This window comes from Vicia villosa, unplaced genomic scaffold, assembly GCF_029867415.1.
Source record: "Vicia villosa cultivar HV-30 ecotype Madison, WI unplaced genomic scaffold, Vvil1.0 ctg.001848F_1_1, whole genome shotgun sequence".
NCBI lineage: Eukaryota > Viridiplantae > Streptophyta > Magnoliopsida > Fabales > Fabaceae > Vicia > Vicia villosa.
The window spans coordinates 14,914-87,002 of NW_026705750.1; the positions used below are offsets into that span (position 1 = coordinate 14,914).

The 72,089-nt window shown below is 36.6% G+C and overlaps 3 protein-coding genes, 1 non-coding gene and 1 pseudogene across 6 annotated transcripts; 4 read left to right on the forward strand and 1 right to left on the reverse strand.

Annotated features, from left to right (window-relative positions):
- Positions 1-4,538: 4,538 nt before the first annotated feature.
- LOC131636881 (FRIGIDA-like protein 4a) lies at positions 4,539-7,343 on the forward strand. Of its 2 annotated transcripts, XM_058907471.1 has the most exons (4): positions 4,539-5,545; positions 5,708-5,883; positions 6,447-6,470; positions 6,564-7,343. In XM_058907471.1, the coding sequence occupies exons 1-4, from the start codon at positions 4,648-4,650 to the stop codon at positions 7,047-7,049; spliced, it is 1,584 nt and encodes a 527-aa protein (XP_058763454.1). In that variant the 5' UTR covers positions 4,539-4,647; the 3' UTR covers positions 7,050-7,343. The 2 variants fall into 2 exon arrangements, with proteins under 2 accessions (XP_058763454.1, XP_058763455.1); XM_058907472.1 differs by lacking the exon at positions 6,447-6,470 and having other exon boundaries at positions 4,542-5,545.
- Positions 7,344-26,490: 19,147 nt separating this feature from the next.
- On the forward strand, positions 26,491-29,437 carry LOC131636880 (cysteine synthase-like). Of its 2 annotated transcripts, none has more exons than XM_058907469.1 (11): positions 26,491-26,719; positions 26,972-27,033; positions 27,128-27,237; positions 27,371-27,428; positions 27,590-27,853; positions 27,938-28,075; positions 28,226-28,277; positions 28,372-28,451; positions 28,647-28,706; positions 28,867-28,947; positions 29,099-29,437. In XM_058907469.1, the coding sequence occupies exons 2-11, from the start codon at positions 26,992-26,994 to the stop codon at positions 29,189-29,191; spliced, it is 978 nt and encodes a 325-aa protein (XP_058763452.1). In that variant the 5' UTR covers positions 26,491-26,719; positions 26,972-26,991; the 3' UTR covers positions 29,192-29,437. The 2 variants fall into 2 exon arrangements, with proteins under 2 accessions (XP_058763452.1, XP_058763453.1); XM_058907470.1 differs by having other exon boundaries at positions 26,491-26,687.
- A 6,922-nt stretch (positions 29,438-36,359) lies between these two features.
- On the forward strand, positions 36,360-39,245 carry LOC131636894 (cysteine synthase-like). The gene is made up of 11 exons (XM_058907488.1): positions 36,360-36,617; positions 36,884-36,945; positions 37,040-37,149; positions 37,260-37,317; positions 37,492-37,755; positions 37,848-37,985; positions 38,136-38,187; positions 38,282-38,361; positions 38,526-38,585; positions 38,748-38,828; positions 38,985-39,245. Exons 2-11 carry the CDS (start codon positions 36,904-36,906, stop codon positions 39,075-39,077), a joined length of 978 nt encoding a protein of 325 aa, XP_058763471.1. The 5' UTR covers positions 36,360-36,617; positions 36,884-36,903; the 3' UTR covers positions 39,078-39,245.
- Positions 39,246-39,292: 47 nt separating this feature from the next.
- On the reverse strand, positions 39,293-41,063 carry LOC131636882 (geraniol 8-hydroxylase-like; annotated as a pseudogene).
- Positions 41,064-67,098: 26,035 nt separating this feature from the next.
- LOC131636895 (small nucleolar RNA R71) lies at positions 67,099-67,205 on the forward strand. The gene has a single exon (XR_009294203.1). It is a non-coding gene; the product is annotated as a small nucleolar RNA R71 (small nucleolar RNA).
- The last annotated feature ends 4,884 nt before the right edge of the window (positions 67,206-72,089 follow it).

The window sequence follows — 72,089 nt, forward strand, 5'->3', positions numbered from 1 at the left end:
GTTGAGCTTGGTCAGATTGAACATCAGAGATTCTACCCATCCCTTTATCTCCAGTCAGGGTACATCAAGATTAATCCTTCAAATTACTTCCATCCCCAAGCGGAAATCAAAGATCCCCATTTGAATATCCTCGAGCATGAAGCGGGAGTTCCTACTAAAATGGAAGACTTGTACTCTGTATTCTCCACAACAGTCAGGGATTTATTTTCCCCGCCAGACGCTGATACAATCTGCTGTCATCATTGATGACATTTTACATTCATACATCATATGTCTCACGGAGTACACATAACATAATCATTCATTTCAAAAAATCGTCAGGCAATTCATACATCATGACATCACATAAAACTAACCTTTTCTTTCAGGTCGACCAACCGGTCAGGAAAATATCATCAATAAGTCAATCTCTATCAAATATACAATTTGGAAGCTTGAACCCCAGACTTCTGAAAATTCTGCACCATATATACTCCGGAAGCTCGAACCCCGGATATTCTGAAATTTCTACGTCAGGTAGCATCCACAAGCCCATCCCCGACGACACTTTATCCAAACTCATTGAATGGCATCTTTAAGCCTATTCATACACGGACAATAGAGTCGCGACAATGGAGTCACGACAATTGAGTCACGACAATGGATTCACGAATATTGAGTCACGACAATGGAGTCACGACAATGGAGTCACGACAATGGAGTCACAACAATTGAGTCACGACAATGGAGTCACGACAATGGATTCACGACGATGGAGTCATGATAATTGAGTCACGACGATGGAGTCACGACAATTGAGTCACGACGATGGAGTCACGGCAATTGAGACACGAAAATGGGGTCACGATAATAGAATCATGACAATGGAGTCACGATGATGGATTCACAGATCTAATTCTGCCACCTTGGATGGTGCGGACACGATTAACATTCAGATCTAATTCTGCCACCTCGGACGGTGCAGACACGGTCAACCTTTAGATCTAATTCTGCTACCTCGGACGGTGCAGACACGACCAAGCTTCAAATCTAATTCTGCCACCTTAGACGGTGTAGACACGGTCAAAGAACGAGGTAGATACAATCAATACAAAGATTCATTATGACGCTCATCAATACACTGGATTCAGTCTAACGTACGACTCATCCTAAGTATACTCCTTCAGACACAGCCTAACGTACGACTATTTCTGGAAACCATATGACAATTCTTCGGATACAACTTAACATACGGTTCATTCTGATGCTCATATGACATTCTTCAATACATTTATTGGGAACATTCCAACACAGACTCGTCTTGGTCTATGTCCTCAGATACAGTCTAGTGTACGACTCATTCTGATCTCTATCTTATCTCCAAAAATGGATGACATCTTTAAGCCCATCTCCAACAAACACCTCTCAATACGTCGAGCTCAGATACAGTCTAACGTATGACTCATTCTGACTTTTCATACTATCAAAACAAGATGGCATATTTAAGCCCATCTCAGACAATACTTTGCCAACACCTGGATGGCATCTTTAAGCCATCTCTAGAAAAAGACTCTGCATCAGCAAGGGCAAATTTCTGGGTATTCTAGTGTTTAATCATCTTCTACCTTCAGATTCCGATAGACACACAGGCCAATCTACATCCTCAGGTTTAAGAAGATTGAACAGGGGCAACTGTCATACCCCAAAATTTGCACATCATATTTCAAGATATTTTGACTCACCCGATTTTCAACCGCTCTAGACTGTGCAAGAATTGGGCATACCTACCTGTCTTCTAAGCAACAAGCCTCCAACTAGGGTTTTGATTCTCTCAAAGTAAAATCAGGTTCTGATACCTCAAGTGGACTTCATGGTTTCTCATATGCTTCAGAGAATCCTCACACCAAGTTTCAAGCTCTGATTCACAAGTGTACTCAGTCAAGTGCTTAAAAGGTCAAATTATAGTCAAAACTCCTGATTTTTGGTCAACATCAACATCTTGAAGTCATATTCATCATTTGTCAAGAGTTAATCATGATTCATCAAGGAAAGTTCAAAAATCAACAAAACTCAAAGTTTCTAAATTAGGGTTTTTGAACTAAAAGTCAACTGAACTTTGACTAGCCATAACTTTCACATGGTTCATCATAAATTTTCCAACCAAAACTCATTCTCAAGGAAATTCAATTCTCTACAAACTTTGATTTTGGGCTCAAGACCAAGAAATGCACCATTTGAGAGATATGGGCCAAAACATTACAAGTCTTTCTAGAAGTTCACAAAAAGCTGTTTTTTGTCAGGAGCCATATCTCTAAGATAATATCACCAAATACAAAAAAGGTTCCAAAGTGGCTTGTAGAGGAAACCTTGTGCTTTCCAAAAAGTCCTAGAACACTTCCATACCATAAAAATTGAAAGGGTTATGCATTGATGAAGTTGGTCAATTTTCAAGAGATGCATGAAAGTCAATGTGAATAAATTTGCATTTTTTGACTTATGGGCTTATGTTTTGGACCTTGAACGTGATCATAAGCTTGCATAAGGCCCATGTTTCTATTCCTTTATTTTTATTATTTTTATTCCATTTAGTTTGGATTTTATTCATTAAAATTCAAATTAAATCTAATAAAATGATGGAAAATACTAAAGGAATGATTGGAATCACTTTGTAACTAAATATTGGGCATGAAAACTAATTCAAATCAAACAAGTGAGTTAAGAAATTAAGAGCACATGGATAACATGGATAAAAAAGGTGCTTACACATTCCCTTTGTATAACCTACCCTCGAACTCAAAATCTTTAAAAGGTCTTTACTGTTCTTTTTTCCTTTCCAATTGGATAAAATAAAAGTCGGTGGCGACTCTAGCTATCCGCACATTTAAAATATCAGTTCTCCCACCATATTATAGAACCAACGACTTTGCTTGGGATACTTATAAAAAGAGGGGTTACCTTAGAGTTTAGATCACTTTAAATGTCTTTAATTGTTTGTTTTGTTTGCTTTATTTTTTTAAGGTATTGCTTGGGTATGTTCTTGTGTGAAAGATTCTACACCCGAATCTAGTGTATCTTAGGTATATAGCAAGAGACCAAGGAGACTGTACGGCGTATACCGCTATGGTTGATATGGTAGCCATCGTTAGTGCGATACTTTGGTTTGTTCTAATGTTCCTTGGGATCCGACTCGAGGAAAACATTTGGCTACCGCGTGGTGTCATTAAGCACTAATTTTCCCTTCGAACCCTAGTTGAACTCAACTTTGGCCATTAGAAAGTAGTGAGATAGTTGACTTTGGTTCCGACCGAAGATTGGTTGATACTCGATACTACACTGATTGAGGTCGGACTCCTGGACGTTTTGGTTGGCGAAGCGATTGCCGAACTGAAATAGAGCCTTTGAGAAAGATCGGTGATATTGAGTTTCCCTAGAACCCAGTTACTATTTTTAGGACAGGTTGAACCAACTAAACTTCAGTGAGAAAAGTATTTACTTTTGAACCTCGTGGAAGCCTTTAAACATAAGCCTTTAAACCTCATGCAAGCGGTGGATATTCTTTGTCGAATTGGGGGGCAACATCATGGAAGCTTAAACTTGGCCCATCAGATACATGAATTGATTATTAAATTTGGGAGTTGTAAATCAGTGCGTACGTTTCGATAAGCTAATGATTGTGCTAACGAATTAGTTAGAGTTGGTATTAGTGTGCATGGAGGGTTGAAAGTCTTTGCTAGTATTCCTCATTTTTTGTTGAAAAAGATTTTAGAAGGATGTCTTTCTCTAAGATTATTGTGGTGTAGTTGTTTCCTTTAGACTTCGGCCCTCCTTCGTATAAAAAAAAAAATATTACTATGCTATATTATATAAATAATTAAAAAATTTAATAACTGCATCACTTTTCTCTTTTAAGTTACCAGTATTCTGTTTTGGCACTTTTTATTTTTTATTATCAGTTTGCAATTTGTATTTAGATTAATATGGATATGAAAATTTTAAATTAAAATAATTTAATCTGTGTCTCCTTAGTGTTGGTAAGAGTCGCATCAGTTTGGTCGTCATATATAGTAATATGTTTTAAAAGGAATAGTAGAATATATATAGTAGTATGATTCAAAACCTAAACAAGAGTTAGAAATTAGAATATACTATTACTAGTACTGGTTTAAGTTAATATCAGAGAGAATGACACAAGAGACACAGCCATTTTAGTGGAGTGATTGATTGATATAATAAAGTATGTTTTGTATTAAAAATCCAAATATCCAACGTTACTATTTGCAATGTCACACTAAAATCTAAACACTATAGTTTTTCCTTTATATTTTAAAAAAATAAATCATAACAATCATAGTTTAATCCCATGTCACTAGATATTCATAATAACGATTTTTAACTGTTACTAGTACTATCATCTTATTTTCCCTCCACTTCCAATCCTACGCACTCCCAGCGCATTCTAGTACCGCCCCTCAACTAACTTTATTAAGAAACAATTACACGTGTACCCCTAATCAAGAATCCACGTCATCACCTTCGTTGTCTCTCATTTCGCCATTACCTTTACTCTTTCACACTCTTTTTCTTTCTTCTTTCTTCGTTCCTCTCTTTCTCTTCTATCTCTCTCTGATTTGAACTGAATTAGGGTTTTCTTCTTCTTCTTCTTCTACCATGGGGTCTATCCCCGATCCCGGCGAGTTAACCGAGTTGGCTCAACCCAGCTTCGACGACTTCCAACGCCAAACCTCCCTCATGACTAGCTGCACCCTCCTCTGGAAGGAACTCTCCGACCACTTCTCCTCTCTCGAACAAGACCTTCTCACCAAATCCGAAGCGCTTAATCGCAAAATCTGTTCTCTCGATAATCAAACCAACGAGTCTCTTAATGTTCTCCGTCATCGTGAGTCCACTCTCGACGACGCGCTTCAGATCGCGCTTCGTGACATCGATAAGCGTACCGAAGCTGCTCTCGCTGCACTCTCCCGTGTTAAAGAGGACGTTGCTGAGGGTGATGGTGAGGTTGATAATGGTGAAGGATTGATGATGAAATTGAAGTCGTTTTGTTTGAACATGGACGCGTTAGGGTTTTGGGAGTTTTTGATAGGGAAGAAGAAAGAACTTGAAGGTTTGAGAGCTGAGATGCCGGATGCGTTGGAGGAGTGTATAGATCCGGCGAAGTTTGTGCTGGAAGCTATATCGGAGGTTTTTCCGGTGGATAAGAGAGGTGATAAAGGCGGAAATGATCTCGGTTGGGCTTGTGTTTTGGTGTTGGAGTCGCTGGTTCCGGTGATGGTGGACCCGGTGTTGAAATCGAGGATGTTGGTGACTCCGTCCGTGAAGGAGCTTGCGAAGGATGTTGCGGAGAAATGGAAGGTGAGCTTGGAAGAACGTGGTGGTGTGGAGAATGTGAAAACACCTGATGTTCACACGTTCTTGCAGCATCTTGTTACGTTTGGGATTGTTGACAGTGATGATTTGCAATTGTATCGCAAGCTTGTTATTGCTTCTGCTTGGAGGAAACACATGCCTAAGCTTGCACTTTCCCTTGGTCTCTCTAATCAAATGCCTGGTAATTCTAAATCCATCATCTTTACTCATTATTTGTTATGGTTATGATTTGTTAACAACTTCATGTTACTTACTATATTTGTCTATGTTAGTTTTTGTTTTGTTTCTTTGTTGTGGTTGTGTACTGAATTCCAATGTTGATATTTGTGTTTGTGTTTTTCAGATATGATTGAAGAGTTGATCAGCAAGGGACAACAGCTTGATGCTGTTCACTTCACATTTGAAGTGGGTCTTGTGGACAAGTTCCCACCTGTTCCACTTCTCAAATCTTTCTTGAAAGATGCTAAGAAAGTCGCTGCGTCTATTTTGGAAGATCCTAATAATGCAGGGCGTGCTTCGGTAATCTTCTCATCATTTTAATTTAGTAACTTATAAAAACTACTATAATCTATCACAACAACAACCAAGTCTTATCTCACTAAGTGGGGTCGGCTAAATAGATTAACTTTTGCCATAAATGTTCTATGTAGGACCATGCTTCTATCTATATCGTTAATCTCGAGATTTTTCTTAATAATATCTCTTATAGTATTTCTAAATATGTTGAATGTTATGGAGGCTAAACTGAGATGTCTTTTATGCTTGTCAATGAGTATCATATCTTTCATTTCGATGCCGATTTCATATTAGGTATGCATGGTATTGCCATAAATGGTACATCGCCATAAATAGTATCACAGATTCTGTTATCTTGTGAAAGTGTGTTTGATTGAGTCCAGAAATTGTCTCCTTGGTTTACTTGTATAGAATATGCAGCTTCGGAAGGTTTCACATATTGTGTATGAAATTAAGGAATTTAGTGTTGAAAGTAATTATTCTTTAGATTGCAATGTGTTTATAGTTTGTAAATACTGATTTTGTTTCTGGTTTATCTCATCTATTTGTGCTGCTTTTTTGATTAGTCGGGAGAAAAAAAGTCTGCAATGGTAACACAGTTTTCTATTACATTTTCTTGACTTATTACAAGCAGGTTTACACTAATTGAACTGATGTTTTTTATGCTGAATGTAATTTCCCAGTATCTAGCTGCAAGAAAGGAGCAGTCTGCACTCAAGGCCGTGATTAAATGCATAGAAGAATACAAACTTGAGGCTGAATTTCCTGCCGAGAGTCTGAAGAAGCGACTTGAACAGTTGGAGAAGATCAAGCCTGAGAAAAGGAAACAAGTTGTGGTCCCTGCAAATAAAAGAACAAGAGCAAGCAACAGCAATGGAGGCCATATGCCACCTGCCAAAGCTGGGCGTTTGACTAATGCATATGTATCATCTTTCCCTGCTGCTCCTACATTTGTTAGATCTCCTTCACACGGGCAATACCCAGCTGCTCTACCACCATATCCTTCACCACCCCACATGTATGGCAGCAGAAGTCCATCCTATGCTTATTCACCAGAACCAGCACCACCTATTGCAGCGTCTTATCCAACACCACCCATGAATTATCCTGCTTATGGTGGCTATGGAAATGTTTTGGCACCCACTTATCAGCAGGCTTACTACCGATAGAAATGACTACACTTGGAAGATGGTAACTACTGATATGATGACCTTGATCCCATTTACTTTCGCAATGTTGTTTGTAATCACTAACCGTTTAACGGTAGCAGTTCTGTGTGTTAATTATAACTACTGTTTCACTTCCTACTCTGCATGGGTGGGAGGAGAAGTTGTATTTCTAATGTTGATCCCATAGTAGCTGATTGTGGAAAGTAACTAGGACGGCCGAGAAACATCAGAAACTCTACTACCACTGTTCGGTTTAGTTGTAGAAAGACTTACTTTTTTACTATGTTTACATAATATATGCTTATCATGGGGTCGGTTGAAGGGGAAAAGAAAAGAAAAAAAAGGTAATATGTTTCTTTGCTGCTTTTTACTATGTTATAAACTCTATGAAGGAAATAATCTTTATCTGTGAAGAATGTATTTTACTTTGACAATTGGTCTTAAAATTATAATCTCATAGTAGGGTTAGTCATCTTTGTATACATGCTCCCTTATGTTATGTGGCATTCTTTGAAGTGAGAAATGACACCAGTGGGGAAGAATATTGCCAGCTAAATCCAGTTTGTGGCTTTTCATAATAATGATGATGGCATGTGATCACAAACGTGGCCCTAGAAAAAAGTATTATTTACGTACGCCACTTAGCACACTGAGCCCACTAAAGGTCGCAAGAAAGCATGAAGATTGTAAGGAGGTTTGTAAGTGAAACCACGATGGGGGCAGGAAATCTTTTTCTCACGTGAAAATCTAGCTTCATAAAACATGAAATAATTCCCTTCCTTGACAACTCTACGATTTTTATCTTAACATCACAATAAAGTTTGATGACCCACTACTGAGTTTTAGACATTTACAATAATGTAGATATCAAAAGTTTCTATTATGTGGAGGGAAAATTGCTAGCTTGTTGCAGTGACACATTCCATTTGGAAGAACATGACGTTTGACGTAGCTTCTACTTCAGCGTGCATTAGCCAATGATATTTCTATCGTAATTTACAATCCAGCGAATTGAGAAAGATGGGAGCGAAGCTTTAAAACTCAGATTGTTTTCCAAACTCATCATTGGTATACAAAAATAGCTGATCATGATTAGTCAAGTAGATCATTATATGAGATAATCCTTCCTCACACATTTGTTCAGTTTACTTTGATCAACAGAACCACTTACTTGAAACCCTTCAAAATTGAAGCCAAATCAGAATCCAATACCTTTGATGGCTTGATATTGCGGTCGGACTACTCCGCATACTCAACCAAACTCAACCAAGCAAAAATATAGAAGCAAACTCGAATGTTCAAGATTGTCTATCATCAAGGCATACTCAACCAAGCAAAAATGTAGAAGCAAACTCGAATGTTCAAGATTGTCTATCATCAAGGCTAGGGTTGTTTGTGATACAGTTCGTGAAAAAATTGAACTGAATCAAATCAAACTATTATAAAAATTTACTCGAATTGAACCGTACCGTTTCAATTTACTAAGAACCGACCCTAACCAATTTTTTTGGTTTCTGATACCAGCTGTAATATCCTATCAATATGCGTTTAGAATCATATAAGTAAAATATTAATAGCTAGTACGGAGTACATACAAAAGTCAGAAATAATGACATAAGTTCTATACATTTTAAAAATATCGTATACCGTTTTGAAATTCCGAACCATACTGAACCGTTAGAAGACAATTTTCTCAAATTGAACCATTTATTAAAGAACCAAACCGTTAAACTATTTTTCAATTTTTAAACTTGTTAAGTATTTTTCATTTTCAGATTTCAGTTCGATTTTAGAACTGTTTGTGCATTATGGTTTGGTTCACTAACCAAATTTAATAGTTCGGTTATTTTAACTTCAGTTAGGTTCAACAGTTCGGTTCAGTTCTTGGATTTTTTTTAACAACCCTAAGGCTAATGCTAATGGGTAGAGCTAGAAAAATGGATCAATTCGATATTACACTAAATGGTAGAGCTAGAAAAATAGATCAATTCGATATTACACTGGTTTATAAAGTGAAAATAATTTCCTGTCTTTTTAGTCTGGGAATTTCTTTTTCCACCTCTATAGATTCTCCATAACCCCTGACAAAAGAAATACTTACATAGGAACCCACCTATATCCATATTCTTAGAAACATTCTTGTTATTTTGAATCAAAATTTTAAATTTATTTTTTAATTAGAATTATGGGGTGGTGGTGATAATGAAGGAGAAAGATTTTTTTTTTAATTAATAAAAAAATTATGATTAGTTGTTTGTAAAATTATTTGTTATGTTTATTTCTATGCAAGTATTTTTGCCCCTATCAAAAAGTAAAAAATGTCTCTAGTTTTTAGAGATGTATCTGTGGACCCACCCTTTTCTGCAAAATAAGCACAATTGAGTGATCGTCCCTCATTTTGTCAAAATTTAATTTGAAGATGAATCACAATATGTGTTTTAGGGTGTGTCTGTAAATGTATTTCCGAATTAACCCTTATTTTTAAATTCAATGGGGTTTTCTGAGATGCATCTCCGAACGTGTTTAATTTATATAACACATGCAAACATACCTTATTCTCCTTCTTCATTTTCTCAAATTTTTACAAATCTCCATTGGAGCTCGTGAGCAAATTTCTTCCAGTCCTTTTTTCAAGGATCAGCACTACCTCTACTTCAAGCTTTTCAATTCCAACTCACTCCACTAACTACATTCAACACTTTTCATCCATAACTATTTTTTGAGTAAGTTTCTCTTTTTTTTTTTTTTAGTTTTGATTACTGTATTAGGTAAAATAAGTTATGTTAAATGTATTAGGTAGTAGTCACATTCAAAATAGGTAGCTATCAGAGACATGCATCCTCAATTGGTTTTTTGTTAGGTTAGGGCAAGACTGATATGCATTTCTACTATTATTGAGAAACACAAGCTTATTCGGATATGCATATTTGAATTGTGTCCTGAGTGATTTTTGAAGATGCATATTGGAAAAGTGTCTTAGATGTAGATTAATGTCATTTTTTTATTTTGTACAGGATGCAGACTGGTGTCATTTTCTTGTTTATTTCAGGAAAAATGGCTGCAAATAACCCTGATAGATTAAGACTCTACCGTGAAACCCAGCACGCGTCCGTTTGCCGCCAAAATGAACATGGCAGGACTAGACGCGGAACCGTCCCTAAGCTTCATGACGAGGAACAATTGACTTCTAGGAGCCGCCTTTTTCAAGGCTCCACATCCCAGGGGCACATCTCACATGCTCATGAAGACCGGGATGCACTTGAAGCTCTCGAGTCTTATGCACAAGAAGCTCGTGTTTCACATGATGGTGTTCCTTTTTCAATCGTTGTGATATGCTTTAAAGAAAAACATTTAACAACAAATGTTCTAAATAAGCGTTGTAATATACACTAAGATTATTATACATTATGTAGAATGCTTATTTCGCCAATGCTCACTAAACATTTAACCTTTTAGTCTGATCTAGAGTATTACAATATGATGAATTAAGTTATATTAGAAGAATAAATTACATGTTCAATGCTAAATAAGAATTCTTCAGCTTCTTATTCGTATTTTTCTCTTTAACTGTTAGAACTTGTTTTAATGATCCTAGTTCTTCAACCCCCGTTCCTTCGTCTCTAGTTTATTTTGCAACATATTATTTACTTTGCAAACTAAATTAGATGTGAAGGAAGGAGAGGTTGAAGAACTAGAAGCATTAAATCAAAATCTAATGATTAAAGAGAAAAATGCGGATAACGGGCTTTAGAATTCTTGTCTAGAACTAAACGTGTAACTTGTTTTCAAATATAACTTTATCTATCATATTATAATTTTCTAATGCAATATGAAAAGTCATATATTCAATAAGGTGTTGGAAAAACACTCAAATCACATAAGATATAATAAACTCATATTAAACAAACATTTACAACAACATTCATCAACAACAAACCTTAAACAACATACAACTTTTATATGTAACAAACACAACATCAACTAATAAAATGTTCCAGAAACGTACCTATCCCATAATGGCTTTCAAAATGAAAGGAAATGAGGATGAAGGTGAAGTGAGAGTAGCAAACATGTGATATTCCATAACCAGCAAACATGTGTTATTCCATAAGTTTGCAACGCTCACACATGTTTGCAGTGCTCACTTTAGCTTCATCTTTGTTAATTTTTTCATTCACCAGTCCATACCTACAAGAAAAAACAAGCAGAAAGTTCAAACCTTATGAAACAAGCTATTAAAAGCGAAAAAATAATAGATAAAAATATTTTGAAACATAAATTAGGGTGAAGACGAACCTGGTAACCATTTCCTATGATTTGAAGAAGACGAAATCGCTGCATAAGTTTGGGGTTTCAATATGACTGGAACGAGTTAAGGTTTTGTTTTTAGATAGATGAGTGAAATAGATGTTTAGATTTTCTTTTGAGAGAGAGGAGTGAAATATATGTTAGGGATTTCTTTTGAGAGAGACGATGATTATGTACTGAGCGAGGGATAATTTTGCTTATATATAAATATGTAACACCTTTCACCTCAGTTGGTAAGAAGAACCGTGTTGAAATGATTGAACTTTACACCACGATTGACTAAAAGAACCATGGTGATATACAAGGTCAAGCCCATTTTATCTCGATAAACAGAAAATTGTTGGAGCTAAGATTCAAACCCTTTCACTCCATGTACATTTTGTAACACCCCTCTAATACCCCGCGGCAATTAAACAAATATAAATCAGAGTAACATGCCAAGAGGTGCCACAATTCATAAATAAAAGAAACACATGTTCGGCGTATGTCATGCATTCACTAAAAATATCTGATTATAACTCACTAAACAAAATCATGTTTACACAGCGGAATTAAATCATCAAGTCAACATTACATCATTAATGTATCAGACTTCAAACCAAACAAATAAATAGAGTTATAATCGAAACTCAAAACGTCGCATTCCTAGTGTTACATCTATCAGAGCATGACACCGACACAATAACTAAAACCGACTTATGAGCTAATCCTCACCAAGTCGCGCCGCTATCCTCAATCTGAAAATGACAACAAGTAAGGGTGAGTCTTATCACAGTTAACCAATGTTATTGCATCATAAATAACAATTTATCATAGTGATATCATTCACCCAATCGTTTCATATTCAGACACATCATCGTCACACATTCACAAACATCAAGTTATCACATATCATATATTAATCATATTACAAAAATCATGCATATGTATGAAACTGACACTATGCATGTGGTACCAACATCATCAATGGGAAAACCCACCGACCGATCTATCATCATCCAGATACGGCCCTGCCAGCACAGATTCCACACATTGGGAATCTTTCCCTTCACTATATTCTCTCATCATTAGGATACAACCCTCGTCAATGACTATGAATGCATGCAAACATATATACAACATACTATCATCATCATCATCACACTATGAGTAACATCATCTTATAATCATTCATCATCATTCATCATCAATAACAAGTATGTTCACATATATATATATATATATATATATATTAGCATCATTCAATAAAATCACATAACAATAATTCATACAGATTCATCAGTTCAAAGGTCACTCGTCGTCAAACTCTCAAAATCACAAAACAGCAAAATCTGCAGGTCACGCTGGCCATACGCGTACCAACAGGCCCAAAAAATTCACAACACACGCACCATACGCGTATCATACGCGTATGAGCAGATCCAATATTCCACACACACACATCCATACGCGTACCAGCAAGGCATACGCGTACCAGCAGAAAGGCCCATTTTGGTGCACAATGGGGAGCATACCATACGCGTACCACCTCCCCCATACGCGTACCATACGCAAATGGGCAGCAATTCTCAAAATCTGCGACTTACCCATTCGTCTTCCTCGCGATTTCACCTGCACAACCTGCGATTTGGGTCTCAAAACCAGAAATTCACATTCTAAACAATATAGAAATCACCCAACAGCAACAGTTTATGATTCTACAATCAATTTTATCCATCATAACCTAAATCTACTCAGTTATTAGGGATTGAACAATCAAAATCTTCAATCCAATTGATGAACACAAACAGTAAAATCAGAATAGAGAACCCATTGATCTAAACAATACTCCTAATCAACATCATCACCCATAATACGATAATAGAGATTAAGTGGAGAGCCCCCCTTACCTTAGACAAGAGTTCTTGATCCTTGGTCTCTCCCTCTACAGTTCTCCTTCATGTTCTTCGTGTTCCCAAAACCTTAAGCCTTTCACGTTCTTTCTTTCTTTTCCAAATCCCAATTATTTTATGAAAATAATAATAAAAATTTAGTAAAGAGCCTTACTACACTACACCCCCTCTCTTACTATCTCTCACATGGCCCAAATGCCATAAACCATTATTTTTCCATTATTTCCACAAAATCCTTAATAATTCTAATTATTAATTCAATATTCCAATTAAATTAAAATTAAAATTATACGGGTGTTACAACTCTCCCCCACTAAAAGAGTTTTCGTCCTCGAAAACATACCTTAGGTAAAGAGTTCAGGATACTAATCCTTCATCTGACTCTCTAACTCCCAGGTAACATTCCCTTCAGCCGGTCCTCCCCAAGCTACTCTGACCAAAGCTATTTCCTTGCCACGCAATTGCTTTAGCCTTCGGTCTTCAATCCTTACAGGCAACGTCTCAACTGTTAAGTTATATTTCACCTGTACATCATCTACTTGGATCACATGGGATGGATCCGAAATGTATTTCCTCAACTGAGACACATGAAATACATCATGCAAGTTTGCAAGCATCGGCGGTAAAGCAATATGATATGCCACTTCCCCCACTCTTTCAGAAATTTGGAATGGTCCAATAAAACGTGGAGTCAACTTTTTTGACTTCAATGCTCGACCAATAACCGTCATAGGAGTAACTCTCATAAACACATGATCTCCCTCTTGGAACTCAAGTGTTTTCCTCCTCTTGTCATGGTAGCTCTTCTGACGACTCTGAGAAACCTTCATCTTCTCTTGAATCATCTTAATCTTCTCCGTAGTCTGTTGTACAATTTCTGGTCCAATCACAACACTTTCACCGGATTCATACCAACACAACGGCGTCCTACATCTTCTACCATACAAAGCCTCAAATGGAGCCATACCGATACTCGAATGATAACTGTTGTTGTAGGTAAACTTAATCAAAGGCAGATAACTATCCCAAGCACCCCCTTTTTCCAATACACAAGCACGCAATAAATCCTCTAACGATTGAATAATCCTCTCAGTCTGTCCATCTGTCTGCGGATGATAAGCAGAACTCAATCTTAGCTTAGTGCCCAAAGCTTTATGTAAACCTTCCCAGAACTTAGAAGTAAATCTCGGATCTCTGTCTGACACAATACTTGAAGGAATACCATGTAGACTAACTATCTTCTTAATATACAACTGAGCTAGTTTCTCCATCGGATAATCCATTCTTACCGGTATAAAATGTGCAGACTTCGTCAACCTGTCCACCACGACCCAGATAGCTTCACAATTCTTGACAGTTCTCGGCAAACCCGAAACAAAATCCATCGATATGCTATCCCATTTCCACTCAGGAATAAACATCGGTTGCATCAACCCAGATGGTTTCTGATGCTCAATTTTTAACTTCTGACACGTCAAACAAGAATACACAAACTCACTAATTTCTTTCTTCATTCCTGGCCACCAAAACAACTTTTTTCAAATTGTGATACATCTTGGTAGCACCAGGATGAATGCTTAACCCACTACGGTGTCCTTCTTCCAAAATATGTTTTCGGAGTTCAGCAATATCAGGAACACAAACTCGGTCACCAAACCTCAATATACCGTTCTCGTTAACTCTGAATTCACCATTCTTGCCTTGATTAATCAAAGTCAACTTATCAATTAATTCAACATCAACTTTCTGACCCTCTTTGATCTTTTCAAAAATACCGCTGGTCAGCTTTAGCATACCCAGTTTAACACTAGTAGGAGTACCTTCACACACCAAACTCAAGTCTCTGAATTGTTCAATCAAATGCAATTCCTTCACCATTAGCATAGACATATGCAAAGTCTTCCTACTCAATGCATCAACAACTACGTTTTCCTTACCCGGATGGTAATTCAAACCAAAATCATAATCTTTAAGGAATTCTAACCATCTTCTTTGCCTCATATTCATCTCTTTCTGATCGAAGAGATACTTGAGACTCTTACGATCACTGAACACCTCAAACCTCGAACCATACAGATAGTGTCGCCACAACTTCAAAACAAAAACCACAGCTGCTAACTCTAAATCATGAGTCGGATAATTCCTTTCATGTACTTTGAGTTGTCTCGACGCATAAGTGACCACTTGTTGATTCTGCATCAATACACCACCTAAACCCATCAGCGATGCATCACAATAAACCACAAACAATTCTGTCAGATTCGGCAAAATAAAGATAGGAGCACTAGTCAACCTCTTTTTCAGCTCTTGGAATCCTTCTTCACACTTTGCATCCCAAATAAAAGCCTGTCCCTTCCTGGTTAATTTAGTTAACGGCAATGCTAACTTTGAAAATCCTTCAATGAACTTTCTGTAGTAACCTGCAAGACCAAGAAAACTACGAATCTCTGACACTGACTTCGGAGCTTCCCACTGAGATACCGCTTCTATCTTTGTAGGATCGACAGCAATACCATTCTTAGAAATCACATGTCCAAGAAAACTGACTTCCTCTAACCAGAATTCACACTTCGACAGTTTGGAAAAAAGTTACTTCTCCTTCAACAGCTCTAACACAATTCTGAGATGTTCCGCATGTTCTTCCTCATTCTTAGAATATATCAGAATATCATCTATAAACACCACCACGAACTTACCGAGATAAGGATGAAAGATCCTATTCATATATTCCATAGAGACACCAGGTGTGTTAGTAACTCCAAACGGCATTACTGAATACTCATAATGTCCATACCTTGTTCTAAAAGCAGTTTTCTGAATATCGTCATCTTTCACACGAATTTGATGATACCCAGACCTCATATCCATCTTACTAAACACACGCGCTCCAACCAACTGATCCATCAAATCAACGATCCTCGGCAATGGGTACCGATTCTTGATAGTAACTTTGTTCAATTGTCGGTAATCCACGCACAACCTCATCGAACCTTCTTTCTTCTTTACTAACAATACAGGCGCACCCCACGGAGAAACACTAGGATGAATGAATTTCTTCTCAAGAAATTCTTCTAACTGCTTCTTCAGTTCAGCCAACTCGGACGCCGACATACGATATGGTGCCATCGATACTGGACTAGTTCCCGGAACCAAATCAATAGAAAACTCTACTTCTCTTTCCGGTGGCAATTCATTCACATCTTCCGGAAAAACTTCTGGAAAATCACATACCACTGGTAGTTCACTACTCGACACTTTTTCTTTCAAATCCATCAATGCAAACAACATAAACACTGTTGCACCATCTCTGATAGCTTCATTCACCTGCCTAGCTGTCATTTCCAGATCATCAGAACTAACCTCTTCAGGAAAAATTATCGTTTTCGCAAAATAGTTAATATGAACACGGTTGAATTCCAACCAGTTCATTCCCAGGATTACATCGAGTTGTTTCAACGGAAGGCACACTAAGTCTATCCCAAATTCTCTACCAAAAATGTCAATCGGACAATTCAAGCATGCAGACAAAGTAGTTACTGAACCCGACGCAAGAGTTTCAATAACCATACTTCCATTTATGTCAGATATCTCTAGATTCAACCTCTTAGCACAATCCAAAGAAATAAAAGAATGAGTTGCTCCAGTATCAATAATTGCAACTAAAGGTGTGCCATGAATGAAACACGTACCTTTAATCAATCTGTCTTCTGGAGTAGTCTCTGACCCGGTCAAAGCAAAAACCTTTCCTCCCGCTTGGTTCTCCTTTGGCTTGGTACAATTCGGACTAATGTGACCCTCTTCACCACAGTTGTAACAAGTCACAACCTTCTTCTTGCAATCAGCAACAATATGACCCACTTGGTCACACTTGTAACACTTCTTTTGATCAAGCTTACACTCGTTCCTACGATGTCCCATCTCACCATAATTATAACATCTGATACGAGCATTGGAATCTCCCCCACTGGGTTTCTTCCAATCAGCAGACTTGCCTCTACCATATGGCTTGCCTCTATCCATAGGCTTTTTTCCCTTTCTGTCAACCAACTCGCGAGAGTGAGATTACTTCAGCTTGATGTTATCTTCCTCAAAAATCCTGCTACAGTCCACTAAGTCAACAAACCTCTGAATCCTATGATATCTAATGCCCTGCTTGATCTCATCTCGAAGGCCATTCTCAAATTTGACACATTTTGAGAACTCACTAGCTTCATCATTGTTGTAGTGCGCATAGTACTTTGCCAGCTCCACAAACTTTGCAGCATACTCTGGTACCGTCATATTACCTTGAACCAGTTCCAGAAATTCAATCTCTTTTCTGCCCCTGACATCCTCAGGAAAATACCTTCTCAGAAATTCCCTTTTGAATATAGCCCAAGTAATTTCTATACCATCAGCATCCAGTTCATCTCTGGTTGCCAACCACTAGTCATCAACTTCTTCATACAGCATATGTGTGCTATACCTCACCTTGAGATTCTCAGCACAATCGATGACTTTGAAAATCCTCTCGATCTCTTTCAGCCATTTCTGAGAACCTTCAGGATCATGCGTGCCTTTGAACAATGGAGGATTGTTCCTCTGAAAATTCCCCAATTGCCTTTCAGCACCAATCCCTGCTCCTACAGCATTTCCTCCAAGCACACCAGCAATCATGCCCAGAGCCTCAGCGATAGCATCATCGTTTCTTCCTCCTCTTCCAGCCATTGTTCTGCTTACATCACAAACAATCCAGTCAGAACAAAAGTATCGACGAATAACTCGTATTAGTCGCATACACAGGAAAGACTAACACTAAGACTCTGGTCATAACGATCGACTATGCTCTGATACCACTATTGTAATACCCCTCTAATACCCCGCGGAAATTAAACAAATATAAATCAGAGTAACATGCCAAGAGGTGCCACAATTCATAAATAAAAGAAACACATGTTCGGCATATGTCATGCATTCACTGAAAATATCTGATTATAACTCACTAAACAAAATCATGTTTACACAGCGGAATTAAATCATCAAGTCAACATTACATCATTAATGTATCAGACTTCAAACCAAACAAATAAATAGATTTATAATCGAAACTCAAAACGTCGCATTCCCAGTGTTACATCTATCAGAGCATGACACCGACACAATAACTAAAACCGACTTATGAGTTAATCCTCACCAAGTCGTGCCGCTATCCTCAATCTAAAAATGACAACAAGTAAGGGTGAGTCTCATCACAGTTAACCAATGTTATTGCATCATAAATAACTATATATCATAGTGATATCATTCACCCAATCGTTTCATATTCAGACACATCATCGTCACACATTCACAAACATCAAGTCATCACATATCATATATTAATCATATTACAAAAATCATGCATATGTATGAAACTGACACTATGCATGTGGTACCAACATCATCAATGGGAAAACCCACCGAACGATCTATCATCATCCAGATACGGCCCTGCCAGCATAGATTCCACACAATGGGAATCTTGCCATTCATTGTATCCTCTCATCATTAAGATACAGCCCTCGTCAATGACTATGAATGCATGCAAACATATATACAACATACTATCATCATCATCATCATACTATGAGTAGCATGATCTTATACTCATTCATCATCATTCATCATCATCATCATCAATAACAAGTATGTTCATATATATATATATATATATATATATATATATATATTAGCATCATTCAATAAAATCACATAACAATAATTCATACAGATTCATCAGTTCAAAGGTCACTCGTCGTCAAACTCTCAAAATCACAAAACAGCAAAATCTGTAGGTCACGCTGGCCATACGCGTACCAACAGGCCCAAAAAATTCACAACACACGCACCATACGCGTATCATACGCGTATGAGCAGATCCAATATTCCACACACACACATCCATACGCGTACCAGCAAGGCATACGCGTACCAGCACCCTGCCATACGCGTACCATACGCGTACCAGCAGAAAGGCCCATTTTGGTGCACAATGGAGAGCGTACCATACGCGTACCACCTCCCCCATACGCGTACCATACGCAAATGGGCAGCAATTCTCAAAATCTGCGACTTACCCATTCGTCTTCCTCGCGATTTCACCTGCACAGCCTGCGATTTGGGTCTCAAAACCAGAAATTCACATTCTAAACAATATAGAAATCACCCAACAGCAACTGTTTATGATTCTACAATCAATTTTATCCATCATAACCTAAATCTACTCAGTTATTAGGGATTGAACAATCAAAATCTTCAATCCAATTGATGAACACAAACAGTAAAATCAGAATAGAGAACCCATTGATCTAAACAATACTCCTAATCAACATCATCACCCATAATACGATAATAGAGATTAAGTGGAGAGTCCCCCCTTACCTTAGACAAGAGTTCTTGATCCTTGGTCTCTCCCTCTACAGTTCTCCTTCACGTTCTTCGTGTTCCCAAAACCTTCATCCTTTCACGTTCTTTCTTTCTTTTCCAAATCCCAATTATTTTATGAAAATAATAATAAAAATTTAGTAAAAAGTCTTACTACACTACACCCCCTCTCTCTTACTATCTCTCACATGGCCCAAATGCCATAAACCATTATTTTTCCATTATTTCCACAAAATCCTTAATAATTCTAATTATTAATTCAATATTCCAATTAAATTAAAATTAAAATTATACGGGTGTTACACATTTCACTATGGTTGTTAACTATGACCGCTGTAAAACGTATTTTAGTAAATACAAAAAATAGCGCCAAAAAATGAGTTATTACCACAGTTAACAGCAAGGTCGTTGTAATATTGTGTTACGAAAGATCTATTTTGTAGTAGTGTTTATATGTTTTATACAAATTCCCTGCCACTGATATTGTTATATTTTTTTAGCATGAGCGCGATTGTTTGAAGTCTTTTAATCACAATAGAAATATTTTGGTTCTTTATCAACTTGAGGATGATTGGTTCCAAAGTGTCATCCAATACTCCGGTCTTGATGGCATGTGTTGCTTTAGGTATAAAAACCTTTAGCCATGGCATGTAGGGGATTTTGATGAACGATGGCGCAAAGAAACATCATCTTTCCACTTCCCCATTGGTGAGATGATGATTACACTAAATGACGCCGCTTGCCTTCTACACCTTCCCATCAAAGGAAAGTTACTTGATCATTCTAGGATCAAATGTGATGAAGCCCTAGAGATGATTGTCATTTATTTGGGAGCTGACTCAGTCGATGCCTTGGTGGAGTGTGAGGGCACCAGAGGTGTTCATGTCAGGTTTTTGTACTTGAAGAAACTACCTAAAGAAAACTTGGAGTTTGTCGATGATGTCGACAACGATGATCTGCAGGATACATACCACTGGGAGTGTGCTTTGAGGTGTTACCTTTTATTATTGGTTGGCACATCCATGTTTGTGGTTAAAAGTGCAACCTACGTCGATATGGCATACCTTAAGTACATCATCTACTTGTCGACCATTCACGAGTGGAACTAGGGGCCACCTGTTTAGTATACCTGTACTCCAAGCTGAGCGAAGGTTGTCTTTTGAAGATAAGGAAAATGACAGGCTCCTGCACCCTGCTGAAGGTAATTTCCATAGCTACTAATAATTTTAAAAGCACTTTTTACACTTGTTACTAATATTTTTTCTTATTCATTTTCAGGGATGGATCTTATCCCACTTTCACCGTATTCACTGGTTTGATCGTATGCTAAGGTATATTGAGGATTTACCACGTGCTTGCATCTATTGCCCACGCAGAGAGAATGATGTTGTGCATTCGTTGTGTGTATATTGACCGGAATGCACATGATGACATCGATTGGACACTATACACCACTCACTGGGACACTATTGTATTTGACTCCATTTCATTATACCCGGGATGACTGGCATGTGGGAGAAATATGATATGCAGATATTTGTGACAGTGACACATGCATCAATTTGGATATGTGCAGATCATTCTGAGATCCCCCTTCGAGTCTACTCCTAACAGCATCATTTACAGACATCTTGATGACATACTAGAAAATTACGAGAGTCATCTGATACCAGAGGAGTATAGTAGGTCAGTGGTATTTTGTGGATAACTTTATGACTTGGTTCTATAGCGTGTCACACTCTGTCATGACACCAGACGCTCCTGAACGTCCACCTAGGTCAACTCATGAGGAGATCCTAGAGAATGAGCAGGAAAAGGATGAACATGTCATTAATGAGTTGCCGATCTGTTAAAATATTATGCGGCTTACGTATGAGGGCATAAAGTCTGAAGGTTTGAGAGAGGTGGCGATGATGCGGTTTCCCTTGCATATGTCATTCTTATCGAGTCACAAAATGCCTTATATTACCGACGGTAGAGAAGGATTCAGGGGGTTAGGATTAGACATACATAGTAGGTTATGTATTTTTTTTGTATTTAAGGATGTTTTAGTATTATTTTTCATACTTTGAGAACAATGTTTGTAATATTATGGGATTTTTTTAATTAATGCATTACTTTGTTCTTTAATGCGCATCTTTATTAATGTTTGAATCAAATTATGACACTGTTACAAATTAAAATGACTTTGACTTCAAAAAATACGAACTTTGGAGAATGTTTCTGCCTAAGAGATGTATTCACAAAACTTTTCGGAGATGCATATCCAAAATAATGTTGCTTAAATAGCTAAAATGCACTCAGGAGTGTTTTCGAAGATGCATATCCGAATATACCCCATAAATTTTTTGCAGATGCATCACCTAACCAGTTTTTGGCAAAATGGGATGTGTGCTTGATTTATGAAGAATAATGTGATTTAAGATACATTCGGAGATGCATTTCTGAAAACAACTAAGGATAATTTTAGAATTTCAGCGGTGTGGGCCATACTCTAAAGTGCATCTAAAATTTGGACTAGGCCTTTTTCGCACGATTATTTAATACAATTGAGTTTATATAATTATATTTTATTTTACAATTAAATAACTAATTTCAAATTCACATCGGTATATAAATAGATTTTATATTGTATCAAATAAACTTTTTTATTTTCAAATATTAAATATTCTTTTTATTTTTCATCTCACGAGTTCTTTTTTTTTTTTTGTATTTTGATATAATTGAGTTTATATAATCATTATTTATTTTAAAATTAATAACTAATTTAAATTTAGATACTTACATAATTATATTTTATATCGTATCAAATAAATTTATCCGTAAGATCGCACGAGTATTTGACTAGTTAACTATTGAAAGTGATGCTTTGCCACTAGAGTATTTGACTAGTTTTACTTGAAAATTGCACAAATTGAATACTTATTATTAATAATAATACATTGTTTTACTATTTTTACTTAAAATATGTTGATAATAAATTTTTAAGTATAATCACACCTACTAAAATCACATATATATTATTCAAATATATTTAAATAAAAAATCACAAATAATTCACATTTTTAATTCAAATTAGCCAAAATATTTTAATCACAAATGTATTTAAAACAAAATATTTATTAAAAAATAAAATTATTTATTTATTTTAATAATATTTAAACACTTTTAAATATTTATTCTTTCTTAAATACCTTTAGAAAATACACTATTTATTCTTTCTTACACTATCTTATTCTCTTATACATCTCATTAAAAATACACTAAATAATATTACATCACATTAATTTAATTTACTAAAATATATTTGGATGCTATTAATGCTGACCTTCTAATCCTAGGATATATAAAAGAAGATCAAAAGATCACAAGGTCTGCATTATGTGTATGAATTTAAAAACTAATTCTAAATACATTTTAATATTAATTTATTACTAATATCTTAAAAACATAAGTTAGTATTTAAACATATATTTATGTAAACTATAAAACTAGAAGGCGCAATAGCATTGTGGTTATCTCTTTCGCCCTACTTTGCGCACTTGGTTCAAACTCCAGTTGGGGCAAAATTTATAATATTTTTAAAATTTTGATAATTGTTATTAAGATCAAAATAATTGAAAAATAAAATGAATATTACCTAGAATTTAAAATAACTCAAAATTAAAATACGCAAAGCCATGTCTCCATAAATGATATTAAAAAAAAATTCTGCCAACGCGACACACATACATTTTTGGTGAAGTCAAATGACTCGGGGATTGATATTGTATAGTTTAATTTTGTGAGGGATTAAATAAGTTTTTTTTTCGGTGACTGATTTGGATTATATAATTTTTTAAAGGACCAAAATGGATCTTCACTTTAAAATTCAACATTTTTTTTTTTTGAGTAGTTGTTGATTTATAAATATCGATAGTTTGTTTACATTAATACATGTTTCGCAAGAGAACCAGAAATATGAGATGGATCAATGATCAGACTTAGGAAGTTGTTCACCAAGCTTTTCGGAACGGAGACACGAGGTGTGTCTGCAAGATTAGCAGTAAAATGCTAAAGTCTGTGAAAAATGGAAAATGATAATAATGAGAATGAATTTGAATTACCTGTAAAATGACGTCTTCTCTCGTCTAATTGATCTGGATGGTGCATGATGTGCTAGGGGTTGGAATTTTGTGTGCTCAAGAGTACGAAGGTCCTCATTTCTTGAACGTTATATTCAATAGTGTTCGACCTTGAGTCTCTCTTACTGGGCCTTTTGGAAGTCTCAAAATTGTTGCCATCCAAGCCCTTTGCCCATGTCGTGCAGGGAAATGATTTTGTCGTGCATGTCCTAGGATCGATTGTCACTTTAGGCCAAGTGAAGGGTAGTGACGGGTCACCAATAGCGTTGGAACTTATGCATTAAATGCATTTTCTGTGCTACATGTCTTTCTATTGAGGAACTCTTGACGTGTGTCCCCTCGCATGCCAATAATGCAGACCTTCTGATCCTAGGATACTTGATTACCCAGGACAACTCTCGAGGAGATAGGGACCATTGGTAGTGTTTGCTTCTCTCCTAGGTATAGGAGATTGCGCTACTCTCGTGTTAGCAATACCCATAAAAGTTTCTCTACTCTTTTGTCATTTGAAGTCATTGAGCATTTTGCGTTTCTTTTATTTTATTAGTAATCATCATCAAAACTCTAGGGTTCCTAGCTTTGGTTTTGCATTAATTTCAGCATCAAATAGAATATAAAAAAGGTTAATACCTATTCTCCCCTGCCATATGGACGCTTTTTGAAAAACCTCTTACAAAAAAAAATTATATGAATTCCCCTAACATTAGAAGATTCTCTCATTTTTTACCTTTGTAGTAGGAGTTGAACCCACAAGCTTTGTGTTATCAACACATTGAATGATATATAATATCAAACTTCCTTTGTATTTACAATTCTAATATATTATTACTTTTAAGAAAAATTTATTTTAATTTTTACCGATTTTGTATTTATTAATAATTCTATGCTTTTTTTCCTTTTTGTTTTTAAATAATATTTATTTTAATTATATATATATATATATATATATATATATATATATATATATATATATATATATATATATATATATATATATATATATATATATATATATATATATATATATATATATATATATATATATATATATATGAGTTTGCTAACATAGACCCACTTGATTTTATGAAGGTCTATTTTAGCAACATGTACCTTAAGGTGCATTTAATCATTTTGTAGTTAATGCTTTCTAAAACACACGTTCATAAAAATTAGTGGGTGTATTTCAGCAAACCCCTGAGGGATTTGCTAAAATACACCCACTTATTTTTTTAAACGTGTGTTTTAGCAACATGCGCCTTAAGGTGCATTTAACTATTTTATAGTTAATGCATGCTAAAATAGACCTTCATAAAATTAAGTGGGTCTACGTTGACCTAGTGGGAAGATGCTTGGGTCTCAAGGGTTTGCTTCCCTTGAGGTCCTGAGTTCGAAGGAGCCTAGGACCAACTTTCGGAGGCTACGTGGGGCAGCAATGCTCTCGGGTGGATTAGTCGGTACGGAAGAAAGGAAACCACTCTATAAAAAAAAGAATATATATATATCGAATGTTTTTGTTTTTTTTATAATATGTATATATGTTTGAATTAATATATATGTCACAATAGTGTTTTGGTTTAATAGTTTCAATATGTGTAACTAGATGTGACAAACGGGCATGCGCGTCCCCGTTTAGGCCTGCCCTGCAGAAGTCCGCAAAAAAAAAGGGCGGGATAATCATAGTTTAGGGTGCGGGCCTAAAATCTTGGTCCGCCCCGCAAAAAAGTGAAGGCGGGAAGGACTAAGTTCGCGGGCACTATACTTTTTAAGTCTAAAAATGTAAAATTTATGTCAATGCACATACCCGCATAAAAAACGAGGCGGAGCGGTCACATTAGAGGGTGAGGATCTAAAATTTTGGTCCGCCCCGCACAAAAGTGCGGGCAAAACGGGCATGCCCAATGGCCTGGGTCCGTTTTTCCACCCCTATGTGTAACAATAGCCAAGTTTGATATTATATACCATTCAATTCGTTGATAACACAAAGCAAAACATCCAGCCTAATGGATAGGCGCTGGAGTTGCAAAGGGAAGGTTGTGAATTCAACCCTATTAAAAATAATAAATTAAAATAAAAAATCACTTGACCATCCAACTCAATATAAAAATAAAAAATATATATGTCACATTATTTTTTTTATGACTGAATGTGATGAAGGTAAAAAAAATGAGACTGCTTTTCAAAAAGCGACGATATAATAGAATATAAAAATAGTTATTATGCTCAATCTCAATTTTTAATTTAATTCTTTTAAAAATAAAAACGAATTTTAACAATTTTTTCACTTAAATTATGCTATTCTTTTTATTATTCTTTTCAATTTTTTAATCTAAACTACTATATATAACACAATTTTTTTTAAACATATAATATTATACCCACTTTGGTCTACATAATAATTTTTTACTTTTAAGAAACATTAACGTGACAGAAACATTAATTATTTAATAAATATACAAAATAATTTTTTATAGTAAAAATCGTATGTAATAACAAACACACACGTTCATGTCATAAAATCAAAACTGCATGCTAGGCATTACAGGTGATCCAAACAAATCCTCATGTATGCCCCCACCGTATGTCTGCATTGCATGGTACATTAATTATTACTAATTCTAAATAAAAATAAAAGTTTAGTTTTTTAGTTTTAAAATTTGTCATTTATGGCATCAAAATCAGCATCCTTGAAAAGTCCAGATCACATTTCAATATTTTCCAACTCTATAATCCAACTGCATGCATCTCAGCCACCCACCCTTGTTTTCTCTCAAACTTATTAAGCCAAAAACCCGTCTATGTTCATAAACTAATCACTCGTTTATCAAAACTTTCAAAACTAATTTCACATTATATATATACACCCAAATTGTTGATATTTTTCAGAGTCCTAAGCTCTTGTCATTTTTCAAAAGGTGACATTATTCTAATCAAACATCTAAACCAGGTTTTATAATTTATACATCGCTGAATAATTCTAATTGATCAATGTTAACACTTGTCATGTCCACCTTTTGTTTGTATAAATGCATGCATCTTACAATTGTATTTATTTTAAATTTTCAGAGCAAAATTAGGATCTCAATTTCGATCATTGTTACCCTATGTTTTATTTTTTGCTTAAATTTTAGGGGTTTTCTAGCATCCAATTGGATCAAGGCAAATTTGGATGTTGATAATTTTGTTTTTTTTTTTTCAGTGTTATAGTGAGCTTGTAGCATGGCGGTTGAAAGGTCTGGAATTGCAAAAGATGTTACAGAAGTGAGTTTCTGTATTTTGATCTTATTTTTAATGTTTCATACTGTGTAATTTATACTAATTTCTGTTATTTGTTTTGTATTTGTAATTTGTATAGTTGATTGGAAAAACCCCTTTGGTATATCTGAACAGAATCGCGGATGGTTCTGTTGCTCGAGTTGTCGCGAAACTTGAATTGATGGAGCCATGCTCCAGTGTGAAAGACAGGTAACAATTTAGGTTTCTTCCAATAGTGCTGCTAGTATCTGTTTTTTGAGTTTTGGTTCTTGCTTTTGCGAGCATAATGCTTTTGAGTTGGCGTCTGATTCTTTCTTTCCTTCGATATACGTTATAAATGTAGGATTGGCTATAGTATGATTACTGATGCAGAGGAGAAGGGGCTCATTACGCCTGGCCAGGTTGGTACTCGATACAGATGAATTCATTCATCGAATAGGCCATTGAAAATGACGTTTCTAACAAATTAGTAGTTGTTTAAATTCACTTACTAGTACTAATTTGATGTATATTATCAGCGGTACTTATTTTGATTCATGTTGACTGTATTGTGTTATTGAAGAGTGTCCTCATTGAGGCAACGAGCGGTAACACGGGCATTGGACTGGCCTTCCTAGCAGCAGCAAAAGGCTACAGGCTTATCATTACAATGCCTACTACAATGAGTCTTGAAAGAAGAACCATTCTTCTATCTTTTGGGGCTGAGTTGGTTCTAACAGATCCTGCAAAGGGAATGAAAGGGGCAGTTCAGAAAGCGGAAGAGATATTGGCCAAGACTCCAAATGCATATATTCTTCAACAATTTGACAACCCTGCGAATCCAAAGGTATCTACTCATTTGTTCTTCAACTCTGCTAGTTAATGCTTGACAACGTTGGGTGACACATTTGTTTTATCATTGTATCTATAGGTGCATTATGAAACTACTGGCCCAGAGATATGGAAAGGCACAGGAGAGAAAGTTGATGCACTTGTTAGTGGTATAGGTACTGGTGGTACCATAACTGGTGCTGGGAAATATCTTAAAGAGCAGAATCCCAACATCAAGGTTGGATTTTAAGTCATTCATTTGATTGGTTGTGATTTACCGATAAAATTGAACTTTTGACACAGAAAATGTATACAAACTAAACCTGTGTTTCTTTTCCTGATAGTAAAGATTAGGTTCTGATTTATAGTTCTGATTTGATTCATGCAGCTGTATGGTGTGGAACCAGTTGAAAGTCCTGTACTGTCTGGAGGAAAGCCTGGTAAGTTGTAAAATTGTTTTGCTCCTCAGAGTTGATATAAGAACTTACTTTTGAAGTTGTTGCTGATCTACAAATTGTGATTATAAACGTCCAGGTCCACACAAGATTCAAGGGATTGGCGCTGGTTTTGTTCCCGGGGTATTGGATGTTAGTCTTCTTGATGAAGTAGTTCAAGTAAGTTTCAATGTTTTTTGAAAAATTATAATGCCTCGTCATGTATCTCGTTAAAAGATTTAAAGATAGAGCATTTTGTATCTAAGTATCTCTTAATGACTTGAGTTATAGTTTTTTTGTTCGAGCTTCCTTTATCTCTTACCATTGGACTCCTAAAGCACTTCCTACCAAAACCTGATATATGTGATTTGGCAGATATCAAGTGATGAAGCAATAGAAACTGCAAAGGCTCTTGCTCTTAAAGAAGGCCTGTTTGTAAGTTACAAACTTCTAGAAGCACCAAAAATTGAGGCTATTCTTAATCCTCTTTCGCGATTCATATCTGAATTTGTAAAACAATTAAGAAAACAATAGTATTATTTTCTCGTTCTGATTGGATTAATTTGTCGATTCTCTGCGGTGAATATTGTTTTAGGTTGGAATATCATCTGGAGCTGCGGCTGCAGCTGCCATTAAGATAGCAAAAAGACCAGAAAATGCTGGAAAGCTTATTGTTGTAAGTTTATTGAATTCATACAAACTTTGATAAAATAATTTTGAATTTCGTACTCGGTCAATATTGTATAGGAAAAAAGAGGTTTTATTTTTCATTTTGATAAAAGCATTATGGTTTACATCAATGGTATTTTCATTTTAATATGGTGCAGGTTGTTTTCCCTAGCTTTGGTGAGAGGTATCTATCCTCTGTGCTGTTCGAGTCGGTGAGAAGGAAAGCTGAAAGCCTCACATTTGAACCATGAATTTTAGTTGAAGGATGTAATCTAAATCTGTTATGATTTCAAGTGATGGATTTTCACTGGCAAAGCCGGGTTGAGTTTCTGATTTAGAATTACTTTAAAGAGAAGAATAATTGTTACTTTTACAAAAGACTCTTGTATTTAATCTGTATTTAACATCTACAAGAACTAGTTTTCTATTAAACTCAAGTTTCAAATTAATTTTCTGTTGTTGGATTCTATAAAATAAAAATACCTCAAGACATTACTACTAACTTGTGTGACAAAATGAACTTTTTATGTTTATAATTATAGTGACTCATATGTAGAAGAAGTATTTCAATAAACTATTTTAAATAGATATAGTTTAGTGTGGTTAATAAGACTCATACTAATAAAATAAAATACAATAAAGTTATTATTTTCAGCACTCTCTCTCAAGTTCTCAAGTTGGTGAATTGATATTAATCTTTCTAAACTTGATGAATTAATATCAATCTTCAGTCTCTCTCTCTCTCTCAAGTTGGTGAATTGATATTAATCTTTCTAAACTTGATGAATTAATATCAATCTTTCTAAGCTTGCAACTTGCATGTATGTTGGTTGAATCTTTCTGTCGCTAGATTCTTTGTTAACACAATCTGTTAACACTGTTGTTCAAAAGGTATGTAAGCGGTAATTATCAAATCCAATATCCCATTTTTCTTTGACGAAACATTGTGTTTTGTCTTGTCATGTTGAATCGGATTATGTGCAATAATGGTGGCCGATTTATTGTCAGTTGTTTTGGGCCTTCATATGGTATCTTCAAATCTTCTAACACTTGTTTCATCCATAATAGTTCATCAATTCCTATTGTCATAATTGTGAATTGTGCTTCAGTGCTTGATCGAGCAGCTGCACTCTGTTTCTTACTCCTTTAAGTAACAAAGTTTTCACACAAGAAGGTACAATATTCTGCAGTAGATCTTCTATCAATCAATGAACATTCATAATCAACATCATTGTAAGTCTCCACAGTTAGACTTCCACCTCTTTTAAATAAGAGCCATTTTCGTGGAGTGGCTTTAAGATATTATAGAACATGATCATTCGTTTGCAGGTGTCTCACCCTCAAATCATGCATGAATTGGCTCACCATACTGATTGCATATGCTAAATTCGGCCTTGTGTGTGCCAAGTAAATCAAATTTCTCACTAACCTCTGATATCGACCTTTGTCAACTTTGCCATTTTCCTCCTCATAACTCATCTTATGGTTTTATTCAATAGAAAACCAGTAGGTGTAAGTTTAGAGTGCAACCTAAGGGGGAGGAGAATTGGGTTTCAAGACTTTTTCTACTTATTTTGCAGATGTTATGGTTCTTTTATTTTTCCAGAAAGTTATGATGAACAAATGAACGAAAATGCTGGAAAAATAAAATGCAGTAAAGAAAATAGACAAGATATATCCTTGTTTCCCTTTTCAAACAAGGATAGTCCAATTTCTCCACACCCCGTGAAGGATTTCACTATGTTAGAAATTGTTATAGCCTCACCAAATTTCTCTTAAATCTCTAACACAACCAAGAAAGCAAACTACTTTCTGATTTTGCAACACTTAGAAAAAGAACCATACTTTCACCTAATTTTGCTTGTTTCCACAAATTTGGCTAACAAGTTACATTACATTGATACGGATAATCGAGTACAGGTGAATTTGAGTACAAATGAATTTTAATTATTCACAAAATTCTAACTTAGTCTTCTCTTTCAATTCAATAATTCAAAATTATAAACTCTAAATGCTCAAGAAACTTTTCTCTAATGAATGAATATTATGCAGTAAAGTTTCTAAGAGTTTTTGCAAAATGGATAGATGAATTGTTTGAAAATATTTGATGAAAGAAGTAATTTGAAATATAAAAAATCTTGCTATAAATACATTACAATATGCCTTTAGAAAGAGTGACAATGTTTGGAAAAATGATCATGAGAATTTGCAATTCTTTGTAAAATGTATCATGATCATATGCAATGAAGAGGTATGACATTGTTTCAGATTTTTCAAGACGCAACAGGAGGCAATCGATTGGTCTATGATGACAATCTATAATTGCTATTTCAACATTAAATTTTTTGAAGAAAAACAAAGGGACAATCGATTGTGGTAACATACCAATCGATTGTGGGGTTACAAATTAGCAACCTCAATCGATTGTTCCATAATGACAATCGTTTGTTATTTTAAATTTTATGCAATGCATAAAGTCCAATAGCTTCTTTCATAAAAATTGGCTTGATGTCTTTCTCTATTGTATTTCACACTATATATAGTAGTGTTAGAAGTTACAGGTAATTACAACTCATAATAACTAATTATAAATCATTATGACTATCCTTATAATCTACAAAAGTAAATTATTCACAATAAAGGCAAAGATTAATTCCTAAGTAACACCCCCTTCAAATTGATGCGGCCGGTCAAAGAGCATCAATTTGCTAACAAGTAACTGATGTCGTGAGCATGGAACAACCTTGGTAAGAATACCTGCGACCTGCAACTGAGTACTGACATGAGGAAGTGATATTAGTCGGTTATCATAGGCATCACAGATTGAATGACAATCAAGTTCTATATGTTTGGTACGTTCATGACAAATAAGATTTGCTACAATTTGAATGGCACTTGTATTGTCAACAACACAGAAGCATTAAGCTTCGATACCCAAGTAAATATCAGACCTAAATTATCTAGGTCTAGAGTCTAGAATCTAATATATATTCATCCTAGATAGAGATTCGAAAAGTATATGTTTATATCAACCCAAACCCCAAGCATACAACAAAAATCAAGGATAATCACCTATACAGATTTGAGAAATAAATTTTATACAACACCATAACCAGTAAATATACATAGAATCAAAGTAAATATACATACAAAACCACACAAGAGGAAGATACATAGATAATAGAGAAGAGAAATCAACCGACTCCCACGATGTCAAACACGATTGAAGCTTAATCCAACTCCGAATCCTCAAGATGTAAGCTCCAAATGTGTTGTAGAATCATCCAAGAATCAAAGAAATGAAGGTAATGGTGTTGAGACTCAAAAATACCCAACCCATACCCGACTCCTTTTTCTATTCTTTCCTTTTTAATGCAGTTAAACACTTCCTTTTCTCATGATCAGACACAGGCGTGACACAACTTTTCAAAAGACGTCAGGAACCAAACCGATTTTATCCTTATCATATGAAACAAACTAAATAAAACTAAAATCTATTAAGCTAGGCTAGGGATGGCAAGTAGACCCGAACCCGCGGGGCCCACCCGCACCCGAACCCGAGTCAATGGGTGAAAACCCAAATTGACTGGGTTTGGGTTTGGGTGCCACCCGATATTTTGGTTCGGGTTTGGGTAGTGTGAAACGCGCATCCGAAACCCGAAATCACACCCGCTTATATATATATATATATATGAAATATATTGTGGAAAATTGTAGGAAAAATGTATTTTGTGTATTTTGTTACGGGTTCGGGTTTGGGTGAAAAAACCCGAAATCCAGCGGATGTGGGCGTGGGTCTTGTTTTACCACCCGAACAATATTTAAGTTTGGGTTTGGATTCGAGTTTGGGTAGTATGAAATCCGCAGCCGACCCGACCCGTTGTCATCCAATAGCGCTATTTTAATTTTTAAGGTTTTTTAACGTAACTTTCAAGACAAATTAATTTAATCAATCAAATTCATAGTAACTCTTGTGTAACATAGGGGGTCACCAAAATACACCTTCATTTCACAAAATCAAAGCTGCATTCCTACTGGTCATAACAGTTGTCCAAACAATTCCTTGTGTTTGCCGTCCTTGCTTAGTCTAGCCCGGTTGTTCTTAACTTTTTCTACTTTGTTCCCATTCGCTACAGCGAATCGGGGCTTCGCTGTAGCGAATATCATCTTCGCTTTCCTTCGCTGCTAGCGAACTATGAGAGTTTGTTTCTGTTTGTGTCTGTGTTCTTTCGCTGCAGCGAATCGGGGCTTCGCTGTAGCGAACTCTGCTTGATTGCCCTGCTTCGCTGATGTTCGCTATAGCGAGTATTCTTTTTCTTCTTTCCTTTGTTTCTGGGTGGATTCGCTACAGCGAATCGAGGCTTCGCGTAGCGAACTGTCTTTTGCTGGTGTTTATCAGGACCTTCTAGATTTTGACTCTTTTTGTCCCTTTCTTTCTCAACCTGCACAAATGTAATAAAAATCAATGTATTTATTTTCTTGCTCAATTTGTGCTTTTAGCTATATATAATTGAGTTGTTAGTGTCACAGTGGTGTTTTTGTGGATATTATTTTAACAGCTTGTGGCTTGTTAACAAATTCTCCCTAACTCGATTTCTTGTTTGTCCTCAAACAAGATCACAGAGGTTTCTTTTTGTATGCCATCATTTGCTTGAGTTATCAAGGTTCAAATGAACTTATGCCCCATGCAATTTGGTCTTCTTGTTTTTGCTCGCTTCAATAGAACTCAAGCATGATTATGCCACCATGTGATTGTCTTTCGAGAATCAATTTCTAAGCTTCAATGTTTGACAAAAATCATGTTTCTTTTTCTTTTGAATCATCCTATCATTCTTCTTCATAATATTGATGAAGATTTCTTTTCAAGAATTTTGTAATGGTAAATTTGACTCTCAAAACAACGTTGTCAACTTCTTGATCAATTCATATTTCTATCTTACTAAACCTTCCACGAATTTCTTCGTGATCACACAAGTTTAAAGGTTTTGAGTGTGGTTTTCCTTCTAAGACTCTTTTTCTTCATTGTGATGAGCCTTTCCCTTTTTGGTTTCATAATCTTTTGGAGGGACTATGTGTCTTTTCCTTCTTTTTGATTGACAAAATCTCTCCCCAACTTGTTTCTTTTTTTCTTTCTTTTCTCTTTTTATTTTTTTATTTTCAGCATTTTTCTTTCTTTCTCATATTTCTTATGTCATCATGAAATGGTTTGGTTTTGTTCTGATAAAACAACCTTTTGGGCACACCAACTCTTCTGGTTTTGGTTTGGTAACACAGCCTTTTCTTGAGTGTCAAAAAGTATTCGCAGGATTTGTAAGATTTCACATGAATCGACTGAGTTTCAATCAAAGTTGTTTTTTTTTGTAACTTTTCTCTTTGTGCACAATGGAAGGCTTCTCACTTTTCTGGTGTATTGGCTATATGATTCAGGCTAAGATAACATGTGTTTGTAAATTTGAAGCATGAAATTGATTTCAATAAAGAAAATCACAAATTTCAATATCATGCTATCATTCTACAAAGCTTTAAAAACATGTACCTTTGCTTTGTGCATTTTGTCCAAACTTTTATCATTACCTTCCAATTCTCAAGCTCTTGATGAGAAGAAATTTTTGAAAACCCTTTGATCTTGATGAGGTAACAAGACTTTGCTACACATTTTTATATAAAGTACAGAATTTTGACAACATAACGTACGAGTTCTACGGCATTCATACCGTCAAAAGGTTAACACAAATTGAGTTTTTTTAAACATGAAGACAGAAACTGCAATATTCAAATGTAATTAAAGTAACAGAACAGAAAATTAAACTATGTTGAAAGCTTTTAAAGTTTCACTCAGTTTTAGTGTATACTCATGCTATTATTCATATCTCCGTATACTTCTCAAAAGCGACGTGTATGTCTACACGAAGTTTTCTCGTTCCTTCAGTTTATTCAATTGATGATCATCTCTCACTCGAATTGAACACACTGACGGTGATTTAAGTACGAGTATTCACTATGGATCCCAAATATAATTCTATGTCTAGCAATTAATATTTGAGTAATTAAATATCTTTTATCCAAAGAGTTTGAAGCAATTGTCATTAATCAATCCAATTCATGAAATATGAAAATTAAAATCAAGATATAATTGATAATCATAATAGCATGCTTGTATTAAACTGATAATCAGAAAATATACATACTGTTTCAGTAGCGTAATCCAATCCCTAGCAAGAGAGAGAGAGTTAGTTATCCATTAACATGATAACTTGTACAAAAGGGAAGAATTTGGGATGGATGAACATCAATGATGATTCCTCAATCGTTGATGTGAATCCAGCTCGATTCTCCAATTCTCTTCTTCCTAAGTAACCTTATAACCTATCAAACAATATTCTTAGAACAAAATCTCTATATCCTCTTCTGCTCATGCTTCTGCTCCTTTTATACCAGTTCCAGCCGCCTGAGTTCGCTACGCGAAAAGATGTTCGCTACAGCGAACGGTTGCTTAAGGTTTAAGAATTCAAATCTGACCGCCTTCAGTTAACCGCCACATTTCGCTATAGCGAGATGTTATTTCGCTAGAGTGAACTGTCTTCGCTGCTCCTCGCTACGAGCGAACTGGGAGAGGTTGCTTCTGTTTCCATTCGCTACAGCGAATCAGGGCTTCGTTGTAGCGAATATCATCTTCGCTTTCCTTCGCTGCTAGCGAACTATGAGAGTTTGTTTCTGTTTGTGTTTGTGTTCTTTCGCTGCAGCGAATCGGGGCTTCGCTGTAGCGTACTCTGCTTGATTGCCCTGCTTCGCGGATGTTCGCTATAGCGAGTATTCTTTTTCTTCTTTCCTTTGTTTCTGGGTGGATTCGCTACAGCGAATCGAGGCTTCGCGTAGCGAACTGTCTTTTGCTGGTGTTTATCAGGACTATCTTTTGCTGGTGTTTATCAGGACCTTCTAGATTTTGACTCTTTTTGTCCCTTTCTTTCTCAACCTGCACAAATGTAATAAAAGTCAATGTATTTCTTTTCTTGCTCAATTTGTGCTTTTAGCTATATATAATTGAGTTGTTAGTGTCACAATGATGTTTTTGTGGATATTATTTTAACAGCTTGTGGCTTGTTAACAGTGGGCGTGGGTCTTGTTTTACCACCCGAATAATATTTAAGTTTGGGTTCGAATTCGAGTTTGGGTAGTATGAAATCCGCAGCCGACCCGACCCGTTTTCATCCCTAATCTAGACGGTCTCCAATAGCGCTATTTTAATTTTTAAGGTTTTTTAACGTAACTTTCAAGACAAATTAATTTAATCAATCAAATTCACAGTAACTCTTGTGTAACATAGGGGGTCACCAAAATACACCTTCATTTCACAAAATCAAAGCTGCATTCCTACTGGGCATAACAGTTGTCCAAACAATCCCTTATGTTTGCCGTCCTTGCTTAGTCTAGCCCGGTTGTTCTTAACTTTTTCTACTTTGTACTGTTGTGTTGCGTAGTCCATTATCAATAAATAAAATATATACTCCCTTTTGTTTTATATAGCATAAAAATCATCATCGCTGAAAAATCAAGATCACATTTCAATATTTTCCAAACCATAATCCCATTGCGCATCACAGCCACCCAACTTCATAACCTAATCTACAGATTTATCAAAACTAATCTCAGTCCTAAGCTGTTGTCATTTTTCAAAAGGTGACACTATTCTCTCTAATATTCTTACAATTAACTAATTATGCTTAATTTCTAAGCAAACATCTAAACTAGGTTTATCTTCATCATGTCCCCTTTTTGTTTGTACAAATGCATGCATCATACACTTGGATTGATTTTTAATTTTCACTTGAATTAGGATCTCAATTTTGATAATTGTTACTTTTTTACTTCAATTTTAAGGTTTTTCTAGCATCCATTTGGATTAAGGGAAATTTGGATGTTCATAATTTGTTTTTGTTTTGCAGGGTTATAGTGAGCTTATAGCATGGCGGTTGAAAAGTCTGGAATTGCCAAAGATGTTACAGAAGTGAGTTTCTGTATTTTGATCATATTTTAATGTTTCATACTGTGTGATTTATACTAATTTCTGTTAATTGATTTTGTATTTGTAATTTGTATAGTTGATTGGAAAAACCCCATTAGTATATCTGAACAAAATCGCGGATGGTTCTGTTGCTCGGGTTGCGGCGAAACTTGAATTGATGGAGCCATGCTCCAGTGTAAAAGACAGGTAACAATTTAGGTTTCTTCCAATAGTGCTGCTACTATCTATTTTCTGAGTTTTGGTTCTTGCTTTTGTGAGCAAAATGCTTTTGAATTGACTTGTGATTATTAATGTAGGATTGCTTATAGTATGATTACTGACGCAGAGGAGAAGGGGCTCATTACGCCTGGCCAGGTTGGTACTTATACAGATGAAAATTCATTGGATTGGTCATTGAAAGAGATGTTTGACTGTCGAACAAATTAGCAGTTGTTTAAATTCATTTACTAGTACTAGTTTGATGCATCTCCGAGTTTATTATCGGCGGTACTTATTTTGATTCATGTTGACTGTATTGTGTTATTGAAGAGTGTCCTCATTGAGGCAACGAGCGGTAACACAGGCATTGGATTGGCTTTCCTAGCAGCAGCAAAAGGCTACAAGCTTATCGTTACAATGCCTACTACAATGAGTCTTGAAAGAAGAACCATTCTTCTATCTTTTGGGGCTGAGTTGGTTCTCACAGATCCTGCAAAGGGAACGAAAGGGGCTGTTCTGAAAGCAGAAGAGATATTTGCCAAGACTCCAAATGCGTATTTACTTCAACAATTTGAAAACCCTGCTAATCCAAAGGTATCTGTCTATCTACTCAGTAGTTCTACAACTCTCCTAGTTAATGCTGGACAACGTTGGGTGACACACTTGTTTTATCATTGTATCTATAGGTGCATTATGAAACCACTGGACCAGAGATATGGAAAGGCACAGGAGGGAAAGTTGATGCACTTGTTAGTGGTATAGGTACTGGTGGTACCATAACAGGAACTGGGAAATATCTTAAAGAGCAGAATCCCAACATCAAGGTTGGATTTTAAGTCATTCATTTGATTGGTTGTGATTTACCGATAAAATTGAACTTTTGACTCCGGAAATGTATACAAATTAAACTTGTGTTTCTTTTCCTGATAATAAAGATTAGGTTCTGATTTATAGTTATGATTTTTTTTATGCAGCTGTATGGCGTGGAACCAGCAGAAAGTCCTGTACTGTCTGGAGGAAAGCCTGGTAAGTTGTAATACTGTTTTGCTCCTCAGAGTTGACATAAGAACTTACTTTTGAAGCCATTGCTGATGTGCGAATTGCGATTATAAACGTCCAGGTCCACACAAGATTCAAGGGATTGGTGCTGGTTTTGTTCCCGGGGTATTGGATGTTAGTCTTCTTGATGAAGTAGTTCAAGTAAGTTTCAATGTGTTTTGAAAAATTATAACCCTGTCACGTATCATGTTAAGAGATTTAAAGATATAGCATTTATAACCCTGTCACGTATCATGTTAAGAGATTTAAAAATTATAACCCTGACAGTTTATAGTTTGCTAAACCTGATATATGTGATTTGGCAGATATCAAGTGATGAAGCAATAGAAACTGCAAAGGCTCTTGCTCATAAAGAAGGCCTATTTGTAAGTTATAAACCTCTATAGAAGCACCAAGAATCGAGGCTATTCTTAATCCTCTTTCGCGATTCATATCTGAATTTGTAATATAATTAAGAAAATGATAGTATTATTTTCTCGTTCTAATTGGATTAATTTGTTGATTCTCTATGCTGAATATTGTTTTAGGTTGGAATATCATCTGGAGCCGCGGCTGCAGCTGCCATTAAGATAGCTAAAAGACCAGAAAATGCTGGAAAGCTTATTGTTGTAAGTTTATTGAATTCATACAAATTTTGATAAAATTATTTTGAATATCGGGTTCTCTCAATATGTTACAAGGAAAAAAAAAAGGTTTCATATTCATTTTGGTAAAAGTATTATTATGGCTTACATCAATGACTTTTTCATTTTGATATGGTGCAGGTTGTTTTCCCTAGCTTTGGTGAGAGGTACCTATCCTCTGTGCTGTTCGATTCGGTGAGACAAGAAGCTGAAAGCCTCACATTTGAACCATGAATTTCAGTTGAAGGATGTAATCTAAGTCTGTAATGATTACATGTAATGGATTTTCATTGTATTTGTGAATTAGAATTACTGCAAAAGAGAAGAATAATTGTAACTTTTGCTGAAGACTCCTGTATTTATTCTGTAATCAACATCTACAAGAACTAGTTTTCTATTAAACTCGAGTTTCAGATTAATTGGGATACAAAGTTTATTCTGTTGTTGGATTCCATAAAATAAAAACACCTCTCTCAAGATTACAATAACTCATTCTACTGTTAAAGTATATCATTTTTATTTATAATTAGCGACATTGTTGTATTGTATGAAGCAGTATGCAGTAGTAACATTTGTCGCATGAATACAATTATTTTAACTCAATTCCTAGACCTTATTGAAAACAAGGAATGGAAGTGATAAACAGTTTTAAATCTTGAGAGGAAAGTGCAAAAAGACTACCTAATGTATTATACATACAGATTCATGACACTTTATTTGCTTATATTTTGACAGGAACAACTCGAAGCGGTTGGTCCTTTTGCAATGTAATGCCCAATTTATCATCCATGTTCATATTTTCTGGTTTCATGTTACCTTCAAGCTTCCAATCGAATGAGTTGACTAATAACCCCAACATTAACAGCAGCATCCAATTAGCCAGAAGTAAGGCAGGGCATATCCATTGTCCGGCACCAAATGGTACAAGCTCGAAATTCCGGCCTTTGACATCAATCTCCGACCCCAAGAACCTTTCTGGAGAGAACAAAGTTGGATTCACCCATATAGTTGGATCTCTTCCAATATTCCACACATTAACTAGCACCTGTTCATCCTTCGGGATAGTGTAGCCACGTATGTCAACATTCCTCTCAGCTTTTCGTGGCAGTAAGAGTGGCACGGGTGGGTGCAACCGAAGCGTCTTCTTTATTATTGCCTGTAAGTTTGGGAGGTTAAAAATATTTGATTCCTCAAGTGGCACAGTACAACCAACCATTTTCTATAACTCTTTTTTGGCCTTCAGCATAGCTTCTGGGTGGCGGATAAGTTCTGTCATCGCCCATTCGAGGATAGATGCTGTTGTATCTGTTCCAGCCACAAATAGATCCTATGCATACATGTGATTATATTTAGCTAGATGACATTTAATTTGAAATTTAAACGGTCTGGTTATCTATTTCAATATAATAAAGTTTATAAAGAAATAGAAGATAAACGGGCAACAACAGCTGTGCCGCTACTCCTAGAAAAGAAATAGAGAATATATACATACATGTGATAGATGTTGGATCATATTATTGTCCATAAACTCGTTTGCCTCGGAAATGTTTAGCAACCAAGTCTTCAAAAATCTCCAACACTTTCCTAACATTCTTTTCTTGTTTTTTTTACGCCTTGTGGATCGATCATCTTCAATACAGGAAAAAAATCCGCCACATTTGGCGTGCCAACGAGTTTTGTAATATCAGTCACCAAGTCCTTAAACTCTCCCGCTTCCCCATTAGACCAGATCAAATCCACAGAGAAAATAGTGTATGATAACAGATTTATGGTTGTCTTGAACACTGCTGTTCTAATATCTATCGCTTCGCCAATTTGACTGCTTTGCCCGATATCGTTGATTACCTCTTGTATTTTCTTGCGCCTCACGTCTTAGCTAGCATCAAGAGTCCTGTGAGAAAATAATTCTGTGTTGCATAGTTTTCTTAATTCCTTCCAAAGAGGTGAAACTGGTAAGAAGGCAAGACTGTAGTACTCGTGGTTGAGAACCGACGCAGATTGTGGAATTCTTCTGTTTGACAAGAACTGGTCATTGGTAAGAAGCACATCTTTTGCCATGTCTACTGAGGAGATGACAATAGTGGTTATTTGGCCAAATTTGAGACTCATTATTGGGCCATGAATCTCAGCAAGTCTTGCCAATGATTTATGTGGCGTGTCTCCTAATTCAAGGAGGTTCCCTTTGGTGGCACATGTTAAGACAAATAGAAGAGAGTTCATTGTTAATTTTTTAGATGAATGAATGTGATGAGAGATGAAGCTCAATTTATACTGATTTTGCAAAAATTAGAAATTAATATTATATTGTCAAACTTCACGATTTGGTCATTGATCTTTTGCATAGAATGATTTTCTTTTAGTCAAGACACACTTATGGACATTGATCATTATTCTTTTAAATTGATTAATATTAAATTTAGGTTACAAAACATTGAAAACATTTTAAAAATTCAAGAGAATAATGATAAAAGACATTGTTATTTATGGTGAAGTGATTGAGGAAAAATCGTTCCTTTTTCGATTTGACACACGTAGAGAGAGTCAACCTTGGATTGATGAATGATGCTCTCAATGAAAGGGAAGTCATCTTCTTCCTCGCTACTTTTCATCTCTGTTGATGCTTCAATGGATTGAAGAATGATGCCAATGAAAACATGTAAAAACGGAAAAAGATTGAGAATTTAACGGTTAAAAAAATATGTCAAGATTAGATTTCATTAAACTATTTCATATGTATTATATTAGTCGAGCATGTGAACTTGTTAATAATCAATATTATCACGTATCACTCACCAACACCGCTTATGTCTAACCGGTGTTGCAGGTTTTACCGTATTGTTTAATCGATAATCTATCTATCTATTAAACAATACAATAACATTAAGTTTTGATACTAGTGAATATCAATTCCAAACCTATGTCTAGCATTTGTTCTTTGATAGATGAAAATCTTAGGTCAAGATTTGAAAGATATTTCTCAATAATGATTCAAATCATAAATATTACATAAAAGCAAAGAGACTCATCTATTTTGATCATCAACTTGTTCACATACAAAGGATCAAAAGAAATACATACTATGTTGATTACCTACCTCTAATCTTGACACAAGAGAGTTTAGCTAGGCATCATGGTAGCTTGCTCCACAAGTAATGAGAAATGATTCCCAAACACCAACATTGAAAAGTTGAAGAATGACGCTCCAAAGACATAATTTTGAGTTCTCTGAATTTTTAGGTGTGTTTATAGAAATGAAGATTGTCACTAGGGATGGCAAGCAGACCCAAATCCGCGGGGTTCACCCGTGTTAGAACAAGATTTGTTCTTATCAATTATCTTAGTTTTGATGATAACAATAATATGAATTTTGCTTAAGATAATATGGTACTCTAATCCAATGCAATTTCCCTTTCAGGAAATATATATAAAGAGTACGCATAATTCAGCGCTCAGAAGATGTGTCTCAAATGGTTCAGCATGCAACATCAGAACATGGTCTGGCAAGACATCAGAAGATGGTCGAAGCAGAATCAGAACATGGGTCTATGGAAGCATCAGAAGAACATGAGATCAGAAGCACTGAAGATCAGAAGATGGTATCACGCTCAGAAGCACTTCAAGGTCAGAAGATCAGAAGATGCTGTGCACCAAGCTGTTTGACTCTGATGATATTCAAACGTCGTATTCACAAACATCAGATCAGAAGGAAGTACACGTGGCAGACTACGCTGACTGACAAAAGGAACGTTAAAGCTACTAAAGGCTACGTCAGTAGACACAGCGTGAACAAGGCTCGAGGTAGTTGACAAAAGCGTATAACATTAAATGCAAAGCTGTACGGAACACGCAAAGCATTAAATGCATTCAACGGTCATCTTCTCAACGCCTATAAATATGAAGTTCTGATGAGAAGCAAGGTTAACGATCCTGAACAAAGATAATTCAAATTAACTTGCTGAAACGCTGTTCAAATCAAAAGCTCAGAATCTTCATCTTCATCAAAGCTCACTACATTGCTGTTGTAATATCTTAGTGAGATTAAGCTTAAATTGTAAGAGAAATATCACAGTTGTGATTATCGCTTTTAAGAAGCATTTGTAAACTCTTGAATTGATTACATTAAGTTGTAAGGAACTAGAGTGATCAGTTGATCAGTATACTCTAGGAAGTCTTAGCAGTTGGCTGAGCAGGAAGTCTTGGCAGTTGGCTGAGCAGGAAGTCTTGGCAGTTGGCTGAGCAGAAAGTCTTAGGAGTGAACTAAGCCTAGAGTGATCGTGTTGATCAGTAGACTCTAGAAAAGTCTTAGGAGTGAACTAAGCAGTTGTTCCTGGAGTGATCAGGTTGTGATCAGAAGACTCTGGAAGACTTAGTTGCGGCTAAGTGGAAAACCATTGTAATCCGTGCGATTAGTGGATTAAATCCTCAGTTGAGGTAAATCATCTCTGCGGGGGTGGACTGGAGTAGCTTCGTTAACAGCGAACCAGGATAAAAATAATTGTGCATTTTATTTTTATCGCTCAAGATTTAAAGTCACACTTATTCAATCCCCCCCTTTCTAAGTGTTTTTCTATCCTTCAATTGGCATCAGAGCGCCGGTTCTAAGGTGCAAGCACTTAACCGTGTTTAGAAAAGATTCAGGAAGAGAAAAACGCTTCATTTAAAAGATGGTTGATGAAAGTGAAAGGACTATACCTACACCTGCATCTACATCTGGCTCTGCTGAGCAATACAACGGTAACAATGGTTATACTAGACCGCCGGTATTTGATGGTGAAAACTTTGAATACTGGAAAGATAAACTGGAAAGTTACTTTCTGGGTCTAGATGGTGATCTATGGGATCTTCTGATGGATGGTTACAAACATCCTGTAAATGCCAGAGGCGTAAAGCTGTCAAGGCAAGAAATGAATGATGATCAAAAGAAGCTTTTCAGGAATCATCATAAATGTAGAACTGTTTTGCTGAATGCTATCTCTCATGCTGAGTATGAGAAGATATCTAACAGGGAAACGGCCTATGACATATATGAGTCCTTGAAAATGACTCATGAAGGAAATGCTCAAGTCAAGGAGACAAAAGCTCTTGCCTTAATCCAGAAGTATGAAGCCTTCAAGATGGAGGATGATGAAGACATTGAAAAGATGTTTTCGAGATTTCAAACTCTGACTGCTGGATTGAGAGTTCTTGACAAAGGATACACCAAGGCTGATCATGTAAAGAAGATCATCAGAAGCTTACCCAGAAGATGGGGTCCGATGGTGACTGCATTCAAGATTGCGAAGAATCTGAATGAAGTTTCTCTGGAAGAGCTTATCAGCGCCTTGAGAAGTCATGAAATTGAGCTGGACGCAAATGAGCCTCAAAAGAAAGGTAAGTCTATTGCATTAAAATCTAATATCAAGAAATGCACTAACGCTTTTCAGGCTAGAGAAGAAGATCCTGAAGAATCAGAATCTGAAGAAGAAGATGAACTGTCCATGATTTCCAGAAGGCTAAATCAACTCTGGAAGACCAAGCAAAGGAAGTTCAGAGGCTTCAGAAGTTCAAGGAAATTTGAACGTGGAGAATCTTCTGATGAAAGAAGATTTGACAAGAAGAAGGTCATGTGCTATGAATGCAATGAGCCTGGACACTACAAGAATGAATGTCCAAATCTTCAGAAGGAAAGTCCCAAGAAAAAGTTTCATAAGAAGAAAGGTCTTATGGCAACCTGGGATGAGTCAGAAGATGATTCAGAAGATGAGCAGGCCAACTGTGCGCTGATGGCGACAGAAGATGACGGATCAGAATCTACATCAGAATCAGATTCTGAAGAGGTATTTTCTGAACTTACTAGAGATGAGTTAGTTTCCGGATTAACTGAACTTCTGGAATCCAAGTCTCAGATTTGTATTAAATACAAAAAGCTGAAAAAGCTATTTGAATTTGAAACAAAGAGGCTTGAATTGGAGAATTCTGAATTAAAAGAAAAACTTTTAAAACTATCCAATAATGTTGGATCTCCTTCTGATTCAGAAAAATCCACTCCCAGTCTAAACCATATTCTGAAGGAATATGATTTAAGTTTCAGGAAGTTCCTATCTAGAAGTATTGGCAGAAGTCAAATAGCTTCTATGATATATGCTGTATCTGGAAACAAAAGAGTTGGCATTGGTTATGAGGGTGAAACCCCATACAAACTTGAACCTGTTGATGAAATGAAAATTACATACAAGCCATTGTATGATCAGTTCAAGTATGGCCACTCTCATGATATTAGGCACACCTCACATGCACAAAGTTTTCACATAACACACACTAAGAAGCATGTGACACAACCTAGGAAATATCATGAAACTCACATTAAGAATTATCATGCTGTTCCTCCTATTGCTTACAATGTTAAATCCAAGTTCAAACAGAACTTGAGAAAATCTAACAAGAAAGGACCCAAGAAAATGTGGGTACCTAAGGATAAGATTATTCCTATTGCAGATATCCTTGGCTGCAAGAAGGACAAAGCACAACATGTCATGGTACCTGGATTCTGGATGCTCGCGACACATGACAGGAAGAAGGTCTATGTTCCAAGACCTGGTACTTAAGTCTGGAGGAGAAGTCAAGTTCGGAGGAGATCAGAAGGGCAAGATAATTGGCTCTGGAACTATAAAATCTGGTAACTCTCCTTCCATTTCTAATGTACTTCTTGTAGAAGGATTAACTCATAACCTTTTATCTATCAGTCAATTAAGTGACAATGGTTATGATATAATCTTCAATCAAAAGTCTTGCAAGGCTGTAAATCAGAAGGATGGCTCAATCCTATTTACAGGCAAGAGGAAGAACAACATTTATAAGACAGATCTGCAAGATCTTATGAGTCAGAAGGTGACTTGTCTTATGTCTGTTTCTGAAGAGCAGTGGGTCTGGCACAGGAGATTAGGTCATGCTAGTTTGAGAAAGATCTCTCAGATTAACAAACTGAATCTTGTCAGAGGACTCCCTAATCTGAAATTCCAATCAGATGCTCTTTGTGAAGCATGTCAGAAGGGCAAGTTCTCCAAACCTGCATTCAAGTCTAAGAATGTTGTCTCTACCTCAAGGCCATTAGAACTCTTGCACATTGATCTGTTTGGACCAGTCAAAACAGCATCTGTCAGAGGAAAGAAATATGGATTAGTCATCGTAGATGATTATAGCCGCTGGACATGGGTAAAATTCTTGAAACACAAGGATGAGACTCATTCAGTGTTCTTTGATTTCTGCATTCAGATTCAATCTGAAAAAGAGTGTAAAATCATAAAGGTCAGAAGTGATCATGGTGGTGAATTTGAGAACAGACTCTTTGAAGAATTCTTCAAAGAAAATGGTATTGCCCATGATTTCTCTTGTCCTAGAACTCCACAGCAAAATGGGGTTGTAGAACGAAAGAATAGGACTCTTCAAGAAATGGCCAGAACCATGATCAATGAAACCAATATGGCTAAGCATTTCTGGGCAGAAGCAATAAACACTGCATGCTATATTCAGAATAGAATCTCTATCAGACCTATTCTTAATAAGACTCCCTATGAATTGTGGAAGAATAAAAAGCCCAACATTTCATATTTCCATCCTTTTGGATGTGTGTGCTTTATTCTGAACACTAAAGATCATCTTGGTAAGTTTGATTCCAAAGCTCAAAAGTGTTTCCTTCTTGGATATTCTGAACGCTCAAAAGGCTACAGAGTATACAATACTGAAACATTGGTTGTAGAAGAATCAATCAATATCAGGTTTGATGATAAGCTTGGTTCTGAAAAACCAAAGCAAGTTGATAATTTTGCAGGTTGTGATATTGACATATCAGAAGTTGTTGAGCCAAGAAGCAACGCATCAGAAGCAGAGCTTCTCAGAAGCAAAGAGTCTGAAGATCAAGTATCAGCTTCTCTGGAGGATCTAAGTATTTCTGAAGAACCATCTGTCAGAAGATCATCCAGACTCATCTCTGGTCATTCAGAAGATGTCATTCTTGGAAAGAAGGATGATCCAATCAGAACAAGAGCATTCCTTAGAAACAATGCAGACTGTCAATTAGGTCTTGTATCTTTGATCGAGCCAACTTCTGTTGATCATGCTCTAGAAGATCCAGACTGGATAATTGCTATGCAAGAAGAACTAAATCAGTTTACAAGGAATGATGTTTGGGATCTTGTTCCTAGACCAGATGGATTCAATATAATCGGTACAAAGTGGGTCTTCAGAAACAAGCTCAGTGAGAAAGGCGAAGTGGTAAGGAACAAAGCCAGACTGGTGGCTCAGGGTTATAGTCAGCAAGAAGGGATTGACTACACAGAAACCTTTGCACCAGTGGCCAGGTTAGAATCTATTCGTCTATTAATTTCTTTTGCCACTCAACATAACACCACTCTCTATCAGATGGATGTTAAGAGTGCCTTCTTAAATGGTTATATAGATGAAGAAGTTTATGTCCATCAACCTCCTGGTTTTGAAGACTCTATGTCTCCTAATCATGTTTTTAAACTTAAGAAATCATTGTATGGATTGAAACAGGCTCCCAGAGCTTGGTACGAACGCTTAAGTTCTTTCCTTCTGGATAATGGTTTCACTAGAGGAAAAGTGGACACTACTCTTTTTTGTAAAACCTTTGAAAAGGATATTTTAATTTGTCAAATATATGTAGATGATATTATTTTTTGGAACATCTAATGCTACACTTGGAAAGGAGTTTGCTAAGTCTATGCAGGCTGAGTTTGAAATGAGCATGATGGGAGAACTCAAGTATTTCCTTGGAATACAAATAAATCAAACATCAGAAGGAATGTATGTTCACCAAACCAAGTATGTGAAGGAACTTCTGAAGAAGTTTAATCTTCTAGACTGCAAAGAAGCCAAAACTCCTATGCATCCAACATGCATCCTAGGTAAGGATGAGGTAAGTAAGAAGGTAGATCAGAAGCTATACAGAGGTATGATTGGATCTCTTCTATATCTGACTGCTTCTAGACCTGACATTCTGTTCAGTGTTTGTTTGTGTGCTAGATTCCAATCAGATCCTAGAGAATCTCATTTAACTGCTGTTAAGAGAATTCTAAGGTATCTGAAAGGTACTACTAATGTTGGTTTAGTTTACAGAAAATCTAAAGAATACAACTTAGTAGGATTCTGCGACGCTGATTATGCTGGAGACAGAATTGAAAGAAAAAGTACTTCAGGAAGTTGCCAATTTCTTGGAAGTCACTTAATCTCCTGGTACAGCAAGAAGCAAGCAACCATTGCTCTATCAACCACAGAAGCAGAATATGTCGCAGCTGCTGGTTGTAGCACACAGATGCTCTGGATGAAGAGTCAGTTAGAAGATTATCAGATATTTGAGAGTAACATTCCTATATTCTGTGATAATACTTCTGCTATATATTTATCTAAGAATCCTATTCTTCATTCAAAAGCTAAACATATTGAGATAAAACATCATTTCATAAGGGACTATGTTCAGAAGGGTGTTATTTCTTTAAACTTTGTTGATACAGACCATCAATGGGCTGATATCTTTACAAAACCCCTGGCTGAAGATAGGTTTAAATTCATTCTGAAGAACATCAGTATGGATTTATGCCCAGAATGAGAAGATGAGAAGTTCTCATGTATGAGTATCTTCTGAAATGAATGTGGAACATTTTTTTTTAATCAGAAGTTCTGATTGAATTCTTTTAGAAATTATGATTCGGTTATTACTAACGTTTCATTGTCTAAGTTGATTCAGAACCTCTTTTAAAGCAAAACAGCTGTTACGTTTTATCTCGGGATGGTAAACCTGTCGTTACTATTCATGGATAAGCGCGCGTGCAGTTGAAGGGACGCCGACCATAGGTAACTGTGCCTGTCACTTCATTTGTCTTTATTATCTCTCCTCACGTCACGTAACATTAAATGCTTGTCATCATTCGTTTCATTTCATTTTCTTTTAAATACTCTTCAAACTCTTTTCTTTCCCTCTCAACTTTTTCTATCTCCTTGCATTCCTCATAAAGTTTGTCCCTCCCTCTCTTCCATATCTAACCCTACCTGTTCATTTCTCTGCTAACCCATCATGAACTCTTCATCAAGCCCAGGAAATAATGAAAATAATAAAAACAACAAACGAAAAGCTGTTGAAACATCTCCTTCCAAACCCAAAAAGATCAAAATCACCTATGATCCTCTCAAGGTGAATCCTTTCGAAGCAATGTTGTCTGGAAACTATTCTAGACGTGTGTTTCATCCTCCTGGTGAAAGCCCTCCATCATCTCCATCTTCTTCCTCATCTTTCGACCTTCAAGACTCAGCTTCCTCTGATTTTTCCTCTCCTTTAATCTCTTCTGAAGACATCTCTTCATCTTCACCCGCTGAGGATGTTGTCTCTGGTAAAGGTGGTGGAAGATCTGCTGCAGGACCAAGTCTCCCTGATCCCTCGCCTGAAAGCCCTAGAAGCAGTCAATGAGGCGTTTCACTCCTTCATGGCATGCTGGCACAGACGTGGTCTTAGCTAGGGTCCTAGGATTTGGTCTTAGTAGTTTTCTTTGTCTTTGTTGCACAACTTTTTGTAATATCTTTTGCTTATCAATGAAAAAGTTTCTTTGTGTTTTACATTCCAGTAAATGTTTTCTTTTGTCGTTTTGTGCATCTGAATCTTTTTATATATTCTTTTTGATGTTATGACAAAAAGGGGGAGAAAGATAAATGATAAATGATTTGATTAAATCTATCAGTTGCTGGGTAAAGGCTCCCACACATTCACTAACAAGAACTGCAAGTTCTATATGGTTTAGTGTTTTGCAGGTACAGAGAAGTGAAGTGAATCTTCAAAGCAAACACTAGAAGCAAAACCATGGAAACTGAAGCAAGCTGAATGCTGTCAAGCTTCAGAGATCAGAAGCAAGAAAGAAGAATGAATCAGAAGCACTGATAATAGAATTTGAATATCATTGTCTATCCTGTTCTGACAAAATTCTATTTGCTCTGATACACATAATGTTATGGCTCTGATACATTATTTGCTCTGATACATGTTTTTAGCCTAAATGCTCTGATACATGTGGCTCTGATACATATCATGTATTTGAATATACATTTTATGTTCTAACTCGTTCATGCTGACTTTTGTCGTTTAGTTTTTGTTCTGTAACATTTCAGGATGTAGAGATGCTCAGATGATGCTCTGGTACATTCAACAATGTTCTGATACAAATCTAGCATGAAGTGATGTTGGTAGACATTCAAAGTTCTGAAGCTATCCGAGGGAAGCAGAAATCAGAAGATGTGAATGCTCCAAAAGATCCAGAAATTCAAGTTCTGAAGCTGTCCTGAATGGAAGCAGAAGTCAGAAGCTGTGAATGTTCTGAAGATCAAAGAAATTCAAGTTCTGAAGCTGTCCTGGATGGAAGCAGAAGTCAGAAGCTGTGAGTGTTCTAAGGATCTAAAGAAATTCAAGTTCTGAAGCTGTCCAATGGAAGCAGAAGTCAGAAGCTATGAATTCTCTGAAGGCAGAAGCTTATATGATCGTCTCTACCGAAATAATCAGGGAAGTCTTTTATTAAAGTTCTTCGAGTATTTATTTCAGGGGGAGATTATTTATCTCAGGGGGAGATTGTTAATCTCAGGGGGAGACATATTCATATGCTTATGCTATAGGTGTGTAATTTGTCTTTTGCTGTCTACTCTTTCTGATCGCAAATTCATATCATTTATATATGTTTTTGTCATCATCAAAAAGGGGGAGATTGTTAGAACAAGATTTGTTCTTATCAATTATCTTAGTTTTGATGATAACAATAATATGAATTTTGCTTAAGATAATATGGTACTCTAATCCAATGCAATTTCCCTTTCAGGAAATATATATAAAGAGTACGCATAATTCAGCGCTCAGAAGATGTGTCTCAAATGGTTCAACATGCAACATCAGAACATGGTCTGGCAAGACATCAGAAGATGGTCGAAGCAGAATCAGAACATGGGTCTATGGAAGCATCAGAAGAACATGAGATCAGAAGCACTGAAGATCAGAAGATGGTATCACGCTCAGAAGCACTTCAAGGTCAGAAGATCAGAAGATGCTGTGCACCAAGCTGTTTGACTCTGATGATATTCAAACGTCGTATTCACAAACATCAGATCAGAAGGAAGTACACGTGGCAGACTACGCTGACTGACAAAAGGAACGTTAAAGCTACTAAAGGCTACGTCAGTAGACACAGCGTGAACAAGGCTCGAGGTAGTTGACAAAAGCGTATAACATTAAATGCAAAGCTGTACGGAACACGCAAAGCATTAAATGCATTCAACGGTCATCTTCTCAACGCCTATAAATATGAAGTTCTGATGAGAAGCAAGGTTAACGATCCTGAACAAAGATAATTCAAATTAACTTGCTGAAACGCTGTTCAAATCAAAAGCTCAGAATCTTCATCTTCATCAAAGCTCACTACATTGCTGTTGTAATATCTTAGTGAGATTAAGCTTAAATTGTAAGAGAAATATCACAGTTGTGATTATCGCTTTTAAGAAGCATTTGTAAACTCTTGAATTGATTACATTAAGTTGTAAGGAACTAGAGTGATCAGTTGATCAGTATACTCTAGGAAGTCTTAGCAGTTGGCTGAGCAGGAAGTCTTGGCAGTTGGCTGAGCAGGAAGTCTTGGCAGTTGGCTGAGCAGAAAGTCTTAGGAGTGAACTAAGCCTAGAGTGATCGTGTTGATCAGTAGACTCTAGAAAAGTCTTAGGAGTGAACTAAGCAGTTGTTCCTGGAGTGATCAGGTTGTGATCAGAAGACTCTGGAAGACTTAGTTGCGGCTAAGTGGAAAACCATTGTAATCCGTGCGATTAGTGGATTAAATCCTCAGTTGAGGTAAATCATCTCTGCGGGGGTGGACTGGAGTAGCTTCGTTAACAGCGAACCAGGATAAAAATAATTGTGCATTTTATTTTTATCGCTCAAGATTTAAAGTCACACTTATTCAATCCCCCCCTTTCTAAGTGTTTTTCTATCCTTCAACCCGCACCCGAACCCAAGTCAACTGGGTTTGTGCTCAGGTGCCACCCGATGTTTCGGGTGCGGGTTTCGGTAGTGTGAAACCCGTACCCCAAACCCAAAATCACACTCGCTTATATATGTATAATATATATATATATATATATATATATATATATATATATTTATAGAAATATGTATATATATATGTATAATATATATATATATATATATATATATATATATATATATATATATATATATAGAAATATGTATGTTTCGGGTGCGGGTTTCGGTAGTGTGAAACCCGTACCCGAAACCCGAAATCACACTCGTTTATATATATATATATATGGGGACGACTCAAGTGAGAACACTTGGTTATTATGAGAAATGAGAACAATAAATCACGACCATTAAATTTTGATTTTGTTGATTTTAATGGATTGGATTGGTTTCTCTTTCTATGATCCGTAGTATTTATTTTAAATCAACATAGAAAGAGAAACCAATCAAGTCCATTAAAATCAACAAAATCAAAATTTAATGGTCGTGATTCATTGTTCTCATTTCTCATAATAACCAAGTGTTCTCACTTGAGTCGTCCCCTATATATATATATATATATATATATATATATATATATATATATATATATATATATATATATATATATATATGTATATGGGGACGACTCAAGTGAGAACACTTGGTTATTATGAGAAATGAGAACAATGAATCACGACCATTAAAATTTGATTTTGTTGATTTTAATGGACTGGATTGGTTTCTCTTTCTATGTTGATTTAAAATAAAATAAATCGTAGGGTTGTTATTAAAAGTTCTCATTTGATACATCCCCATATATATATATATATATATATATATATATATATATAGGGCATATCATATGAGAATGTCATATTTATATGAGAATGTGATAATGAATCTGAACCATTGAATTTTAAAATAAATGGTGGAGATTATAGATGGATTTTTTTTCTCTCTCCTACTTCATATATATAATGGTCTAGATTTGGAGTAAGTTATAATAACTTACTTCTGGAGTAAATATAACCCTCCTCTCTCTATATATATATATATATTTGTTGCGGGTTTGAGTTTGGGTGAAAAAACTCGAACCCAACGGGTGTGGGTGTGGGTGTTATTTTGCCACCCGAACAACATTTGGGTTTGGGTTCGAGTTCGGGTGTCGATTTCAGATGTGGGTTTGGGTAGTGTGAAACCCGCACCCGACCCATTGTCATCCCTAATTGTCACCTAAAAAATTGAAGTACAAAAGTATAAATAGTGGGCTGAAAAAGCAGACCACGCTAAGTCTCAACAGGGCGCACTTAGCGTGACCACGAGACAAAAATTATCAAACCGCCACAAACAGTGCTTAGTGTCGCGCTTGGTCCGAAATCCGCTGGTACCTACTATCCAGCCATCTCTAAGCGCGCTTTGAGCGCGCTAATCCCAACTTCCAATACTTGATTTTCATCCAAAATGCATCTTAAAGTTTTGATTTTTTTTTCCTTTAAAGTGCCCAATGGAAACCTACAAAATAGAGTGAAATTGATAAAACTATAAGGTATTTATATAATAAAGCTAAAAACTAATTATTTACACTAAAGTTAAGGTTTTGACATGAAATTCCTTTGAAACCAAGTGAAAAGGACCACAAAATACTATTGATTATATATACAAATTGACTCTTAACACATTTTTGAATATTTTAGAGGTATGCCCCATCTAGCAAGAGTGGGATAAGAAATTACCTTATCTAGAAGTATTTAGGATAGCCCAATATCTCTGGAAAAATGGTCAAGTTGGTAAAATAAGTAACCTCATTACAAAAAATTTATGAGTTCAATTCTTTCTTCTATCAATAGTTTTTTGTTCGAATTTATCACATTGAGATGACTAATATGAAGTTATAAGAAAAAAGAAGAAGGAACAGTACAACACAAACAATACACAAAAAGATTTAAATATCATACTATTTATCTTAAAATCCTTTTTCAAAAACTTCTTCTTCATACATGAGAGTATTAACTTAAATACTCCGCATTTTTTATAGCAAAAAGTAGAGTTGTTCTCATATAATACTCCACTCATTCCATCCACTATGTAATAAATCGGAGTAATATTTTTCATCCGACTCATTTACCCTTCAAAATTCTATTTAGTCAGTGACTCAATGAGTCAAATAGAAACTAGTATCTTGTAATGGATAGATGAGTGAAATATTACATGTGGCTTGTAGACGAGTCAATCTTTTCGTATAAAAAAACATTTAAATTAGTAAAAAAAATTATTTATTTTAATAATTTGGCTCATAAAGAAACACGAGTGATAAAAATAAATTGATCATTATTATCGAGGAAAATACATATTTTTAAAGTTATAGTGAATATGGGAATAAGTAACAGTAATTTCCAAAGTCAACAAAATATTTTGTCTCATATGACTAGGGAAAATGGGGGCAAACCATATTGCAATAATTGGGATAACAATAAAATTTGAAATGTCTATTTATTTTTATGCTTCAATGTGCCTAATTGTGTGAGAATCTACCTAAATCATTATTATATGATATACCACATATATTTTATATGGAGTATTGTATAGTTGGTTTTATGAAAATGAACTCAAATGAAAGTCCACCTAGTATAAAATTGGATTTATTTTTAAAGACGACATGGCCAGCGCTCATATTATATATCTCTAGTCTTTGTATATCAAACCCAATAATGACATCAAAATACAATTAGTCAACTTGCTATAACTATAAGCATCCCAAATTATTTGCATTCTAGACATAATCAAAATAATATGCAAACATTTAAATTCTACAATCAAACACTGTATAGTTAAGAACATATGCAAATATTACAATCAAAATTCTATAGGTAAGAAAACATTTTAAAAATTCAAGAGAATAATAATAGACAGTGTTATTCATGGTGAATTGAAAGAGGAAAAAGCGAATCTTTTCGATTTTAGACTGGTAGAAAGAGTCGACCTTAGATTGAGGAATGATGCTCTCAATGGAAGGGAAGACATCTTCTTCCTCGATACTTTCCATTTCTGTTGGGAGCGGAAAAAGATTGAGAATTTAATGGTTAAAGAAACATGTCAAGATTAGATTTTATTAAACTATTTCATATGCATTTTATTAATCGAGCATGTGAACTTGTTAATAATCAATATTATCACATATCACTCATCAACACCGCTTATGTCTAACCGGTGTTGCGGGTTTTACCGTATTATTTAATCGATGATCTCTCTACCTATTAAACAATACAATAACATTAAGCTTTGGTACTAGTGAATATCAACTCAAAGCCTATGTCTAAAATTTGATCTTTGATAGATGAAAATCTTAGGTCAAGACTTGAAAGATATTTCTCAATAATGATTCAAATTATAAATATGATCGCGACTTTACGTGTCTATAAATCTGATAACTGCAAGTGCACAGTCGTGTCGTGTAGTTTTAAAAGATATCGAATCCACAGGGACTATGAATCGATCTACCGTTATCTAAGGTTACTATGTAAAGCTAGGAGTACTAAAATTTCGATTGTTCCTAAGGGAAAGTGATTGTGAGAAAATAAAGAATAATAATAAAAGACAGGTATCAGTATGTATTTCGTTTAACTAAAGGTAATCCGAAGGTTCATTGGCTTTTGCTTAATCAAATTAAAAAACTTGATCGCGACTTTACGTGTCTATAAATCTGATAACTGCAAGTGCACAGTCGTGTCGTGTAGTTTTAAAAGATATCGAATCCACAGGGACTATGAATCGATCTACCGTTATCTAAGGTTACTATGTAAAGCTAGGAGTACTAAAATTTCGATTGTTCCTAAGGGAAAGTGATTGTGAGAAAATAAAGAATAATAATAAAAGACAGGTATCAGTATGTATTTCGTTTAACTAAAGGTAATCCGAAGGTTCATTGGCTTTTGCTTAATCAAATTAAAAATCTTTACTAATTCCAATTGATTAAAAATCCTCGTCTCAAACTTTCGCTCTGTTGATTCAGACTACTATCCTAATCCTAATGTACGCTTTCGCCATCCCATTAGATTTTAGAAGAGCTTTTTGGAAACAATGTAATTAATAAAATGCCTATTTTACGAGGTTGTTATCTATTTAAATCTCCTAATCTCAAACTTTCGCTCTGTTGACTCGGAACATGCTAATATCCCTAACGTACGCTTTCGCCATCCCGCTCGGGTGTAAAAACACTTTTTGAAAATAAATAAGTTCCAATTAGTTTTAATACGCTTTCGCCATCCTTAAAACTAATGTCCTATGTCTACTATCCAGTTAAAGATCTCAAACTTTCGCTCTATTGATTTTAACCTTTGACCGTCCTAATCCCTCAAACTTTCGCTCTATTGGTTTTAAGACTTACTAATTAAACTAGACATATAAACCAAAAATAAGTGATAATTAATAAAACATAAATTAAGCCAATTTATTTAGGATCCCTACGGTTAACTTACTTTACATACCGACACCTTTAGTATTTTAGCCAGACATATCAATACGATTAAACACACATATATTGGTTCGGTTCATAATAATAATAGGCATATTAAATGGCATATAATATATCATGCAGATAAATAATATAAATAAGGCGGTAAATAAAAAACCTGAATTAAAATAAATCTGGATTGAATTGAATCTTGAAGTACTCGAACTTCCACCACAGGTTGGCTGGATCGTTCTTCGGAATTTAAATGGCAGAAAATAAAAACAAGGAAATAAAGCGATAAATCTAACGTAAGGCTAGATCTATGAAAAGTTCACAACAATTTCCAGTGTAGAAATCGTTGTGAGAAAATAGACGGTTAAATGAAAACAGAATAAGGAAAAACAGTTCGCGGTACAATTTCGGCAGCACTTCGTTGGCAGGAAATCGGACCCTTTGGAAGTGGGATAGCAGGTCCTATTTATAGGAGGAGGCTTGCAGTTGGAATCCGTGAATTGAGGAACTTTCTGCAGACTGGGCGTGGAGACGTGGGTCTCCGTTTCTTCAGGAAGACTTGAGACGTGCGTCTCAAGTGGAGAAAATCTTGGGCAGTTGGAGACGGGCGTCTCCTCTTGGTGACGTGGCTGAAGAGAACGTGGAGACGTGCGTCTCCACTTGCTTGCAGGTCTGGGCCACGCGCCTTTTGATTCATGGTGGGCTGAATATCTCTTTTGGGCCTTTTGGGTCCTAATTGCACCCTTCTTTCACTTCAGCACTCCCTTTTCATCTTTTAGGCATAAATATTGGTCATTTAAGCTCAATTTTCTTTCCTTTTCGCAAATAGTCGAAATTGAAGTGTAAAACCTGAAATAAAGCAAATACACGCGTAATATCATAATAAATTAACATAATAAACGGAAAATGCTATAAATATCTATGGATTTTAGGCTAAATATACGATATAAAATCGTGTTATCAAATTCCCCCAGACTTGAACCTTTGCTTGTCCTCAAGCAAAATAAGAAGATAAAGATAAATGAAACACACTTCCACCACGTCATTCAGTCATACTTAGCTACATAGTGTTCTCATTCGGAAATAACGAATCTTAGCAATAAACCTATAGTAACAACACTAAACAACTCCCAGTATGCATACCAATCCGAATCATGCCATTATAGCTCGACCTATTTTTACTTGTCATCATGTTTCACCCTTTTCATTCGCGCGCAATCACATTAAGCCCATTATCCTGACACGCACATAGCAGAGTAGTCGGTTAGTGACTATGATCCTTCTCATGGAGTTCTGGCACAATATGTGGTATACTCCTTAGCATTCACTTGTAGATTGTGGGGAATCGGACAATAGTCCTTCCTACCAAGTTCATTACCAGATGACTTCTGAACCAATCGACAGTGAGTTTTTAAATTTTTTTGTATATGAGATTTGCGACCGTTAGGTTAAATGATCTTGTGAGGATCACCTTACTTAGTAGGCACATTTCTTCTTATGGTTGAACACATAATTATTATGAGGATCATACACTTATATTCATCGACTCTCTGCGTAGTTTGTATCTAAGACGGTGCCGACTGCTAGAATAAACTACTAAGGGTTATTTCAAAACTTAAAGTCGATGGTTTTGGTATAACGGGTATTCAAATCGGTTACGTATACTCGGGGGTTTTAGAGTGTTGCGACAATAAGGATATTGACTAATTCAGTTTCGGTGCGTTGAGTGATTGAGTAGCTTCGTATTTCTTGAACGTGTGGGGTTTGCGTTTATCGTTTAGGAGCAAAAAAAATTTTTTTGTTATGGCTCAAGAAAATGGAAGAAATTGAAATAACTACGGAATTATACATATAAGACTTGAATTCCATAAATATTCTTTATTGAATTAGAAAAAACATTACAAGGAAGGGAAATAACTGAAGGGAAAAATAAAACTAATAGAAATAATACGACTCCCCCAGACTTAGATGATGCAATGTCCTCAGTGCATAAGAACTACTCCTCATTGTTGCGGTTTCGAGAACTGCTCGCGCCTCTTGTACGAACACGGCGACGTCTGTCAGGAGAGTCATTAACACGAATGTCAAGATCATGCAAATATGTGGCAATTTCAGCGTATTGACTTTCGTTCCTAATAGCGTAGTCACGGTGCTCCTGTTGCATCTCTCGGATGAGCCTGATTGTTTCAGTTTGGTTTGTCTGCATAGCTTGAACGAGTTGATCTTGGCGTTGAATAGCAGCATACATGGCTTCCAGAGTGATAGGCGGAGGGTTGTTTGGAGGGGGTTGGTTTACATCAGCTTGCCCTTGGTTGAGTTCTTCTTCATTTGCATCCATAGGTTCATTAGGATGTTCTTGTTGGTCATCTTGAGGGTTGTCTTCAATAAGCCTCCAACGTTGAACATAACGGATGTTAATTCTTTCAGGACAAGGAAGGATTACATAAGGAATAGGAACTTTGTTGACGACCAAAGTGTATCGGCCATCATGGCGGGGTGAAACCAAGTGGGAATCGCGGCAGTAAGTGAGATCGAGTGACTGAGCAGGCTTCATGAGATGAGAGAGTGATAGGAGCTCGTCACCAAGACCTAAAGCACAGGCCAAGGTAGTAATAATGCCTCCAAGCAAGAATGGATTTGTAGCGGGGGCGTTAACTAAACCTTGGATGTGTTGGAACATAAACGGTGCGGCATTGAAACGGATATTGTTAAGCGCACAGTAAAGGAAAAATAATTCATTTTGGTTTACCTTGTGGTTGTTGGATCTCGCAAAAATAATATGCCCCAAGACACGTTGAAAATAACGTATAGCGGGGTTTTGAATGTGAGAAGCATGAAGAGCTCTCCAACCGGTAGGATTTTCTCCAGTGAGATGGAACCAAAATTCAAAAGCGAGATCCTCCCAGGATCGACCATTGAGTTCTTGAAAGATTGAGCGGTGAGCAATTGGAGCATGATTAAAATGCAAATATGAAGCTACGACATCTTGATCTAGAGCATATTCACGGTTGAACATCCGGAATTGGATGCTACCGGTTGAGAATGGTTGATTAGAGGGAGTGTCGTAGTTGAAGGAACTCAAAAATTCTAAGACGAGCGGCTCATAAGTAGGTACGGGTTCGGTACAAAGATGGTGGAGGCTAGATTTAGTGAGCAAACGGGTGACACCATCAATGAGACCCAAAGTTTCTAGACACTCGGTGTTCACAAATTTTGTGGGAACAACCGAACGTTCGTAGAAAGCAACATATTTTGTTCGTTGAGCATCATCTCGGAAGATAATGTTTGAAAGGTCGGGAGGTGGTCGCTCGGGACGCTCACTACGGATTAATGAACGTGGAGGCATGGTGAGTAGGGAAATGAAGAATAAAAATGTAGTGTAGAAGAGTAGAGAATGGTATGATAGTTGTGAGGAAGAAGAGTGGTGGTGGTGTGGTTTTATAGTGAGGTTTGAAAATGGGGTGGTTAATGGAGAATTAAAATGGATTAATGGTGGTGTTTGAAGTTTGAATAGAATAGAAAAATGGGGAATGAATGGAGTTTAAGAGGTGAATGATGGAGGATGAATGAGGTTAATGGAGTTTAAATGGAATAAATAGGGGGAGAATGAGGAGAATGAATTTTGAAATTCAAATTCAAAATTCAAAAATGGGATAAATGTGGTCTTCTGCGTGGTCAAAAAGGCAGCACAGACTGCTGGCCTTGGGAAGGCGCGCGTCTCAGGCAGCTAGTCTGCTGGGGGACAGGCATGGAGACGTGCGTCTCCTGTCCTATGCATGCAGACTGCTGGTCCCACATGAATGGAGACGTGCGTCTCCTAGCTCAGGTAAGTGGTTTCCACACGTGCAGATGTGGACCAATTCTGACAGTAGCAATAATACAGAATACCAGCTCAGTACAGTGTCATTGTATCATACTATAAACGGCAAAAATATGGTATACAGGAATGCATAGCAGTTTAATAGTGATGTAGTAAAACACAGTAGCAGTAATAAATAGAATATTGCATTTAAAATTAAACCGGTACTGAGTGTTAACAGGAGCAGAATGTAAAAGTGCAGAAAAATTAAATTCTAAACTAGGAATTTGAAATTACTAAAACTAGAAATAAAAATCTAATAATCTAATACGGTAACATCTAGCCACGTCTATTGTTGTTCACATTAGAATAAATGTGCTTGAAAACTTCGTCGAACTGAGCATTGACGGTGTCGATGAAATCGAAGAAATGCATTTGCAAAGTGTGAAGCTCGTTGCGCACATGTTGTACATCTTGTTGTAGTGCAGTGATTGCTTGTTCGTGCGTGTTCAGATTGGGCATTCTTTGATTTACCGATGCGGTGGACGTAGCGGGTTGTTGTGGCTCGAGTTCGACATCAGTCATGTCAACAGTGTATTCATCAGCAGAATCTTCAGAAGGTGTCTCAGGCTCGTACTCGGGTATAGGCTCGTCTTCTGATAAAGGTTCATATTCAGGAATCGGTTCATCTTCAGGTAAAGGTTCATAGTATCCAGGTGGTGTTTCAGGTTCAGATTCGGATGCAGGCATTTCCTCATCAAAATGTTCATAAGCTTGAGGAGTTTCAGGTGAGGGCTCTCTCTCAGGAATCTGACCATAGTAAAGCCAGTTGGTAGGGTTGTGCACACTTGTCCTAGGATTCGGTAAGGTGAACTGATACCAAACTTTGTTATCAATGAGCAATTCAAACCGATGAGGTCCAAGATTACCGATGATACCTCGATTAAAGCAGAAGTTGATGTCCATAGAGGTATGGGTACCAAAAGGTGTCAATCTAAGCAAAGGCACTCTCATTCCTATGGCATTAGCGATCATAGTGACAAATCCGCCGATCCTAATGGGTGAAACTTCGTCTTGCGTGATGCGCTCGAAGTTTGTTAGCATGAATGCGATGGCATTGACCGGGCGATTCTGAGATGAGCAGAACATGATGAATAACTCTTCTCTAGTAACTTCAGTGACATTATCAGGCTTTCCAAAAATGTAGTGAGCAAGGATCTTGTGAAAGTAGCGGAAAGCAGGATTGTGGATGTTCTCAGATTGAAATTCATTCTCTTCAGGGTTATCATTTCCAGTGATTTTCCCCCAGAATTTTTCCAGCTCCCAGTATGGAAGGTTTTCTTCAGCTACTTTGGCATATGCATCGGGTCCATGAGGTAGTTCTAACATTTTAGCAAAGTCTCCCATGCAAAAGTTAAATTCCATTCCAAAGAGTCGAAAAAGGATGACTCCTTTCTTCAGTCCTTGTCCACTGTTTGGAAGATAGGTCAGTGAGCTCAAAAATTCCAAAGTGAGTTTCCGGTAGGTATTAAACTTGCGGAACAAGTGGTAACCAGTCCAACCGACTTGGTTAAGCAGGTGCAAAACGCTTTCTTGGATGCCAAGTCGTATCATAGTCGATTGGTCAGGGTAGCAAGTCAGATCTATTTGTCTTTCAGCCAGCTTGTTGAATCTTGCTTCTTGTCCTCTACCACGGAACACAACTTCCATATTATCAACTCCTTCCATCGTAGTTAGTAGTTAATTGAAAAACCCTAGAAGTTGAAAATATTAGGATAAGTTAGAATTAGGCTAGTGTTTATTTAAAATAAAATAAAAAGTTAAAATTAAGCTTAGGTAACAAGTTATAATAATAAATATAATTATAACGGAAATATTTTCTCAAATCAAGATAGTAGTTATAATTATAATAATTATTATAAGATGTATGAAAAATCAAAAATGATTAAAGTCAAAATTAAAAATAGAATAAAGTTTTAAAAGGAAAAATAAAAATAAAAGATTAGAAAAATTAAAGTTTTAATAAATTAAAAAAAATAGAAGAATAAATAAATGTGGGTTGTCTCCCACCAAGCGCTTTGTTTAATGTCGTAAGCTCGACGATTTAAAAATAGAAAACTATTTTTTCGAAAGAGCGGGCAGTTCGTCAAGTTTAAAAACTTCGATGTTTTCATCGTATTCGAGATGATGGTAATACTTAAGACGTTGCCCATTTACGACAAAAGGTTTGACGGTTTCTCCTTTGATTTCTATCGCTCCACTCGGAAATATGTTAGTTATTTCGAAAGGGCCAGACCATCTAGATCGTAACTTACCAGGAAATAATTTTAGTCTAGAATTAAATAAGAGCACTTTATCGCCTATGCTAAAATTTTTCCTAGATATACGCTTGTCGTGCCATTTTTTCGTTCGCTCTTTATAGATTTTGGCGTTTTCGTAAGCGTCTTGTCTAAGTTCTTCTAATTCGTTTATGTCTAGAAGTCGTTTCTCACCAGCGGCAGTGTAGTTTAGGTTTAAGTTCTTAATGGCCCAATAGGCTTTATGTTCTAACTCTACTGGTAGGTGGCATGATTTTCCATAAACGAGTTTGAACGGGGTAGTTCCTATTGGAGTTTTGAAAGCTGTTCTATAAGCCCATAAAGCTTCATTTAGCTTGGTTGACCAATCTTTCCTAGATATAGCAACAGTTTTCTCCAATATTTGTTTTATTTCGCGGTTAGATACTTCTACTTGACCGCTTGTTTGTGGATGGTATGGTGTGGCTATTCGATGATTTACTCCATATTTTTGAAGGAGTTTCTCAAGTATTCTTGAAATGAAATGGGAACCACCATCGCTAATTACCAATCTTGGCACACCGAACCTAGGAAAAATGACGTTTTTGAAAAGTTTAATAACTACTCGTGTATCGTTTGTAGGGGAAGCAATAGCTTCTATCCATTTTGAAACGTAATCGACGGCTACGAGTATATATTGATTTCCAAACGATGACGGAAACGGTCCCATGAAGTCTATCCCCCAGACGTCAAATATTTCTACTTCTAAAATGCCTTTTTGAGGCATTTCATCGCGTCTTGAAATGTTTCCAGTTCGTTGGCATCTATCACAGCTTAGTACAGCAAAATGGACGTCTTTCCACAGGTTGGGCCAGAAAAGTCCAGATTGAAGGATTTTGGCGCAGGTTCTAGATGTGCTATGGTGTCCTCCACACGGTGCAGAATGACAATGTGTTATTATGCTTCTTATCTCTTCCTCGGGTACACAACGTCTAAAGATTCCATCGGGGCCTCTTTTGAAAAGGAGTGGGTCGTCCCAATAGTAATGTTTTAGGTCATGGAAGAATTTCTTCTTCTGTTGGTAGCTTAGATCAGGAGGAAGCACACCAGCAGCTAGGTAGTTTACGAAATCTGCATACCAAGGTGTGTCAGATCGGGCTAAAGCTATTTCAGCTAATTTCTCGGTTTCAGAGTTTGGACGGTATGGTTCGAATTCGTTTGCTTCTAATTGGGCGATGAGTCTTTCATAAGGGAAATCATCGTCAATTGGTACTTGTTCGGGTTTCAGATTTTCCAATCGAGAGAGGTGATCTGCTACGACATTTTCAGTGCCTTTCTTATCCTTAATTTCCAGGTCGAATTCTTGTAGTAACAAGATCCATCTCAAAAGTCTTGGTTTAGCGTCCTTTTTGGTTAGGAGGTACCTAATGGCGGCGTGGTCAGTGTATATGATTATTTTGGCTCCTACCAGGTAAGAACGGAATTTGTCTAATGCGAATACGACAGCTAATAATTCTTTTTCTGTCGTGGCATAATTCATCTGAGCTTCGTCTAGGGTTCTACTCGCATAGTATATGACATGTAGTTTCTTATCCTTTCTTTGTCCTAGAACGGCTCCTACAGCATAATCACTTGCGTCACACATTATTTCGAAAGGCTCATTCCAGTCGGGAGGTTGCATAATTGGCGCAGAGATCAATGCTTGTTTAAGCGTTTGAAATGCTTCAGTGCATTTATCGGTGAAAATAAATTCGGCGTCTTTCATGAGTAGTTCAGTTAAGGGTTTGGTTATTTTAGAGAAATCCTTAATGAAGCGTCGGTAAAAACCAGCATGTCCCAGAAAACTTCTTATTTCTCTAACGGTTTTGGGAGGTTGAAGGTTTTCGATAATTTCGATTTTTGCTTTATCAACTTCGATTCCTCTATCGGATACGATGTGTCCAAGTACAATTCCTTGTCGAACCATGAAATGGCATTTTTCCCAATTAAGGACTAGGTTTACGCTTACGCATCGTCTAAGCACCATTTCAAGGTTTTCTAAACATGTTTCAAAACTTCCTCCACAGACAGAGAAGTCGTCCATAAAGACCTCCATTATTCCATCTAGGAAGTCGGCAAATATTGCCATCATGCATCTTTGGAAGGTCGCGGGTGCATTGCAGAGTCCAAAAGGCATTCGTCTATAAGCGAATGTACCATAAGGACAGGTGAATGTGGTCTTCTCTTGGTCGTCAGGGTGGATAGGAATTTGGAAAAATCCGGAGTATCCATCCAGATAACAAAAATGTGAGTGTTTAGCTAAGCGTTCGAGCATTTGATCTATGAAAGGTAAAGGGAAATGGTCTTTTCGGGTAGCTTTATTTAGCTTCCTATAGTCAATGCACATCCTCCATCCAGTTTGGGTACGTTGTGCTACAGATTCTCCTTTTGCGTTAGTGATTACAGTGACTCCTCCTTTCTTTGGTACGACGTGAACGGGGCTAACCCATTTACTATCGGATATAGGATATATTATTCCAGCTTCTAGCAGTTTTTGGATTTCCTTTTTAACCACATCGCTCATAATAGGATTTATTCGCCTTTGATGTTCCCTAGAGGTTTTACTATCGTCTTCGAGCATAATGCGGTGCATACACAGAGAAGGGCTTATACCTTTCAGATCTGATATGTTGTATCCTAAAGCGGTAGGGTATTTTCTTAGGACATTAAGTAATTTTTCAGTCTCGGTTCGTCCTAAGTTGGCGTTCACTATAACTGGTCGGTTTAGTTCTTCGTCTAGAAATTCGTATCTAAGATCGGTAGGAAGTGTCTTCAGCTCTATAGCAGGTTTCTTAGGTCCAGGTATAGGATCAGGGGTTAAAGCTAAGCATTCACTCAGGTGGTTATCTTGATATTCCTCACGCCAGTTGTCATCTTCAAAAATTGGCGGCATAGGAATTCTTAGGGTTTCGGTTTCCTTATTTGGTTCGGATTTTATTTCCTTGACACACTCGTCGATTATGTCAGCAGAACAGCATGTGTCAATTATAGAAGGTGCTTTTAGGAACTGGGAAAGGATAAATTCTATTTTCTCTTCTCCTACTTCGAAAGTAAGTTTTCCTCGTTTTACATCTATAATTGCACCAGCGGTCGCTAAAAATGGTCTTCCTAAAATGATCGGGATGTTAGAATCTTCTTGGATATCCATAATGATGAAGTCAGTCGGGATATAGAATTGACCTACACGAACAGGGATATTCTCTAACATTCCTACAGGATATTTAACTGAACGGTCTGCTAGTTGAAGAGACATTCTTGTTGCTTTAAGCTCACCTAGATTGAGTTTCTTACAGGTTGAAAGAGGCATCAAACTAACACTAGCTCCTAAATCGCACAAGGCTTTCTCTATGATGGTTTTTCCAATTACGCAGGGTATAGAAAAACTACCAGGGTCTTTCAGTTTTGGAGGCATGTTGTTTTGGATGATAGCGCTACATTCAGCGGTAAGCGTTATAGTTTCGTTATCCTCGAGCTTCTTTTTGTTTGATAAGATTTCTTTTAAGAACTTAGCGTACGAAGGCATCTCAGTTATGGCTTCTGTGAATGGTATGGTTATGTTTAATTGCTTCAGAAGTTCTACAAATCTTTTAAATTGCGCTTCGGTTTTTGATTTGGCTAATCTTTGAGGGTAAGGAATTGGTGGCTTATAAGGTGGTGGTGGAACATAAGGTTTCTCTTTTTCGGGTTCCACTTCGTTATTGTTCTCTTTAGTCTTAGCAGTTTGTTCGTCGGTTGTTTTCTTTTGGGTTTCCTTTGGCTCTTGTTGTGACATGGGTACGTTTTGGGTTCTAGGATCTATGGGTCCATCGTAATTAGTTCCACTTCGTAGTGTTATCGCGTTCGCATGTCCTTTAGGATTAGGTTGTGGTTGAGCAGGAAACGTGCCAGCAGGGGCAGCAGTAGGTGCTTGTTGTTGAGCTACTTGTGAGATTTGAGTTTCTAACATTTTGTTATGCGTAGCTAAAGCATCTACTTTGTTCGATAGTTGTTTTAGTTGCTCGCTATTGTGGATGTTTTGATTCAGGAAGTCTTTATTGGTTTGTTGTTGGGAAGCTATAAAGTTCTCCATCATGATTTCTAGGTTTGACTTCCTAGGGGTGTTTTGAGCAGCTACAGGCGCTTTTTGGTAGCCAGGTGGTACAGCAGGTGCTTGTCCAGGCGCGTACAACGCATTGTTGTTCTTATAAGAAAAGTTCGGGTGGTTTTTCCATCCAGGGTTGTACGTGTTAGAATAAGGGTTTCCTTGAGCGTAATTTACTTGATCAGGTGGGACTCCAGTCAAGAGTTGGCATTCAGCAACTACATGCCCAGTCAATCCACAAATCTCGCAGTTAGGTGCTACAGCGGCAGCGGTGGCTGAAGGAGTGATGGTCAAATTCTCGATCTTTTGAGTTAAAGCGTCTACTTTAGCGTTAACGCGGTCTATACCACTAATTTCGTACATTCCTCCTTTGGTTTGGGCTTTCTCTAGAGCGGCGCGTTCTCCTCCCCATTGGTAATGGTTTTGTGCCATGTTCTCTATGAGTTTGTATGCTTCATCATGGGGTTTGTCCATTAATGCTCCGCCAGCAGCGGCATCTATAGTCATTTTAGTGTTATATAAGAGACCACCATAAAAGGTATGGATGATCAGCCATGGTTCGAGTCCATGATGAGGGCATATTCTAAGCATGTCCTTGTAACGTTCCCAAGCTTCGAAGAGCGATTCGTTATCTTTCTGGGTAAATCCGTTGATTTGACCTCTAAGCATAGCAGTCTTGCTAGGCGGAAAGTATCTTGCTAAGAATACTCTCTTCAATTCGTCCCACGTAGTTATGGAATTTGAAGGCAGGGATTGAAGCCACGCTCTCGCTCTATCTCTCAAGGAGAAAGGGAAAAGGCGTAATCGAATAGCTTCGGAACTAACGTTGTTGGCTTTGATAGTGTCGGCGTATTGCACGAACACGGATAAATGGAGATTGGGGTCGTCTACAGGGCTTCCAGAGAATTGATTCTGTTGAACAACTTGGACCAGTGAAGGTTTCAGTTCGAAATTGTTCGCTTCAATCGCAGGTGGTGCGATACTTGAATGCGGTTCAGCGCGCGAAGGAGCGGCATAGTCTCTAAGAGGACGAATAGCAGCCATCTCTAACTTCGGGGTGATTTGATTGATTTGATCAGTAAAATTCAATTCCTGATTAATCGGAATTTCTGCTACTTCGGGAAGGTTGCGAGCTCGACGTTTAACGTTAATGAAACGTTCGATCTCGTTAATTCGTTGTATTAAGTCTCCTCCTTGTGAACGAGTATTTGGCATACAATCGTTCAAAAAGAAAGGGAAGAATTATCCTAGTCTCTACGGTGTAACAGTGAGTTACGATATCGACTTAAATAGTCCCCGGCAACGGCGCCAAAAACTTGATCGCGACTTTACGTGTCTATAAATCTGATAACTGCAAGTGCACAGTCGTGTCGTGTAGTTTTAAAAGATATCGAATCCACAGGGACTATGAATCGATCTACCGTTATCTAAGGTTACTATGTAAAGCTAGGAGTACTAAAATTTCGATTGTTCCTAAGGGAAAGTGATTGTGAGAAAATAAAGAATAATAATAAAAGACAGGTATCAGTATGTATTTCGTTTAACTAAAGGTAATCCGAAGGTTCATTGGCTTTTGCTTAATCAAATTAAAAATCTTTACTAATTCCAATTGATTAAAAATCCTCGTCTCAAACTTTCGCTCTGTTGATTCAGACTACTATCCTAATCCTAATGTACGCTTTCGCCATCCCATTAGATTTTAGAAGAGCTTTTTGGAAACAATGTAATTAATAAAATGCCTATTTTACGAGGTTGTTATCTATTTAAATCTCCTAATCTCAAACTTTCGCTCTGTTGACTCGGAACATGCTAATATCCCTAACGTACGCTTTCGCCATCCCTCTCGGGTGTAAAAACACTTTTTGAAAATAAATAAGTTCCAATTAGTTTTAATACGCTTTCGCCATCCTTAAAACTAATGTCCTATGTCTACTATCCAGTTAAAGATCTCAAACTTTCGCTCTATTGATTTTAACCTTTGACCGTCCTAATCCCTCAAACTTTCGCTCTATTGGTTTTAAGACTTACTAATTAAACTAGACATATAAACCAAAAATAAGTGATAATTAATAAAACATAAATTAAGCCAATTTATTTCGGATCCCTACGGTTAACTTACTTTACATACCGACACCTTTAGTATTTTAGCCAGACATATCAATACGATTAAACACACATATATTGGTTCGGTTCATAATAATAGGCATATTAAATGGCATATAATATATCATGCAGATAAATAATATAAATAAGGCGGTAAATAAAAAACCTGAATTAAAATAAATCTGGATTGAATTGAATCTTGAAGTACTCGAACTTCCACCACAGGTTGGCTGGATCGTTCTTCGGAATTTAAATGGCAGAAAATAAAAACAAGGAAATAAAGCGATAAATCTAACGTAAGGCTAGATCTATGAAAAGTTCACAACAATTTCCAGTGTAGAAATCGTTGTGAGAAAATATACGGTTAAATGAAAACAGAATAAGGAAAAACAGTTCGCGGTACAATTTCGGCAGCACTTCGTTGGCAGGAAATCGGACTCTTTGGAAGTGGGATAGCAGGTCCTATTTATAGGAGGAGGCTTGCAGTTGGAATCCGTGAATTGAGGAACTTTCTGCAGACTGGGCGTGGAGACGTGGGTCTCCGTTTCTTCAGGAAGACTTGAGACGTGCGTCTCAAGTGGAGAAAATCTTGGGCAGTTGGAGACGGGCGTCTCCTCTTGGTGACGTGGCTGAAGAGAACGTGGAGACGTGCGTCTCCACTTGCTTGCAGGTCTGGGCCACGCGCCTTTTGATTCATGGTGGGCTGAATATCTCTTTTGGGCCTTTTGGGTCCTAATTGCACCCTTCTTTCACTTCAGCACTCCCTTTTCATCTTTTAGGCATAAATATTGGTCATTTAAGCTCAATTTTCTTTCCTTTTCGCAAATAGTCGAAATTGAAGTGTAAAACCTGAAATAAAGCAAATACACGCGTAATATCATAATAAATTAACATAATAAACGGAAAATGCTATAAATATCTATGGATTTTAGGCTAAATATACGATATAAAATCGTGTTATCAAAATATTACATAAAAGCAAAGAGAATCATCTATATTGATCATTAACTTGTTCAAATACAAAGGATCAAAAGAAATACATACTATGGTGATTAACTACCTTTGATCTTGACACAAGAGAGTTTAGCTACACATCATGGTAGCTTGATTCATAAGTAATGAGAAATGATTCACAAGCACCAACGTTGAAAAGTCGAAGATTGACCCTCCAAAGACTTAATTTTGAGTTCTCTGAGTTTTTGGGTGTGTTTTGCTCTAGAAATGAAGATTGTCACCTAGAAAAGTGAAGTACAAAAGTATATACAGTGGGTTGAAAAAGCAGACCGTGTGTTACCCTAGGATTTCGACTTGCTAAATAATGGTAAGTAATCTCTAAAACAGGTGAGATTATTAAAGAATCTAAGGCAAAAAGTCTGATTAAATAGTTTTGTTTAGTTAAGACTGACGTTCGACTACCAATAAACCATCATTGCCAAGGTTCGACTAGAATTAGTCAATATACCATACAGGTTCGACTAGAACAGACAAAAAAACTTAGACGTTTTATTTATAGCCATGAAGTCGGAGGGCATCAGAAGTCAAAGGAGGCAGTTTTAAGCAGTTTTCTGGCAGTTCTCACAGGACACGTGGAGGGCTCGTAGTTGAAGATATTGCATGTCGAAGACACGTGTTGGCTGATAATCAGTCGACCGTTAGTAGTAGTTATTTTATTTTTCCTATTTAAGCAAGTTCAATAGGAGCAGTTTAGGGTCCGCATTTTCTACAAAACACAAGTAAACTCAAATCTCTGTGCAAAATGAGTGACGAGTGCAACTTTAGAATGTACGTATGCGTACCAGTCTAATTTATGCAATCATTTTATGTTATATTTCATTTTCAGTGCACATTTACTGCTTTCTATTGCTTTTAGTTATTTTAAAAGCCTTTAATTTCAGCGTTTACTTTTACTTTAAAGTTATTGCTGCATTTAATACAGACTAGATACACGTAATAAACAAATTAAAGCAATTAGTCCTGGAATATTCTAGTTGATTCCGCAAAAGTAACCTTTAAAAAGGAAACTAGCGCTTGTTTACCATATTTCTGGGTAAACAAATTGGCACACCCGGTGGGACCCGTCAATTGCTGTTTGTTTTATATTTGTTAGTGCAATAGTTATGTATGATACTAAGAAGTGGTCAAAAATTAACTAACATGTCTGAAGTTAATACAAATGATTCTGACCTTTTTGGAAATCAAGGAGTTGTTCTAACCGGAACAACATCACAAAATGCCGCAAATTCATCCCCAGTTAGAACAACAAATATTGGTGGATCGACGGCAGCAACATTGGTATCATCACCAATGAATGTACGGTCACCGTTTAACCCATTACGACCGCCGTTTCATGGAATGATACCTCCACCAGGTTTTAACCCTCAGTTTGGAATGCCTACGTCTATGATGCAAGGTTTACACACTAATCCTTCATTGTATTCCGACAGCATGATGGCAACAAGCACATCAAATCCAGGGGGTCGACCCACGGGCATAGGTTATATTAACCAGACATTGCCATCTCTGAGTACTACGTCAATGTTGTCAATCCGACAACAAATAGACGAAAGCAACCATGAAATGGTAAATGCCCTTACTCAACAAATGGGAACAGTTTTTACTCCCATGATAAACAATACGAACCAAAGTTATGAAATATTAGCTAGACAAATGGCCAGAATAGCAGATTTCTTTGGAGCGCCCCCACAACCAAACCTTTTGACTCCACAAGGGTCGAATGTAAGAATAGTTGAGAATACTAGAAATGTGGACCAAATTGAACAAGAAATCCCTAGAGTAGTACAAAGACATCAAGATGCTGACCAGGTTCTTAGAAATATCCAGCAAGATGTCAATGTTGGACACAATAATATCTCTAATGTAGTCGAACAAATCTTAGTTCAGAATGGAATAAATGTAGGTTTGCATAGGCCTAATTTTGTTTCCCCATTGTCAGAGTATGTAAGGCAAACAGAATTGCCTAGGGGTTGGAAAATCCCAAAATTTACCAAATTTGCTGGTGAGACTGGCGAATCGACAGTCGAACATATTGCTAGGTTCCAGACAGAGGCTGGAGAATTAGCAAACAATGAGAATTTAAAAGTGAAATATTTCCCAAGTTCTTTAACAAAAAATGCCTTTACTTGGTTCACGACCTTACCTCCACAATCTGTATTTTCATGGAGTCAGTTAGAACGATTGTTCCATGAACAATTTTATATGGGACAGTCGAAGATTAGTTTGAAAGAATTAGCTGGAGTTAGGCGAAAGGGTACGGAAACGGTTGATGACTACCTCAACCGTTTCAGGTTATTGAAAGCTAGATGTTTCACACAAATTCCTGAACATGAGTTAGTCGAAATGGCTGCAGGTGGGTTAGATTATTCCATAAGGAAGAAATTAGATACCCAACATTTAAGGGATATGGCACAACTAGCAGACAGAGTACGCCAG

Bases quoted from the DNA above. Each gene is read 5' to 3' on its own strand.
- LOC131636880 (XM_058907469.1), top strand. From the start codon at position 26,992: ATGGCGGTTGAAAGGTCTGGAATTGCAAAAGATGTTACAGAA. The intron at 28,278-28,371 runs GTAAGTTGTAAA...ATAAACGTCCAG, and splicing joins ACTGTCTGGAGGAAAGCCTG to GTCCACACAAGATTCAAGGG. The intron at 28,707-28,866 runs GTAAGTTACAAA...ATATTGTTTTAG, and splicing joins CTCTTAAAGAAGGCCTGTTT to GTTGGAATATCATCTGGAGC.
- LOC131636881 (XM_058907471.1), top strand. From the start codon at position 4,648: ATGGGGTCTATCCCCGATCCCGGCGAGTTAACCGAGTTGGCTCAACCC. The intron at 5,884-6,446 runs GTAATCTTCTCA...TTTTTTGATTAG, and splicing joins ATAATGCAGGGCGTGCTTCG to TCGGGAGAAAAAAAGTCTGC. The intron at 6,471-6,563 runs GTAACACAGTTT...GTAATTTCCCAG, and splicing joins GAGAAAAAAAGTCTGCAATG to TATCTAGCTGCAAGAAAGGA.
- LOC131636894 (XM_058907488.1), top strand. From the start codon at position 36,904: ATGGCGGTTGAAAAGTCTGGAATTGCCAAAGATGTTACAGAA. The intron at 38,362-38,525 runs GTAAGTTTCAAT...GTGATTTGGCAG, and splicing joins TTCTTGATGAAGTAGTTCAA to ATATCAAGTGATGAAGCAAT. The intron at 38,829-38,984 runs GTAAGTTTATTG...GATATGGTGCAG, and splicing joins ATGCTGGAAAGCTTATTGTT to GTTGTTTTCCCTAGCTTTGG.